This window comes from Tamandua tetradactyla, chromosome 5, assembly GCF_023851605.1.
Source record: "Tamandua tetradactyla isolate mTamTet1 chromosome 5, mTamTet1.pri, whole genome shotgun sequence".
Classification (NCBI taxonomy): domain Eukaryota; kingdom Metazoa; phylum Chordata; class Mammalia; order Pilosa; family Myrmecophagidae; genus Tamandua; species Tamandua tetradactyla.
Genome location: NC_135331.1, coordinates 177,668,938 through 177,741,026, shown reverse-complemented (window position 1 = coordinate 177,741,026; position 72,089 = coordinate 177,668,938). Strand labels below are relative to the sequence as shown.

General features: G+C 36.5%; 1 protein-coding gene across 3 annotated transcripts; it reads left to right on the top strand.

Annotated features, from left to right (window-relative positions):
- The first annotated feature begins 25,554 nt into the window (after positions 1-25,554).
- GPRC6A (G protein-coupled receptor class C group 6 member A) lies at positions 25,555-47,153 on the top strand. Of its 3 annotated transcripts, none has more exons than XM_077159305.1 (6): positions 25,555-25,763; positions 28,923-29,226; positions 31,776-32,087; positions 38,525-38,737; positions 42,582-42,705; positions 45,964-47,153. In XM_077159305.1, exons 1-6 carry the CDS (start codon positions 25,570-25,572, stop codon positions 47,076-47,078), a joined length of 2,262 nt encoding a protein of 753 aa, XP_077015420.1. In that variant the 5' UTR covers positions 25,555-25,569; the 3' UTR covers positions 47,079-47,153. The 3 variants fall into 3 exon arrangements, with proteins under 3 accessions (XP_077015420.1, XP_077015418.1, XP_077015419.1); XM_077159303.1 differs by having other exon boundaries at positions 31,776-32,603; XM_077159304.1 differs by lacking the exon at positions 38,525-38,737 and having other exon boundaries at positions 31,776-32,603.
- Positions 47,154-72,089: the final 24,936 nt, after the last annotated feature.

The window sequence follows — 72,089 nt, the reverse complement described above, 5'->3', positions numbered from 1 at the left end:
TTTACTTTTTCTTTTCCAATTTGGATGCCTTATATTTCTTTTTATTGTCTAATTGCTCTACCTAAAATTTCTAGCATAATGCTGAATAACAATAGTGACCATGGGTATCCTTGTCTTGTTTTCAATCTTAGAGGGAAATCTTTCAGTCTTTCCCCAGTGAGTATGAGGTTAGCTGTAGGTTTTTCATATATTCCCTTTATTACATTGAGAAGGTTTCCTTCTATTCCTATACTTTGAAGTGTTTTCATCAAGAAAGGGTGTTGAATTTTGTCAAATCCATTTTCTGCATCAATTGAGATAATCATGTGGTTTCTCCACTTTGATTTATTGATGTGGTGTATTACATTAATTGATTTTCTTGAATTGAAACAGACTTGCATACATGGAATAAATCCCAATTGGTCATCATGTATAGTTCTTTTTATGTACTATTGAATTTTATTTAACAGCATTTTTTTGAGCAATTTTGCATTTATATTCTCTAAAGAGATTGGTCTATACTTTTCTTTTCTTGTAGTATCTTTGCCTGGCTTTATATTAGGGTGATGTTAGTTTCATAGAATGAATTAGATACTGTATGCTCCTCTTCAAATTTTTTTACAGGATTGGTACAAATTCTTTCTTGAATGTTTGGTAGAATTCACATGTGAAGCCATCTGGTCCTCGATTTTTCTCTTTTGGGAGCTTCTTGATGACTGATTCAATCTCTTTACTTGTGATTAATTTGTTGAGGTCATCTATTTCTTCTTGAGTCAATGTTCATTGTTCATGCTCTTTTAGGAAGTTGTCCATTTCATCTACGTTTTCTAGTTTTTTAGCATATGGTTGCTCATAGTGTCCTCTCATTATCTACTTTATTTCTGCAGGGACAGTTATGTCCCCTCTCCCATTTCTGATTTTATTTATTTGAATTCTCTCTCTCTCTCTCTCTCTCTCTCTCTCTCTCTCTCTCTCACACACACACACACACACACACACACACACAAACATGTACACCAGAATAGCTAAGGGTCCATCATTTTTATTGATTTTCTCCAAGAACTAACTTCTGGTTTTGTTGATTCTATTGGTTTCATGAGCTCAATTACATTTATTTCTGCTCTGATCTTTGTTATTTCTTTCTTTCTGCTTGCTTTGGGGTTAATTTGCTGTTCTTTCTCTAGTTCCTCCAGGCAAACAGCTAATTCCTCAATTTTTGCTTTCTTCTTTTTTAATACAGGCATTGAGGGCAATAAATTTCCCTCTCAGCACTGCCTTTGCTGCATCCCACTCATTAGTTTTTAAGAATGTGTTGTTTAACCTCCATATATTTGAGAATTTTCTGGCCTCCTGCCTTTATCAATTCCAACTTCATTCCATTATGATCTGAAAAATTGTTTTGATAATTTCAATCTTTTTAAATTTATTGAGACTTGCTTTTGATTCAACATGTGGTCTATTCTGGAAAATGATCCATGACCACTTGAGAAAAATGTGTATCCTGCTGTTGTGGGGTATAATGTTCCCTAAATGTCTGTAAGTCTAGTTCATTTATCATTTTATTCAAAATCTCTGTTCCTTATTGCTCATCTGTCAAGATGTTCTATCCATTGATGAAGGCAGTGTATTGACTTCTCTAATTATTACTGTAGAGGGTTCTATGTTCTTCTTTCAGTGTTCTCAATGTGTGCCTCATGTATTTTAGGGCACAGTGGCTTGGTGCGCAAATGTTTAGGATTGTCATGTTTTCTTTGTGATTTTATTAATACATAGTGTCCTTCTTTGTCTCTTTCAATAGTTTTATACTTGAAGTCTAATTAGTCAAATATTAGTACATTACCCCTCCTCTTTTTCTAGTTTGTGGTTTGCATCAAATATCTTTTCCTAACCTTTCCCTTTCAGTCTCTTTGTATCCTTGGGTCTAAAGTGAGTCTCTTATAGACAGCGTATAGATGGATCCTGTTTTTTAATCCATTCTGCCAGTCTATGTCTTTTGATTGGGGACTTTAATCCATTAACATTCAATGTTATTACTCCAAAGGCAGTACTTTCTTCTACCATTTTGTCTTTTGGATTTTATGTCATATCTTGCTTTTTTCCCTTATTGATAGTCTTTATTTCTATACTCTTCTCAAGACCTCTCTCTCCTGTCTTCTCTTATCTGCCTGTAGTGCTCCCTTTAGTATTTCTTAAAGAACCAGTCTCTTATTCACAAACTTCCTCAATGACTGTTTGTCTGAAAATATTTTAAACTCTTCCTCATTTTTGAAGTACAGTTTTGCTGGGCATAGAATTCTTGGTTGGCAGTTTTTCTCTTTCAAAATATTAAATATATTGTACCAGCACCTTCTCACCTCCATGGTTTCAGCTGGGACATCCACACATAGTCTTATCAAGATTCCCTTTTATGTGATGGATCACTTCTCTCTTGCTGCTTTCAAAATTCTCTTTGTCTTTGACATTTGACAATCTGATTAGTACATGTCTTGGAATAGGTCTATGTGGATCTATTCTGTTTGGGATATGTTGCACTTCTTGGATCTTTAATTTTATGTCTTTCATAAAAGATGGGAAATTTTCAGTAATAATTTCCTGCATTATCCTTTCTGCCCCTTTTCCCTTCTCCTTTTGGGACACCCATGACATGTATAGTCACACACTTCATGCTGTCACATAATTCCCTGAGACCCTGCTCATATTTTCCCATTCTTTTCCTTATCTGTTTATTCTATGTGTAGGATTTCAGATGTTCTGTCCTCTAGGTCACTAGTATTTTCTTCTGCCTCTTCAAATCTGCTATTATAAATCTCCATTGTTTTTCATCTCTTCTATTGTGCCTTTCATTCCCAAAACTTGAAAGTTTTTTCAAGTCTTCAAATTCTTCTTTATGTTCTCCCAATGTCTTCTTGATATCCTTTATCTTTTCTGCAATATCTTCCCTCAACTCATTGATTTGATTTTTGTCTTAGTTAACCATGTTGGATAGACATTAATCAGTTGTTTCAACTCCTGTATCTCTTTTGAAGTGTTAGGTTGTTCCTCTGAGTGCATCAAATCTTCCTTTCTCCTAGACTCATAATTTGTTGTTGGTGTCTCAGCATCTGATTTCTTGATTGATTTATTCTGGAGGTTGTTCTTACTGATTTACCTAGGATTTTCTTGTTGAATGGCTTTGTTCCCTATCTGTTTTTTGGCATTCAGTTCAACATGTTCTAGACCTCTAGCATACTTCTATTTAATTGTTCAGAGTTTTGCAGCTCTTGTTTTTCTGTTCTTGCCTCGCCCGTATGGAACCTTTTTTTGAGGTGGGTTTCCCCAGGTGTGATTGACTCCAATCAGATTTTCCCACACAAGGCAGGCCTGGGTATCAGGAAGAGGGTGTAATTCAGTTTCTCCGAAGATGAGACCCAGAAAATTGTCTGACTTTTTTGTGGAGCCTCTAGACTCTGTGCTTTTCCTATCTGGACTAGCAGATGGTGCTTGTCAGCCTGTAGCTCCCCATCAGCATAAAGTGGTGTGGTTTTATTTAATTCTCAGCCTGCCAGGAGTGTGTCTGAGACAGAGGCTGAGGTGGAAGGCAAGCTTAAGTTGACTCCCAAAGCCTCCTTTTTTTATTTCATCAGCCCCTCTCTCCACTTTGCCTGGACAGAGATGGCTCAGGATTATTTTCCTGCTTTTCTGGGTTTATCTGTGCTTGCAGCTTGTATTCAGCAGTTCAAATTTGTTAATTAAAGCCAAAATTAGGGTGTACAGGTGTTTTAGTGGTAGAGTTCTTGACTGCCATGCAGGAAACCTAGGTTTAATTCCCAACCCATGCACCCCGTCCCCCCCCAAAAAAACCAACAATTGGAGGTTGGTTCTTACCTTCCTTAGCTCCTAATGGAGTCTGCTCCTTTTTCCCCTCCAGAAAGTGTCTCCAGCAGTCTGCTGTGCCAGTTGGGGAGGAGCACCAGTCTCCAAGTTTGGGGTTTCCTCTTACAGTTCCATGCTGTGATCTTGGCCCTCCCACCAGACTGGTATGCAATCAGTGTCTGGTCATGGATGTTCCCCAAACAGTTGTTCCAAACAGTTCCTGGCTATCTACTGGCTGCTCTAGTGGACTAACTAAATTCCACACCTCCCTACACCACCGTTTAGCCTCACCTGCTTTTTTTAATGGCAGCATTCTAATGGGTATGAACTGGTATCTCATTGTTGTTTTCTAGCTTGTTTGTTTTTTTTAATGCATGGGCAGGCACCAGGAATTGAGCCCAGGTCTCCGGCATGGCAGATGAGAACTCAGCCACTGAGCCATGATTGCACAACCCCCTGTTATGGCTTTAACTTGCATTTCATTGATGGCCAACAATGTTGAGCTTCTTTTCATGTGCTTTCTGGCCATTTATATAGCTTCTTTGGAGATATGTCTGTTCAAATTAGATTGTTTCTTTTTTGTTGTAAAGTTGAAGGATTTCTTTAAATATTCTGGTTATTAATCCTTTATCATTCTGTGGTTTTCAAACATTTTCTCTCATTCTGTAGACTGTTGTTTTGCTTTCATAATAAAGTCTTATGAGGAACAAAATTGTTTGTTCTATTAATGTGGTGTCTTGCATTAATTGATTTTCATATGTTGAGCAAATGTTTCATACTGGGATAAATCCCGATTGATCAATATATAATTCTTTTAATATACTGTTGGATTTGTTTTGCTAGTGTTTTGTTGAGAAGTTTTGCATCTATACTCACGGGAAATATTGTTCTGCAGTTTTCTTTTCTTGTTCTGTCTTTATCTGGCTTTAGTATGAAAGTGATATTGGCTTTATAAAATGAATTAGAGATCAAAGGAGAAAGTGTAGTTATAACAGAGACCATAGGGTTTAACAAATGAATTTGACTGATGAATCATTATTGTGATATTTCTTTTAGTCTTCAGTGTCTTGGAACAGCCAGAAGGAAAAACCTAAAATTGTGGAATTGTAACCCATACCAAACTCTGAAATCTGTTCTACAACCAATTGTTGTGGTGCACTTTGAAATTTATTGCTTTTTTTGTATATATACTGTTTTTCACAATAAAAAGAAAAGTCTTGAACAGTAGTAGAAGATCTAGAAAAAAATTAATTAGGGAGTGTCTCTTTTTTTCAATTTTTTGGAAGAGTTTGAGCAGAATTGGAGTTAAGTCTTCTTGGAATATTTGGTAGGATTCCCCTGTGAAGCCATCTGGTCCTGGTCACTTATTTGTTGAGAGGTTTTTGATTACTGAGTCAATCTCTTTACTAGTAATTAGTTTGTTGAGACCTTCTAATTCTTCTTGAGTCAATTTAGGTAGTTTGTATGTTTCTAAGAATTTGTCAACTTTATATAGGGTTCTAATTTATTGGAATATGGTTGTTTGTAATATCCTCTTATAGTTCTTTTTATTTCAGTGAGGTCAGAGGTAATGCCTCCTTTTCATTTCTGATTTTCATTATTTGTATCTTCTATTTTTTTTCCTTTTCAGTCTAGCTAAAGGTTTGTCAATCGCCATTGATCTTTTCAAAGAAACAACTTTCAGTATTGTTGATTCTCTTTATTGTTTTTTGTGTTCTATTTCATGTGTCTCTGCTCTAATCTTTATTTCCTTCTTGCTTTTGGTTTAGTTTGCTCCTTTTTCTAGTTCCTCCAATCTGATTAGTTCTCTGATTTGAAGTCTTCCTTCCTTTTTTTTGTTTTTTTTTTTGGCATGGGCAGGCTCCAAGAAGTGAAACTTCCTTCTTTTTTAATGGAATCATTTGGAGCTGTAAATTTCCCTCTTAGCACTGCCTTAGCTGCATCCCCTAAGTTTGGGTTTGTTGTATTTTCATTTTCACTCACCTGTAGATATATCTTAATTTTATTTCTGATTTCCTCTGTAACCTCATTAGTTGTTTAAGATTATGTTGGTTAATATTCACACATTTGTGAATTTTTCCCCCCTCTATTATTGATTTCTAGTTTCATTCCACTGTGGTTGGATATGATTTGAATGATTTCAATATTTTTAATTTATTGAGAATTGTTTTGTGACGCAACATATGATCTATCCTGAGAGTGATCCATGTACACTCAAAAAGAATGTGAATTCTGCTTTCATTTGGGTTCAGTGCTCTATTTATATCTGTTAGTTCTAGTTGATTTAGTGTATCATTCAAGTTCTGTACTTCTTTATTGATATTCTGACTAGATGTTCTATCCATTATTGGAGAGGTGTGTTAAAGTCTCCTACTATTAATGTGGAACTTTCAATTTCTCCCTTCAAATCTGTCAGTATTTGCTTCATATATTTTGGGGCTCTGCTATTAGGTGCATATATATTTTAATGATTTTCAAATATTAATGATTATTAATAATTAATTATTCATTGACTTGTCCCCTTTATCAATATATAATTACTATCTTTGACCCCATAACAGTTTTTTTTTTTTTACCTAAAGTCTATTATATCCCATTTTAGTATAGACACATCAGCTTTCTTTTTATTACTACCTGCATGGTATATGTTTTTCCATCCTTTCACCCTCAACCCAATTGTATCTTTTAATTTAAGATGAGTCTCTCACACAGAGTTTAATCCATTTACATTTAAAGTCACTACTGATAATACAGAATTTGCCCTGCCATTTTGCTATTTAGTCTTTGTAAGTCATATACTTTTTCTGTCCTTTACTTCCATTAAAGACTACTTTTATACATATTTACCTTTTTTGGCTGTGCCATATTGTGTGCCTTCTCACTTTCACGTGGATATATTTTTCATCTGTTTTCCTTGTGGTTACCATGGAGTTAAAATTTAACATCCAAGGGGGTGTGAGGGTAGTTCAATGGTAGAAGTCTCACCTGCCATGTGGGAGACCTGGGTTTGATTCCCAGCTTATGCACGTCCCGAACAAACAAAGAAACCAACAAAAACAAACAAACAATTTAACAAATGATGCTGCAAAAAAGGGATACTCGCATGGAAAAAGAATGAAGGGTGACCCCACCATACAGCATACACACACACACACACACACACACACACACACAAATTTAACATCCTACATATGTAACAATTCTATTTGATTTTATACCAATTTAACTTCAAAAGCATGCGCATGTACTTTTCCTATTACCCCTCTGTGCCCCCACCATTTTTTGTATTTCTTAACACTTTTTTCTTCGTACACTGTATACCAAAAACCTAGATTTGTCATTACTTTTTATGCATTTGCATTTTAGCAGATTGTAGGAAGTAAGAAGTGGAGCTACATACCAAAGAATACAATACAATACTACTGCCATTTATTAATACTTAAATAGTCACCTTTGCCACAGGTCTTTATTTCTTTATGCTACTTTAAACCACTGTCTAGTGTCCTTTCCTTTCAGTCTGAAGATCTCCCATTAGCGCTGTTTGTAGGAGCAGTGCAGTAGTGATCAACTCCTTCAGATTCTTTTTTATCTGTGAATGTCTTAATCTCGCCCTCATTTTTGAAAGAGAGGCTCGTAAGATATAAAATTATTAACTGGTAGTTGTTTTCCTTCGGCATTTTAAGAATTTCAACCCACTCTTCTTGCCTCCATGGTTTCTGGTGAGAAATTGGCACTTACTTTAATTGAAACTCCCTGTAAGTAACATATTGCTTTTCTCTTGCAGCTCTCAAACTCTCTCCTAGTCCTTTGCATTTGATAATGTAATCAACATATGGTAGGTGTACTTTTCTTCATATTTATCCTGTTTGGTGTTCTCAGAGGTTCTTGGATATATATATTTACATCTTTTCTAAATTTGGGGAATTCTATGTCTTTATTTCTTTGATTATTCCATCTGTCACTTTTTTCCTTCTTCTCCTTTTAGGCTTCCATAATGTATTTATTGATGCATTTAATGGTGTCCCAGAGATGTCTTAGGCTATTTTTTGCTCTTTGTAATTATTTTTCTTTCTGCTCCTCAGCCTTGAAAAGATACTTCATTTCAAGTATCTTTTCTTCAAGTTCACTGATATTTTTTTCTACCAGCTCCAATCTCTCTTTAAACTCTTTTGGGCATTATTTGTTTCATTTATTGTGGTTTTTAACTACAATATTTCTGTTTGGTTTCTTTTTAAACTTCCTATCTCTTTACCCAGAGTCTCATATTACTCATTCATTGTTTTCCTGATGTCCTTCCATTCTTTCTCTCTAATTTCCTTCATCTCCTTGAGCATTCTTGAGATCAATTTTTTTCCATTTTTTTATTAATTTAAAAAGTTTTTTTAAAATACCAAAAAACACTAAACAAACACAAACATTCGTAACTTTTGATCATTCCCTTCTACATATATAATCAGTAATTCACAATAGCATCACATAGTTGCATATTCATCATTGTGATAATTTCTTGGAACATTTGCTGGATCAGTTTTTTAAGGCTTTGTTCAGTATGTCCACATTCTCATCTTCTCCATTGGTGGCGTTTTTTTCTATATTTTTTTCCTCTTCCTTTGGATTGGCCGTTACTTTCTGTTTCTTTGTTTATCTTGTATCCGTTTTGTCACACACTGTACATTTCAAAATATTAACTCTAGGATTTACTCCCTGTCATGGTTAGGGACAGGTGTCAACTTGGCCAAGTTGTGGTACCTGTTCATCTGATTGGGCAAGCGCTGGCCTGTCTGTTGCAATGAGGACATTTCATAGGATTAGGTCATGATCACATCAGCTACATCCACAGCTGATTCCATTTGTAATCAGCCAAAGGGAAGTGTCTTCTGCAATTAGTGATGCTAAATCCAATCATGGGAAGCCTTTTAAGGAGGACTCAGAGGAGACAGGTTCCATTCCTGCTTTGGCTGGTGAGCCTCTCCTGTGGAGTTCGTCCAGGCCATCCATTGGAGTCATCGGCTTCGCAGCCTGCCCTGTGGATTTTGGACTCTGCGTTCCTACGGTCACGTGAGACACTTTCATAAATTTTATATTTGCAAGTGTTCCCTGTTGGTTCTGTTTCTCTAGAGAACCCTAACTAATACACTCCCTGAGATATCTGTTTCTTGGCTCTGTAAACTCCTGAGGATAAGCTGGGGATTTTCTTGAGCTTCAGCCCTCCAATCGGGAAAGATCTGCCCAAGATGAGCACAGTGTGGGATCTTCCCTATCTTTCTCGGCTTCTGTCTTGCCCTGGGTTTTCGCTTGTTAGTTGCTTTGGCATTCCCCTGTTTACAGGAGTTTAGTTGTCCCCCCTGATTCCCAGAAGACAGACCTCCCTCTCCTGGGTATTTGATGCTGGCAGGCCTTTGTCCTAGACTGTACACCTCTACAGTTTTTTATACTCTTTGTTATCTCATGTGGCTTTTGACTGAAGAGCAAATTCTGGGAGGAGGGTCAGCCAGGAGAGGACTTTCCTAAGGTGTTCTTTCCCAGTCAAAATAGAGCCAGAGGCCCAAAAAGAGGGTGCAGAGTGGCTCCACAGTATCCTGAGGACATCAGGAGGGCTCCAACAGCTACTCTGATGGCTCTCCAAAGCTGAGCTTTCCTGGCCTACCCAGAAAACACAACCCTTCACCCAACTGCCTCATGTGGTCCTGAGGGAGGACTTTTGTGTCTTTTAAAGTTCCACTGCTTCCACTCTTGTCTGGAGAGAGTTAAAACAATAGCTCCCACAGCCTTTGTCCAAAGCAGTTTGAAACAATAGCTACCCTCAGAGCCAGGATCCTGAGACCCAAATTCAGTAATCTATGCCATGATCAGCAATCAGCCATGCCTACTCTTGTTCTTAGGGATTGGGGAAGAGGAATTTGTCTCTTTCTGTCACCAGCAGCTAGCCAGAGACTGGACTTTGCAGAGGCCTGCTGCAAGAGTAGGGGATGGATACTGGTAGCTGCCATGTGGAAAAAGCAATTTACATTCTTTGCTTTAGTTTATCTGCCTCTTCCTCCCATACTTTCCTGGATGCTATAGTGTTTTCCTGGCCTCTGGAGTTTCAAAATATTTGTTTCAGACAGTTCAAGCCTGTTCAATAGTTGTTTTGGTGGAATAACTGAGTCCTGGAGCTCCTGAATCCACCACCTTCCTGGAAGTCTTCAATTACTGATTTTTAAAAAGAGAACCTAGCTCAAACATATGCATTGCTGGTAAACCTCAATATAAAGCATCCAATTATTGGCCAGTGTATGTTTTGCCCTAAAAGTCAATTCTGACCAAAATGCCCAGGGATTAAATGAAACTAGCAAGTAATATCTCCTCCAGCACCAAAAATTCTGTGTTTAACTCAGCCCTCTCAAAATGCAGTTTCAGTCTCATTGTGCAATTTCGTAGGCCTCAGTGGAAGATCTATGTTTTATGAGAAAAAAAAAAAGTTTTCTTGACTTATCTGTGAAGTTCTCTGCTTGGATAAATCATTCTGACCTAAACAGGACACTAGTTTTTCTGCTATTTTATGGAATAACAAAGGAAGGGAAGTATGAGAAGGCAAGATAAGAGAATGCTAAAAAATATTTTTAATGCTTATGTCTAACAAAAAACTTGCATACAAAATCTATAAGGGACCTTTAAATCAATAACTACAGTTTATGCAATAAAATGGATCAATCTCATAGACATAATACTAAGCAAAAGAAACCAGCTATTGTATGAGTCCATTTACGTCAAGTTTTTAAAACAGGCAAAGCTCTAAGTGATGAAACTCAGAAAAGTAGCTACCCTTTGCATAGGGTAATGCAGTGGGTAAGGGGAGGCTTCTTAGGTGCTGGTTATATTCTATATCTTTATTTGAAAAGTAGCTACACAGATATATTCTGTTTTTAAAAAACTCATCAAGGTATACATTCAATACTCGTGCTCTTTACTGTATGAATATCATAATTTAATAAAAAATAGGCAATAAATAAATTCCTAACTATGCACCGCATAGCAAAAATGCAAAATAGGATGAATGGAAAATATGAACTATAACCAGAGAGAAAACACTGTTTAGCTGCAAGGGAATCAAAGAGATTAATCGTAAACTTCTCCTCAATAGGCAATGTATACCTTTCAAACCAACATAGTAAAGGTGGAAGAAATAAAAAGAAAATGTACTCCAATATAAAGTAGTAAAGGAGGGGAGAGCAGAAGTAAAGGAAGAGAATAATAAACTGAAAATACAAAAGAAGTGGTTGAAATAATTTCAGATATAATAAAATTCACATTACCTGTAAGTTGTAAATTAATTTACCTTTTAAATTAGAGAATTTTAACATCAGGTTAGATTTTTTTAAAATACTTGAGCTGTATGCAGTCCTCAAACAACAAAACAGAGCGTAAAGTTTGAAAGGACAAGTGTGGAAAAATATATGCCAGGTTAAAGGCTAACCAGAAGAATGCTGGTGGTATGGTTTTAGTATCACACAAAATAGAATTTAAGGCAAAACACAATACTAGAGATAAAATGAGAACTTCCTAAAAACGATATAAGTATCATGAACATGTATACGTGTACCTAGTAATGTAGCTTGAAATATTTACAGGATTTCAATGTGATATTAACATATCAATAATAGTGGAAGGCTCAATTGTTCACAAAATTTTTCCAAATGCAATACATATACAAAAAGATAAACCATAAGTGTACAGTTCAATGAATTTTTGTACTGAACATAACCCTGTACCCAGCACCCAGATAAGAAATATCACCAATAGTTCAGAAGTGCCTTGTGCCCCTTTCAGTTACTGCTTCCCAAGGATAAAGATCATCCTGAAGGCTAACACTTCAGATCAGTTTTGCCTGCTTTTTAACTTTATGTAATGGAATAATTAAGCATTATTTTGAATTGACTTCTTTCCTTCCACATTTTGTTTGTGAGCTGTATCCCATCATTGCACGTAGGTGCAGTTTGTGTGGGTTGATAAACCACACCTTATGCATACTGCTAAGGTTGCTGTAAATTCAGGTTGTTTCCAGGTTTTGCCTCTTAACGAACAGCCCTGCTACAAAGATTCTTATGCATGTCTTTTTGTGAAAACACCTGGGCGTTTCTACTGGGGACTTTTCCTTGCAGTCAAATCACTGAGTCACACGGTTTGAGTATGTTCATCTTAAGTAGATTCTGGCAAACAATTTTCTAACTTTGTTGTAGCAATTGTACTCTCACCTGCATTGTATATGAAAAATCTTGCTGCTTCACATCCTTGCTGACACTTCTTCATTTTAATTATTCTTACTTATGTAGTGGGATTCTTAGTTTTAATTCTTATTTCTATGAATGAAGTTGAGCGCCCTTCATATATGTTTTGGTCCTTTGAAATCCTCCCTTGTGAAGTGCCTTTTCAGTCTTTTGTCAATTTTTCTATCAGATAATCTTTTTTCCCTTATTGATTTATTATATCCATATATGTCCTAGACATGAGTGCTTTGTAAACTTACCTCTAAAGATGGATATTTTAACACAACTTACAAGAAACTGTTCAAATAAAAGAAAAAAATAGTGTCAGAAATAAAGAAAAATTTTAAGGCCAATATAGTATATTTTATGTCTGGCAAATAGAGACTTTACATCCTTTACAAGCATACCTAGACTGTTTACAAAAATCGGTCATATACTAAATCACATAGAAAAGTCTTCACAAAATTTTTAAAAATCAGTATTACGTAGATCATGTTCTCGAACCACTATGTCATTAAAGTATCAGTCAACAATAAAAAATAACAGTATTTTTAAAAGACCCCTTCAGTGTTCCAGACCCTGGAAAAGTTGGAGATACTTTGGAAAATAGGACTGCGGAAAGCTGTGCCCAGCATGACTGCAGTTCTGTGAGAAGAAGCAAGCAAGAAGGTCTGAAGAAACCAGTGGAGACTCGATAGCAGCACATTCCGTGTTCCAGGTTTGGGAGACGCTGCAGTGTGTATCCCTCTGTTGGAAGGCAGAACAGAGGTTGAGAGGGAGCCCTCCCCGGCAAAGAAAACTCCGGCTATTGAGTTTAACCCAGTGTTTCCCATTTTATTTAAACACAAAAATCTTTTAGCAAAGGCCATCTACTAACATCTTAAGGAATAGTTTTGGAAACAGGTTTTATTTCTTGTCTCTTGCTGTGGTAGTTCCCATAAACTATTTCATCAAATTTTTCTCACACCCAAAGTAGGAAGTCACGGGAAGCACCTCTTTTGCCAGCATGCTATTATTCAGTGAAATTCTAACTAATTAATGCTTTGCCCTTTTTGTATCTACTGGAAGATGTTTTTTCTTTAGTGAACTTAAGTGACTTGCTTACTTCATGATTGCAAGAAAATGCTTTTATCATCTCATGTTTATTAAAGCAAAGTTATTTCTAGCTGTTATAGTGGTTTTACATGAATCAATGAAAGTGAAATGTAAAAATATACAAAGCAAAAGATAGTAACAGGGTTCAGAGTTTAAAAATTCCAATTATTATTCTTTTCCTGTCTTTTCCCTTTCCTGTCTTTGAAAAAAAAAATGGAGGAAATCCTTTTATCTTTTGCATTTCCCAAGATGTTAGGTAACGGTTAGGTAAACAAACAGGAACAGGAATCTTATGATGTTCAAATAAACTGTTTCAGCCACACCTCATTAAAAATAATATTCATATGCTTAGTAAGAGAAAAGATAAATATGTAGTTTGCATTTCATCTTTCATCCTACTTTATCTGAGTATTCTAGGATAAATACAATAATAGTTCAAAAATATTGAGAAATAATGTTACTTTATTTCAAATTACAGTCTGTATAGCCAAGTAATTTGACTTCCTGAATATGCACCCATCACTTACAGAGTATCTATGGATGGAAATCCAGAAGGCGGAAAAATAGGAATTTTAGAGTTGACAATTTTTCTAAGAAATTTTGGCAAGGTGGACACTTGTCCTGAATAAAGCAGCGCCAAAAATTCACCTTTCCTTTCATTTTGTAAAGTATTGTAATTCTATTGTAATTCTATTTAGTTCAGTAGAAAATTCTATGGAAAATACAGATAGACAGCAAATTGTTACAATACTATAAAACAAGTATTAAAACAGAAGCATTGGCTTCCACTTCTGGAAAGGAAAGCGTACAATATTTTTCAAGTGCTAAAATAAAAGAACTGTCAACCAGATTCCTCTAGCCCCTAAATTACCTTACAGGAATGAAAGGAAAATCAAGACACTCGGTGGAAGGAAAACTTGGGGAATTTGTCACCAGCCTACCTAGCCTAAATGAATGGCTAAAGGATGATCTCTAAACAGAAAAGAAATGATAAATAAAGGAATCTTGGAACATCAGGAAGGAAGAAAGAACAATGGAAAAGTAAGAATATGGTAAAATCTTCTTGAGTTCCTTAAATAATGGCAAAAATTATAACACTATCTGATATGATTCTAAATGTATACAGAGTAAATATTTAAGACAGTTATAAATTGGGGCATGCAAAGGGACATAAAGGTAAGTAAGGTTTTTATACTTCACTTGAATTGGTGAAGTGTAGGAGAATTCAACAACGTCAACAACCAACAGAATCTAATCAACATTTATAGAACAATTTACTACCCAACAGAAGCAAAATAAACATTATTTTCAAGCATCCACAGAATATATACCAAGATACATCATATCCTATCCATATCCATAAAACAAACCTCAACAAATTTAAGAGAATTGAAATCAGACCTCTGGGTCAGTCTTTGAACCTATTCTCTTTAATAGCTATCTGACGTCTGATGAGGAAACCTCTTCCGGTTTCATGACTTTAAATGCCATCTATATGCTGATGATTTTCATCCTCATATCTCTAGCCCATACATCACCCCACACTTTACTAGGATATATCCAACTGCCACTTGACATTGTCACTTAAATGTGAAGGGATAGATACTTCACACTGAAGGATCCTAAATTGAAATCCTGAAATTTCCCGCACTCAAGCCTAATTGTCAACTGCACTCTTATTCAAGCAATGGCAATTTGTTCCAGTAGCTCAGGACACAATCTTGTAGTCATCCTTTACTTCTGTCTTTTTCTTACATCCCATGTTCATTATGTCAGAAAATCCTATTTGCTCTAACTTTAAAATATACATTTAACTAGTTGTCACCTCCTCTACTGCTACCAACCTTATCCAACATCTTGCCTAAATTATTGCAATAGCTAACTGCTCATTTCAAGCTTATTTTTAACGCAGAAGTCAAAATGATCCTTAAAAATATAAATTAGAACTTATCACTGAACTACTCAAAGACTTCCAATAACTTTCCATTTCAAAGTAAAAATAAAGCCCTTACAGAATAGAAAAAAATAAATAAAGCCCTTACAATGATTTGCAAGGTCTTTATTTCCATCTCTTACTACTCTCGCCTTTCTCCCTCTGCTCTGAATACCCTGGCTATGTCACTGTGCTCCTTCCTTGAACTTGCTTCTGCCTGGACCACTCTTCCCTCCAGATCCACATGGTTCTCTCCTTTATTTTCTCTGAACAAGTCAAATGTCATCTTCTTAGCAAGGCCTTCCCTGAGCAACAATTCAAAATTGCTACCCTATCCTGTTACTTGTCGTGTCCCTTCATGGCTTTATTATCCCTCATAACCTTCCTAACATATTATATATTATAAAACATACTTTATATATTTTAAATAAATATATTATATGTAACATAGTATATAAATACATAAAATATATTTCCAAAATATTATAAAACATATTTTTTGTAATTGTCTGTTCCCCTCTCCTTCCTAGTTGGAATGTAAGCTTCAAAAAGGATTTTTTTTCTTCTTTTTCTCCAGCACCTAGAACAGTGCCTGGCACATAGTAGACACTCAGTGAATGCTTGGTGAACAACTGAATATATATCGGCATGATACAACATACCTCTTTCCCCCAAAATGGAATGCATCTATTGGCAAACGGAAAGTGATTTTGATCAATTACGGGGTAACCGTTTGAGGCTCATTTAGGTAAAGCAAGCATCGGGATAAAATTGCAAATACAAATGATCCAAGATTCCTCTCCACTTTCTCAAAGCACTGAATTGCTACATAATCAGTTTTTCTTTGACAGTATTTTGATAGTACCTCAGTGCAAGCATATTTATGATTCAAGCTCATTTCTGGTTTCCAAAGCTCATTTTCTACTTTACCTACTTAAAGGTTACATATATTTATTTCTACATTATTTGAGGACACATTGATGATTACAAAAAGCTAAATGAAACTACTGTTCAGTTGAATGATAATCAACAATGATAACTAACAAGGATTTTATACAGCAATCATAGATACTTTATCTTTCTAATTTAGTTATGTGTTACACTGTCCTTTTCAATCATAATGGACACATTCTCTGTCTTTCTTCAGCTCTTTCTACAGGTAAGCTTTTGAAGGAAACTTTTAATGATTGCTTTCCAACTGCAGCAGCTTGATCTGCAATAATTCACCAAACTAGTCTAATCTTAGTTGTCTGCCTTTGTTTTAGGATTAAACCTCCTGATTGCCTGGAATGTCAAGGAAAGAGCCTGATCTTGTCTCTTATACAATGTCCAATTTCCCACTCAAAACTGCCCACTTCTTATTTTGTGTTATACTGATGGAGAAATCTATAAAGAAAAGTACTGCTATTTCTGAGCAATCTTCTTGCAATTTGTTCACTGATAACTTGTTTCTATGACAGAGTCCCAGAGTTTGATGTCTAATTACTTATCATTCGGTTTGGTCTGTTCCTTGCAACTGAATTGGGCCCAAGAGCTACATATGTAGCATATATAAAAAGTTATTTACCCTTAAAACATAAACATGTCATACATACAACATGAATTGTGAACCTGCTGGGGTATGTTGGTTGCAAACAGGTAATAGGTAAGTAGTGAATAGTCTTTGCTGGGGCTGCAATCAGCAAGGTGTTTAGTGCATTACCTCATTAGGAGAGGAATGCAGAGAATGAATAAATAGGGAAGTAGATGTCACTGATACCCCCCAAATAAGTCTTCATTCTGACCTCACAAACTGAAGAAAACTAATGTGAACTTGCATTTTCTGCTTTTAGATTGTGAATGATCTTCACCCAATATTCAGCTTTCTGAGTTCCTCCAGGTGTTACAAGTTCCCATCCAGCTAAGAAGGGCAGTGTGGACTGCCATTACCCATTCATGCACTGTTTCACTATACTCATTCATTCATTCAACAACTAGTCATTGGGCGTCTGCCATGTGCTAGACACTATATAAGACACTGGATAAGTGGTAGTAAGCATATGGACACAATCTCTCCCTTTATAAAGCTCTAAATGTAAATAGAAAAACAGATAATAAACAAATAAGGAATTAACAATGATATTCACAAAAGCTTTGAAGAAAATGAATGTGTTCTCTGAGGAAATGATATTTAAGCCATAACAAAATATATAAAGTGTTCTAGTTTGCTAGCTGTCAGAATGCAATATACCAGAAATGGAATGGCTTTTAAAAAGGGGGAATTTAATGAGTTGCTAGTTTACAGTTCTAAGGCCGAGAAAATGTCCCAATTAGAAATGTCCAATCAAAGGCATCCAGGGAAAGATACCTTGGTTCAAGAAGGCCGATAGAGTTCAGGGTTTCTCTCTCAAGTGAGAAGGCACATGGCGAACACAGTCAGGGCTTCTTTCTCTTGGCTGGAAGGGCACATGGCAAATACGGCGTCATCTGCTAGCTTACTCTTCTGGCTTCTGGTTTCATGAAGCTCCCCGGGAGGCGTTTTCCTTCTTCATCTCCAAAGGTCACTGGCTGGTGGACTCTCTGCTTTGTGGTGCTGCAGCATTCTCTGCTCTCTCTGAATCTCTCATTCTCCTTTTATAGGACTTCAGAAACTAATCAAGACCCACTCAAATGGGTGGAGACATGTCATCCCCTAATCCAGTTTAACAACCACTCTTGACTAAATCACATCATCCAGGGAGATAATCTCATTACAGTTTCAAACATACAGTATTGAATAGAGATTATTCTACCTTTATGAGATTGGATTTATATTAAAACATGGCTTTTCTTAGGGGGCATACTTCCTTTCAAACCAGCACATAAAGGTTGCAAAAAATCTAAAATAAACATCGACAGGGTAAAACAGCATATCTTTGTGATCCTTCAACTTTGAGCTCAACCCAGCACCTGGGTGAGAAGGAGGAGATTTCTCACTAAGTTAAGCATGTGTTGTGTGCAAAATGTTCTATCAGGGAATGTGGGAGTATAGGAAACACAGGGAGTAAATTCCTCAAGAAAATGAGGAATCAACAATGTTATAAAGTTATAAAATAATTTAATTGATTGGATCGCCTTTGTAGATTCTGCGTTATTTATTTACCTTGGAGAAAACAGAGCAAAGTAATTCACTTAAGCTATATCTATACATATCAAAAACTGTTTGAAATGTGGTAAATTCATTTTTCCACATTTCAATAATCAATGGATTATTGTATCAACAACACTAAAGTAGGGATTTGGCAGATTTGTTTTTCCATTAATTTACAATTCAGCTTCACATTAGAAATGGTTTTCAAAGTTATACAACTTGTTACACAAAAGACTAAATCTTTTCATTTTTCTATAAATACGTTGAAAATAATAAATATAATAGTTTAGGTTGCAATATGACTCAGTTTATACACAAAAGGAAGATTGAGGCAATGGTTGGACACTGAGGTAGATAACTGATAGAGCCTTTGAGAGTTTTATTTTCCTTTGAGAGTTTTATTTTCTTAACTATTTTAGAATTATTGCTGAAGGGGTGAAAGGAGTACTTTTATCACTGGAGCTGTAATGTTAGGGATAAGGGAAAAGATGATGAAATGCTACATTACCTTTCCATATAAGAATATGAATGATAGAGCTAAATGGTAACTTAAAATATTGAAATTTTCTTCAGAGAGACAGAATATATATATATATATATATATCCTAGAAAGATAGTTATAGATACACACACACCCTGAGATTACACCAAAATAATTGTAATAATAAGAGCATTATATTGAATGATTAGTAGAAAAGTATAAAGAAAAAAATATCTTTGCAAAATGAACACTTGGCCTTCTCAAATGACAAAACTCTGTAGACTGCTTCTGCTGCTTAACTTCAGTAGAAAACAACCATCCTTCACTTTATTTTGTGGTAGGAGTTGTAAGTGGTATGATCTAGTTGTTTTTTTACTCTAGAATTGATGAGAAGTGATTTGTGGGCAATAATACTTTGTTAACACAATCTTTTAGCTGGCAGTGTTAAGTTGTGATGTGTATCAAGCACATGATGAAGGTGTTGGTGGAAGTCAAACAACTAGCATTGGTGAAGATGATTTGGGTTACAAATGGGTAACAACAGAGGCAAGATGATTATCTGAGAAGATATTCCTGTGTTTCCTGGCCAAGCAGAGCTCAAATCTCACCCAACAGATAGTAGTTCTTAACTTTTCTAGGAATGATGGGCTCCTTTGATAATGTGATGAAAACACTTGATGTGCTCCCTAGAAAAATCCACATATGCATGTTCACTCAAGATTTTCATACAATTTTAGGGGAATCCAGACCTCCATGAAGCCTATCCATAAAACTCCGAGGGTATCCTTAGTAGGATAATACCTACTATGTTGCATATTAAATACAATTAACCATCCAATTTAAAATGTACATATTAAATCAAAAGCACTAGGAGGGATATTTTGGTTATAAACAAGGGTGCAGATGGAAATGAAGATAGTGCAGTGAAGGGGCAGAAGTGCTACTGTCATAAATGAAAGTCAATATGAAATAACACAGCAATGGAATGCTCAGCCAAGGCAGGTAGCACAGAGCAACATGGGAGCTAATGGGGAAAGAAAGCAAGGAGATCCAATCAATTAAATTATTTTATAACTTTGTTAAGTACTGTGGTAAGTTGAATTCTGTGTCCCAGAAAAATATATGTTCTTCATCTTAATCCCATTTCTATGCGAGAGAACCCATTATAAATAGGATATCTTCAAGATCTTATTTGTAGCCAAGGTGCAGCCCAATTGGATGAGGTTGGGTTTTAATCTGGTTTACTTGATTCCTTTATAAACAGAGAAAACTCAGAAATATTGAGAAAAATCCATGGGATGAATGAGAAGCTGGAAGACAATAGAACATGGAAAGAAAGGAGAGGACATCACCTTGTGCATTGCCACGTGGCAGAGAAATCAAGGATCACTGGCAGCCAACTTCAGAGTGCCACAAACATCATGGAGAAAGCATCACCTTGCTGACACCTCAATTTTGAACTTTGCGTAGCCTCAAGATCATGAGCCATGAAATTCTCATTGCTCACTCCATTTTGCGGTGTTTGTGATCATAGCCAGGAAACGAAGCAAAGACCAACCGTACTCCTATTGATAAATCAAAATAAATGGGATAAATTACTTAGCTGTGTGTCTAAATGAGCCCAATGGGAATTTAAGCCTTTGCCTGGTAATTTTACCTCTAGCCAAGGCTTTGTCAAACTTTGTCACATCCAGTACACTAGCACTCAATGCTGCTTAAGCAATATGAATTGGTAATTTGATGTTTACAAGTGAATAACAGCAATAGACTATACAAGATATTACTCATTTCTAATGAGTACTATAACCTGGATTAGTTTACTGGTGGCCCATCTATCCACTATGCATTTATTGACAACTTGTTAAAATCATCTAATTGAACAATTTATTTGTAAAGTAGTGAAATTCTTCATAAAACTGTAGAGGTTTTTAAACACTGAATTATTAGGTGATATAGAGAAGAATAAAACCCAATCTCAGCCTTTAAAAGTTTCATTCTAGTTGAAGAGGTAATAGCAAGCACACAAAAAATTAGAATAAGAGAATTAAGCAAATATGTAAGACATCAACACAATATATGTTGGTTGGAAACTGTCTTGTTACAGGATTCATGGCTTCATTCTTAAGGTTGTGTTCTTAAGGATACAATCTCTCCTGTGGTGATTCCTTGTACAAGGTATCATTGTGGAAGAGAAGTGCACCACAAACAGAAAAATATATTCAAATTTAATGTTGATCAAATAAAATGTCCTTGTGGTTTGTGCTTCGAATAGCTGCTTGTTTTAGCTAAATATATTTTCTTTGTGCAGTCCTGAAAAAAAGATGGAGATTGACAATATGGCACGATGGACTTGACCTCATTTTCAAGTTCTGTTTATTTCTCCCCTAGGCTGTAGGAATTGGCACCCACCTTCCTGATGTTGGTGTTGGTTTCGTCTTTCCTTTGAGAGTCAGCACTCTGACCTGTTCTGTCAGGCTCGCTCTGAGCACAAACAGGATCCCCAGCTGCGAGGGGAGTGTGGTCTGAAGGTTAAATGTGAGTCCCTGCATCTCCCAATCCCTCTTGCAGATACCTGAAATTCCACTTATTAAAATTTATTCCTTTAATCTTGAAGTTGTTACCATTTTTAAAATCTCCCTGCAGATGCAGATAGCATTGAAAACCACTTTGTGGTGTCATCATCAGTATGAAGTTGAATGACGTATAATTAGAGGGCTGTACTCTTGGGTGGGTGGAAGGGAAGCTGGGATATCAGCAGGGAAAAGTAAAGTCCTAAAAGAAGATGGGTTTCAAACCTCACTGACCTGAAAGTTTCCTTGAGTGTCGATGCTCTGTTCTGGGTCTCTGGTCCCAGAGACCATTTCTAGCCTGACCTATTTTCATCACAGGGGAAACCATTCCATCTTCAGGGCTACCAACCAAAAATATTGGAAAAAATCATCCACAGCCACTAATTACACTTCTCTATTGTTCCTGTCCAGGGCGATGATCTTTCTGAGAATGCCTCGGTTAACGATTTCACTTATGAACTATTCCCTTTAAATAATATTAACCAGATACCTCTTTCCATAAAGATATTACAAAGAAATATAGAAACTAGAGATCAAAAGGAAGAATGAACTAGTCCTATCAATAATCAAATTCACCTCTCAAAGTTAATTCCCTCCAAAAATCAGCAGTTTTGGACAAAAACAACTGATTTAGAATAGTATTGCTCTATTGTTTAGAATAGTAATAGCCATTGTCATTTGAAAGTGACAATAGTTCTTATTGTCTATTATTCTAATAGTTGTTAGAACAGTAATAGCTATTATCATTTGTAAATGATTTTAAGAGGCAGAAAATGTGTAGTTGTAGATTCTAAATTATGGCTAAAAATTCTGTCCCCAGTCCAAAAAAATTTTGATGTCAATAATAGAAACCACAACAATTAAGACAACGTGTTCCATGGAAACCAAACTAATTACTATGTTATATCTCTTTCTTCATGCTTAACTCAATACCAAAAGTAAATTCACATTCTAAGGAGATAATAACCAGCTAGTAGTATTATTACAAAATTCATCATTTCTACAAAGCACACATTTAAATGTTTGAGATAGAGCTTTAAATGATTTAGCCCGTTGTAGAAATCACCCAAATATAGAAATTAATAAACTTCAGTTTGGTTTTGAGAAGGGATAGGGGGTGCTAATATTTGTTGAGTGCCTACTAGAATACAGGAGCTTTACATGTACAGGTTATATCTCACAATATACCCAAGAGATAGAGTATTTTGAGTATGTGTATTTTATAGGTGAGACAATTAATGTTCAGACATTAAGTAATTTGTTCATGGTACCAGAGCTAGTAAGTGGTGAGCAGAGCCAGGTCTGCCAGATTCCAAATTCTGAGCCTTTTCCACCACATGGCACTACATTTTACAAGGCTAAAGACATTCAAAACTTTTGTTTTCCTATCTTCAGTAGGCTCCCTGCTAGAAATAGATCTTCAAAATTTAGATTGTATTCTCTAAAATAAGAAAAAATGGTTTATCTTAAAGTTTTGTCAATTATTTTTAAAGTAAAGAGTAATAAATTTGCAAAGACCCTAAATATTTTTTAAATGATAACCTTAGAAAAACCATGGGTACAACTATAGTCACTAATTTTTCAAATAAAAGTCAGGTCTGAGGAATATGATCATATGAAGTATGTATCTTGAGAATCAATCACTCTGAGTTTTCTAATGCCTATTATACTTCTGCTTTGCAATTACCTGAATTTTTTATCTTTCTGTCTTTATTTATGAAAGTAACCTTTGAACTTGTAATTACATGAGAACTTTGAGGTGGCCTGAGCAAAGTAACTAAATATAGGAAGCATAAATGTATCCAATCACACATTTATATATGCAGAAATGAATAATAAGATTAAGATGGGTAAAACACAATTGTTAAACATTTTCAAAGTCTTCACACTAATGTATATATTAAGTTTTCTGGAGAACTAAAGTTAACTGTTTGGGTCCTAATCTTACCCTTGGTAAAAAAAATATATATATGTAAGACTTTAAAAAAAATAATGCTTAAGCTGTGTAATTAGCTGTGACTTCTCCCATTTCAGTTGGCATAACCCCATGTGTCCATGGAATCTAATGCTAATTAGAACAAGGGAAATTACCATAGTGGCTATCATACACTTTTATTTTCTAAAACGCCTTTAAATGTATCTGCTAGCCATCAAACACACAGATGTATTGGATTTGGAACTGCTTTCCCTTGAAGTATTCCTTCTTAATCCAATGCTTGAAGATTGACGTTGAAATATAAATTTAAAAACCTTAAACTATTTCTTCATTAATGGTGCTTAAATCACTGCCTATCTTTTGTTAAATTCCAAGAGAACTTGGAACTCACTGCACCGCCCCCCCCCATGTGGGACATGACTCCCAGGGGTGTGAATCTCCCTGGCAATGTGGGACAGAACTCCTGGGATGAGCTAGGATCTGGCATCATGGGATTAACAAAACTTTCTTGACCAAAAGGAGAAGAGGGAAATGAGACAAAATAAAATTTCATTGTCTGAGAGATTTCAAACAGAGTTGAGAGGTTATCCTGGAGGTTATTCTTATGCATTATATAGATATAATATGGTGAATTGGAGTGGCTAAAGGGAGGTATCTGAAACTGTTGAACAGCATTCCAATAGCCATGATTCTTGAAGATGGTTGTATAACTATAACTTCTACAACATGACTGTGTAATTGTGAAAACCTTGTGGCTGATGCTCCCTTTATCCAGGATATGGACAGATGAGTAAAAAAACAAAGACAAAAATAAATAAGTAATGGTGGGGGGATAAGGGTTATAAACATTGGGTAGACTGCAATATTAGTAGTCAAAAAGAGAGAGGGAATATATAAGATTTTCCTTTTTTTAAATTTCTTTTTCTGGAGTGATGCAAATGTTCTAAAATGATCATGGTGATGAATACACAACCATATGATGACATTGTGAAACACTGACTGCATACTTTGGATAGACGGTGTGGTCCCTGAAGATATCTCAATAAAAATATATATTTTTAAAGTGTTGTAGAGTCCCTTGAGGGACTGAAGAAAAAAATATAGAACTATGAAATCTTCCCATCTGGGAAGACCCTGGTAGCCTCTGAAACACTGGGGACTTCCAAAAAAAAAAAAAAGATGAAACTTACTTCTGTAGTGGAGAAGCTAAGACTACCTATAATGAACCCTAAAAGCTGCTTCCAGGAAACCTCTCTTGTTGCTCAGATGTGGCCTCTCTCTCTATGTCCAACTCTGCAAGGAAAATCATTACCCTCCCCACTACGTGGGATATGACATTCATGGATGAAAGTCTCTCTCACAATGTGGGACATGACTCCCAGGGATGAAGTGGTATCAGACACCATGGGATCAACAATGCCTTCCTGACCAAAAGGGGAAAAAGAAGGGTAACAAAACAAGGCATCAGTGGCTACAAGAGTTGAAATATAGTTGAGAGGCTATTCTGGAGAATACTGTTTTGCAAACTTCATTGCTAATTCCTATGGTTTACCAAACCCAACCAACATCCTTAGTGTAAACTCTTAAAAACACCTAGGGCTCTGAGACTCTATAAAAGTTTCATGCCCTAAGTTTATTTTCCTGAAACTTAACAATCTCTAGATGCATCCTAGACCAGATAAATCTTTAAACCCAGAGGGACCAACCTCTCCGAGATTATCCCTTATTGTCGACACCCCTTATTAATGTGAAAAAGTTTGAATGAGCATTGCCCAAAGATCCCTAAAGAGTAGGAGAAGGATCAAAGAGAAGGAGGAGTTATAACAAAGATAGGATTTAACAAATGAGGATGACCACTGAATCACTATATTGATATTTCTTTTAGCCTCCAGTGTTTTGAAGCAAATACAAGGAGAAATCTGAAATAGTTGAATGGTGGCATAACAAAGTATGAAATCTGCTTTGTAACTACTTGTTAAAATGTACTTTGAAAATTATTGGTTTTTCTTTCTTTTTTTGTATATATACTACATATATAACAAAAAACCTTTAAAACAAGGGATGCCAAAATGACCCAAAGCCTTCTCATATCAGTGAGGTCTGTGCTTCTAATTCTATCACTATCTATCTAATGTTTCCACCATCGCACATCTCTAGCACTGGAATGTTCAAAGAGTCTGATATGTCCTCATCAGTGAAAGAACTGTTTTCACTATCATCACATAGCTGAGTATTGAGTGTTTCTGGCCCTTGATGCTGTCCTATCCTTTTCATGGTGTTTACAGGTGAAATAGGAACATGCTGTTGGCACTCTGTGAGCTCAGTGATTCCCAAGAACTCACATGAAGTGGGCAAATGAGATAGGAACATGGTATTAGTGATGATACTGATTACCTGCTTTGTGATTATTCTTGCTACTTCTCAGCCTTGCCGGACCCCTGATGACTTTGTGGCTGCTACTTCTCCAGGACATATCATGATTGGAGGTTTGTTTGCTATTCATGAGAAAATGCTATTCTCAGAAAACTATCCCAGACGGCCAGAAATACAGAAGTGTTTTGGGTGAGTAAAGACAAAGTAAGCATTTAGATTTCAAGTTCTATGGGTCTGGGGCATGTAGAAAGGTTTACCTGTAGTAACATCTAAATTGCTTTCACAATATTTAAGCTCACATACACTTTTTAAGTTGCTTACGGTTAGTCTTGCAATCATTTCTTAAAAGAGAGATATACTGGTCCTACATATAACGAAATAAGATCCAGTATAGCACTGATGAGTGCTTTTTATTGAAACATTTATTTGCATTTTGGCTTTTAAAAAGTTCCAGAAGCCACTTAAGAAAACCAATGAGAAGACACTGTTTTTGTCCTTCACCACTGACATACATACCACATTTATATTTTCACCATCCACAAAATAAATTTTGGTTTAAATATGGATCTATTATTTAATCGTTTGTTTAAAATAGACTACATTTAACTTAGCTCTTCATTACTAATATTTTTTTGAGCATTTCCTTTCATTCTTGAATCAATCCAATGTTTTCTTTATGAATTTGAAGTCCTACCTTGACTCAGAGGTGTTCCTTCTTCCTTGATGAGCATTTTGCACTATGATAGCTTGACTACAGAAGAGATATCTTGCACAGTGTATTACAGAAAATAAAATTGAGTGGATGGAGGGTTGTTACAAATGTATTTGCGGGGGCAGGATATTTTAATTCTAATTTCAGTGTAGGGAAAATTTTTTCTAAACTTATGAAAATCACTTAAATTTTTGAATTCCAGATTCCATTTCTTTGTCTGTAAAATAAGACCCTAGATAACCTCTAAGAATATGGGTAGAATTAGCTTCTATCACTATAGCAATGTGATCCCTAAACTCCCTTCTAACTCTAAAATTTATGATTCTATCTTCATATTTTAACATTTAATCTCTTCTTTTTCTCCCCTCTATTTCTTTCTGTTTCAAAAAGTATTCACAAAGCCCTCCAAAAATGCTCTCACATAAAATGTGATTCCACATCACTCTAAGTGAAATTTCTTCTTGTCATGCTTCTCCAAAGTTGGACACTTGGAGCTATTGTCATGATAATCATTGATTATAAGGAACACCAGGGAGCAATTCAAAACAATTAGTGAAGATTCAGAGGATGAAATTGGCACTCAAAGAATAACTACAGATTTGGGGAAAAGCTAGGCTACAAAACAAGAATGGATAACATTGAAAAATCATTTGATCCAATAAAGGGCAATTATTCTGGAAAAACATTACTGAATTGAAGATCTTTTCACCTTATTCTCACTCCTTGAGGGAAATAATATTCATTCAATATTGAACAATTCCTTACTAAATGCCTACATTTCCCATACCATAGTTGAGGCACTGGGGATGCAGAGGTGGAAAAAAGCAGGTCCTGGCTGTCACAGAACTGACTTGGGGGGCCCTAGAACAATAAAAGACAATCCATTACTTTAACTTTTCTCTCTTCTTTATTTCTTTTCTTAAATTAAAATTTTAATGCTGATTTGCCAAACTTCATGTTTAGATGGCCCATAATAACAATAAATTTATTCAAACAATATTACTCATAATTATTAAAGAACTAAAGAGAAACTTCAGATATCAACAGCCTGCCTTCTGCATTTAAAAAACACATACTTCAGGAGCCTGGAGTGTGGTAAAGCTCAAGAAGGGGTATCTGTCACACTGGAATTAAAATTGTGCATATGTGTTTTAAAAAATATATGTATGTACTGAACTCTCGCTATGTATTAGGCACTTTTTGTAACCCTTAGATTCAGTAGTGGATGAAATAAACTTGACAGTAAATCAGTAATCAAACAACAACTCGATGCTCTGGAATAATCACAAATCAAGAAGTAAATTAGAAAAGTCCTCTGAATGTGGGAACAGATGTGCCTCAGAACTAAAATAACACTCTTTATCAAGACAAAGCCTGTGGTGTTTACTTAGAGCCTATTTTACTAGTATTTCTGAAGAGTCCTATTTACCTGGTTTCTAACCAGGTTTTCTAAGTCAAAAAGGCAGGTATTTTAAAGTGCTTGGGGAAAGCCAGGGTACTTGCAGAAGACTCCTTGGGAAAGAGTTATAGCCAAGGGAAAGAAACGTTCTTCGTGGGGAAGTTCAGACAGAACACAGGTACTTTCCTCACACTTTGACTACCCCTATTCTAGAATTGACCATTCGACTAAAACAGTAATTGAGGACATACCCAATGTATGATAGACCCAAGCCATCTACTAGCTTCCTGTTTAGTAAGAAAGCATAAGTGTAAATAATCACCATTTGGGCAAGCTAGAAGATACAGCATATTAGTAAATTCATCTATTGGTTACTGAGGTGTTTCTCAAAGTGGAATCCATGTGTGCATTCTCTGGGTTAGGACACGTCTTTATGAAACTTTTACATATGAATTTTTGAATGATAACCTAAAAAAATTGGATATGCTATTTCTTCTGGATGGTCACCTTGTAAGTGAGAATTGCAGAAGAAATGAATCATATGAGGGGAGGTCAACCATTTAGGAGGCTGCTCTGTAGCAGGTAGTATGATAGTCACATGGTGAGAAGCCATTTCTTTTCCGCTGCTGCATTAATGTGTTAACTTAAATTTTATAGGCTTGAAATTTTGTTTGTATTTCATTTATTAATTTTTTTATTTATCATAAAACAAGATCTACAGCTAGTTTTGTACATATTCCAGGAACATCATAATAAAAACATTTCAGTTCAAAAAAGTAGATGCTTTAACAGCAATAAAAGGCTAATATGTAGCTACAAAAAAGGAACAAAAATTGGATGCATCCACATACTACAGAATACTAAACTGAGGGGTCAAAATGACAAAATGACTTAGAAAAGATTAAGTCCTGTTCCACAGTCTGTTTAAGAAACTATGGGTTCAGGGCGGGCCACGGTGGCTCAGCAGGTAAGAATGCTTGCCTGCCAAGCCCGGGGACCCGGGTTCGATTCCCGGTGCCTGCCCATGTTAAAAAAAAAGAAACTATGGGTTCATATATTACCCTTTAGAAAGGTTTCTGTAAAAAGTATTTTTAAATAAAGTATAGATCCTTCAAAAGGTAAGTCTTTGAACATCCAGAAATTTTCAGTTATAAGGCAGAGGTGAGGATAAAATGACACATTACCATGTCTACAAAAGAGTATTTTTTTATTTCAAAAAATACTTCTTTCCCTGCAGCTTTGAAATATCCGTCTTTCTTCAGACTCTCGCCATGATACACAGCATTGAGATGGTCAATAACTCAACATTACTACCTGGAGTCAAACTGGGGTACGAAATCTATGACACTTGTACGGAAGTCACAGTGGCAATGGCAGCCACTCTGAGGTTTCTTTCTAAATTCAACTCTTCCAGAGAAATGGTGGAGTTTAAGTGCAGCTATTCCAGCTACACACCAAGAGTGAAGGCTGTCATAGGCGCTGGCTACTCGGAAATAACCATGGCCATATCCAGGATGTTGAATTTAGAGCTCGTGCCACAGGTAGGTTTTGATCTACCTCACTATGAAAGGATTACAGAAACTTTGGGATATTAGTTAAGGAGTTGCTTACACTTTAACCTTTCTTTCTTATCAAAGAAAGAGAGTGCCCTATCTATTAGGGATTGCATGAGAAAAGTACTAGATGAGTAGTCACCCCTCAGTCTTTGAGGTCTGATTCCTGACAGTTTTCAGCATGATTTGGATAAGATGCAAAACAATGCTTTCTTTCAAAAATAATATCAGTAGGGTGCTCTAAAGAAAATTGAAGAAAATCTGGGATAGGGAAAATAGTGGTCAGGGACAGCCTCTCAAGAAGGTGACATTTAGCCTGAAATGTGAATGAAAAGGGGCAGGCAAGGGAAGATGAGAATGGAGGTGAGTGTCTAGGCAGAGGATGCAGCAAGTGCAAAGTTTGGAATGTCCAAAGAATAGCAGAAAGGTCACTATGGCTAGCTCAGTTTGAGGAGAAAGGAGCATAGTATTAGATGCATTCACAGAGAAAGGCAAGGGCTGGGTCACATAGCATCTTGTAAGCCAGTGTATGGTTTGCATTTTGTTCAAGTGTGGTGGTAAGGCTTTTAGCAGAGACTATGTAGCTACTTCTCTCTGCAATACAAGCCTATAAGCATGCTCTGAAAGACCAAAGTAGAAATTAGAGAGCCCATGCAATAGGTTCCTGCACATTACTGAAAGTCAAGCAAGCCCCCTTGGCTTTTATTTTGAAGCTACTTATCTTCGTATCATACCACTCTGATAACTCACTTAGATCACTGTTTTCTAAGCTCAAGGAAGGGTAGAAAAGAAAAAGATTTATAGTCAGATCATCAGGAAAAGACCATTGATAATCTAGTAAAAGTGAGCAAATAGGAAAAATTTATAATATAATAAATGTACCTGGGAATTCAAATATGTATACTGTTCTGAAGCCAAGTAAATAAATACATGGCATATAGGCAACAATATATCTTAGAAAGATTACATCAAAAAAAAGAGAAGAGATTGTATAGCTCAATAAAATTGCTTTTAAGAAAGAATGGGATAGATCCCAGAGTTTGTCATGGGCTACCTGTCCTGTAACTACTTGTTGAAGAGTGCTTTGAACTATTGCTTTTTTCTTTGCTTTGTATTTTTGTTATATTATACTATTAAAAAAAAGTGAAAAAAAAACCAGTGGGCAGGGAGCCACCAGTTAGACATAAAAAGAAGAGAAAGAAAGTGTAAGTCTAAAATGACAAAACAAAAAGGATAATTCCCCAATCATTTCAAAGATAAGATTTTGATTAAAAATTTCTCGACATGTACATTGTTAGTTAAGAAGAAGTAGATCAATTACATAAAAATATAATTTCCATGACAGCAACATGGAAGGAAAAGGGACCCTCTATAGGTAACTGATTTCACAGAAGCCCAGCTCTTACCATGCAGCTGAGCAGAGCAATGACAAGTACTAGGAAGAGAACTAAAGTTCAGTGAACTCCAATGAGCAGTAATATTCATTTAAATGATCTCTTTCCTTCTTCACAAGAATACTATGATTTTACAAGTAAAGAATTGTAAAGTAACTTTCTCAGATTCACTGCAGTCAGGATTCTAACAGTTCATCTGATTCCAAAGTCTTTCTACCATTCCACATGCCTGCCATAAATAGTAAAAAAATTACTGGGTGCTAACTGAGCAAGTGGCATGGTGCTCTTACAGACATGGAAGGTAATAATTCTACCTAGAGTAGCACCACCAAATCTGTTAATCAGGCAAAACTTTGCACATACCAGGTCTCCTAAAATTCTGATTCTTCTTTGACTAGAACAGGGGACAGCAAGTTATAGCTTTTGTGCTAAATGTGACTGCCAAGCTCTAGAACAAAGAATGGTTCATTTCACCTTTAAAGGGTTGTTAAAATGACATAGACTGTATGACAGAGACCACATGTGACCCACAAAGCCTGACCTTCACCTTATACTTTAGCCTTTTTCATGAAAAGTTTTCTGACTCCTGGATTAGCTGATTATTTAACTAGATCATTTATTTTACTTGGAATAAAATCCCCAAGTCATAAATTAAACAAAACTTCAAACATTTTGGGTGTCTTGAAATATATTTTGCTTATTTGACTGGCTGCATTTTTTCTGTATTTGCCTCTAAATATTTAGATAATATCCCACTATTGGCCCTAGCCAGAGATGTAATTAGATAGATAGATAGATAGATAGATAGATAGATAGATAGATAGATAGATAGATATAGATAGATAGATAGATATGGAGGTGAAGATGGAGATATAAGGTACAGCCTGAAGCCTAAAGGTGTTATACTATATGTGATATGATGTGACTAGAGATTAAAAAAAAATTAAACCCATCTTCAGTTGCTAGGTATCATGATTTGAGCTAGTTGTAAAGGGGGAGTAAATTAAAGGGAAAGGAAGGTAAGGACCAGAGAGTTTAGAAAAAGTGTTTGGAGATTTACAGAAATCCAAAAGAGGGATACTTATCATGAACAATCACTTGAGCTCATCAACACTGTGACTAAAAGATTCTGTCAATTTCCAGGTGAGCTATGAATCAACTGCAGAAATCCTAAGTGACAAAATTCGCTTCCCTTCATTTTTACGGACTGTGCCCAGTGACTTCTATCAAACTAAAGCGATGGCCCACCTGATTCAGAAATCTGGATGGAACTGGATTGGCGTCATAACCACGGATGATGACTATGGACGATTGGCTCTCAACACATTTGCAATTCAGGCTGCAGCAAATAATGTGTGCATAGCCTTCAAAGAGGTTCTCCCAGCCTTCCTCTCAGATAACACCATCCAAGTCAGGATCAATCAGACGCTTGAGAAAATCATTGCCGAAGCCCAGGTTAATGTCATTGTGGTATTTCTGAGGCAATTCCATGTTTTCAATCTCTTCAATAAAGCCATTAAAAGGAATATAAATAAAATCTGGATTGCTAGCGATAACTGGTCAACTGCCATCAAGATTACCACCATCCCTAATGTTAAAAACATTGGCAAAGTTGTGGGATTTACCTTTAGAAGAGGGAATATGTCTTCTTTCCATTCCTTTCTTCAAAATCTGCATATGTTTCCCAATGAGAATAACAAACCCTTAAAGGAATATGGCATGCTCTTGTCTGCCTGTGCAGATGTCAAGGACAGTGACTTGAGTCAATGCATTTCCAACCATTCTCAGGGGACTTTGGTCTACAATGGTATAAAAAGGAACTTCTCCCTGAGGAATGACTTCCTGTGGACCTATACTGAGCCAGGTCTTGTTCACAGTATCCAGCTCGCAGTGTTTGCCCTTGGTTATGCCATTCGGGATCTGTGCCAAGCTCGAGATTGTCAGAAACCCTACGCCTTTCAACCATGGGAGGTACTAACTCACACAGCCTAGGAAACTCCCCTACCATCATTTCCCCCATGTCCTCCCCTTCTTTAATTGACAATAGATTTCCATTAGCTGCTTTTAATCTTATCACCTTCATAAGTGGTCATCTTCAGTGTTTATTTCTATCATAGCTCTTCTTCCTGGGTATAACAGGCAGAGGTGTCATTTTACCTTCACCATATACTTTGAGCCATCATAGTTATGATGGTTGATCTTATTGCTAGTGCTATTTTCCTTAAGTTTATGAATTTCTATCAAATCTTGAGGTTTTTCAGTACTTCCTAAAATAAGCACTGAAAAGATCATAAAAATGATCTCTTTTATTATTCTTAAATAGAGATGCTAGACCAGGCAAATTTAGTGGTGCAAAACTTTTATTACAACTAAATTATTATGGATAAGGAAACCAAAGCTAGGAAGTTCCAGAAATACGTCCATATCTGCTGCTTTTCATTGTGCCACTTGAGGGTCAGTAGTTCTAAAATCTCTAGTTATAATTCTCTTACTTAACATGGTCTCCCTAGGATTCCAGCCTTCTTCACAGGGATGCAAAGGAGTATTTCTAGGTCAGTCATAGCAATGCACATGATATCCCAAGCTTAACTGATCCACCAATTGCATGTAAAAGAAGTCTTTCCCTTTATTTTCCTTGATTAGTCTGTAGAAACTCAAATTAAAGCTTAATGCAGCCCTATGTAGTGAAAATTTTCCATTGTTTTAATGCCCATGAATAAGGCATTTAAAATTAAATTGGTTCTTTACATGATGATAGATTTTATTCATTAGAGACAAAATATTTTTCTACAATGTGGGTTCAAAGCCAGAATAGTCTACTGAAATATATTTGAAATTTGTAAGGGAAAAGAAGGTAGAAAGGAATAAGACTCAAAAATATAAATGGTCATCCAGAACCAGTTATTTCTACTTTTTGTCTTTTTACTTTAAACACTCACAGGCATAAGCGACAAGGTCTTAGATAGTCAGCTTACATTTGGGTAGGTCACGAGACGGTCAGAGGCTGTCTTGAATTGTTCATTTTCAACTAGTTTTCATTAGTAAATGCAGGACAAAAATCCAATGAAGAGTTAAAACTAAAGATTAGGATCACTTTGTAATTAGAACCCTTTCTAAAATATTATTTGCATGTTCAGTGTTTTTAAGATGCATGTCTGAAAGCATACCCTTTGTAGTATAAAACTTTAATGAGGGATCGGTATAAGCTATAAATGATTTTTTTTAGGCTACTGCTCTTCACTACCCTACAAGTTCAGCCAGACATTTCTAATACATTTCAATAATCTTGGCCTGGTGCATTGCAGAAAAGTACTTTTCAGTTTCTGAAGTGGCACACCATAATGGAATTTGAGAAATGAGAGCTTGAGAAAGGAGGAGAAGAAAGTAGTCAATCATAGAGACAGAGGAGGTAGAAAAGTAAATATAAAGAGGCTCACAGATAAAGAGAAATTCAAATAGCAAGAAAGAAAATTTCCTTTACCCCCTTAAAGATCTGAGGAAGTATATTTAATCAGGAATAAGTCTCAAACATTCTCAAGAAAAGGTTTGAGACAGTTATACTCAAAGCGGAGTCCTCTAAAATGTTTTAAACAAACACGGAGCCTGGGGTTGATCTCTATGCCCTGAGAGCCTGTTTGTTTAGATACAAACAAAAAACAGATTGAAAAGGGGGAATAGGGGTGTCTTGCTTCTTTGATCACAATGTGAGAAGCCATGTCTATGCCAGATCCTGTCGCATAAATAATGCAAACAAATTGTCTTTTTATGAGGAGATCCCCATAGACATTAAATTAAAAGACCAGCAACTTTTAGGGCCTCTAACCAAAGAAACATTACAGAGGATTAGTTTGTCCCCTGGGAAAATTCAGCAATATTTAAGTGTTACTATCTGAATGAATTTTTATATTAAAATAATTTTAAAGGGCTTAATTTTCCTAAGGCTTGAGGATAATGCTTTGGCTTTATATTTGAGTGATTTGTGAGCAGTATTCAGAGATAGCACAGTCATGTGTGTTTTATTTCAACAGAATTCTACTGTTTCTCAGATGTGTGTGAGGATATAACTTCCTTATAGTCACTGGTGATTTGGGTTTTCTTTTTTTCCCCCCATCACTTGTCATGATATATAAGACAGTAAGAAGTTCTAATAGTCAAACTTGTATTCATACGTTTATTTAGGAAATATTTGTTGGGCGTCACAATGTTCCAGGCACTCTGTTGAGTGCACCAGCTAATATTGAGAACAAGACAGAATTCCCTCCCTCATGGAGCCCTCTGCCTGGCAGCACATAAATCAAACAATAAAGAAAGCCAATTATAAAGCAGGATGATGTGTTACAATGCTTCATATTAACACAAGATGGCAGCTTGTGTTAAAGCGTATAGTTGAGGCAGCTAATCTAGAATTAGCAGTTCAGGCAACATTTTCCCAAGAACATGATGAATACAATAACACTTAAGAGTTAGCCAGGATAGAAATTCTAAAGGAAAGCATGTAATCCACAGGGAGCAGAAAATAGTATCATAGGATGGGGGTTGGGGGTACACCGAGGGGTTACAGAAGGATTGCTCATTAAGGTCTTGTCAACCTGAAACAGTAATGTGCAGTTGTATTTCCTGGGAATCTTGTTAAAGATACTGATTCAGTAACCCTGGGATGGGACGTGAGAGGGTATGTGTTGAATAAGCCCCCAGGCGGTGCTCATCCTGCTGGTACATGTCCATTACATTAAATAGAAAGTAGTAAACTATGTTAAAAAATGTGGACTTGGTAGACCAATGAGGAACCAAATGACATTTTAAGTAGAAGAGTGTTTTCTATTTAAGAAATAGAATTCAGACTATAGGGTGAATTGACTAGGGGCACCCAAGACTGGAGGGTGAAAGACCAATTTGGTACTACAGATATAAGGATGCCTTGCATATGACAATAAAGATGGAGAGTGTTACATGGATATTTGGAGGAAGAATGAAGAGTATTTGACAATGGAGATTGTATGTAAAAAAGATGACAGAGAGCAGCAAAGATGTTGCAAATGATTCGAAATATGGGCTGCCTGGTGCCATTTACTGAGATGAAAACAGATAAAAGAAGTTGCAAGAGGAAGTGTTGCTGGTGAGCCAGGCTTGCAGGAGTTTAGAGATAGAGGGGACAGGAGAGTGAGAGTAAGGGTGTGCTCCATGGTTGCCCTTGCATTTAGCAATGAAGCTACCACAGACTTAATCTGGTGTCCTTTCTGCTATACCATGAAAACGTCACAAAAGAAAAGATTCACTGGACACCAGGACAGCTCTGTAAGCATGCTCCCTCTGCTGATCTCTAGTTCATTGACATAGATAGCTCTTTCCTCAAGCACAACTCACTTGTGAGAATACATTGGATATCAGAGCACTTAGGGAAATGGAAACCAACATCAGCCACAATAGCTTAACTGGTGTGGCTACCTGGCCTTGTGGTTTTAAAAACAGGGCATTACCACATGGAGGAACACTATATAATAATAGAAATGCAAATCCCACTCTCTTATCTTTGTAGAATCAAATATGTAATGAATTTCAGCATTTCTATGAAAAAGTAATAATTAATTGGTAGAAAAGGCATTGAATAGCTTAATAACTGAAGTGCTAATGTTAAAATTTTACCTTAATCCAGAGCAAATGCTCTATCATATTTAGTGAGTAATGAATGTACTGTTTTATTTGCCTCCCCGCCCTCTTTCCTGTAAGAACAAGCACAGAATTGCTCTAGTTTGTTTACATTATACAATGTTATCATTATTTACAGAACATGTAGGTGTCAGAACTTTAGTCTATAAAACCTAATTAAATGCAGGAAAAAAGCAGGTGGAAATTGTACTTTAAACAGAAGAGTGGAAGAGAATATGGTCCATAGAGAACTGAGTTACTGGGGCTTACCTGTGATTATTGATTAAGGAAGGAACAGAATAAAAACCAGTACATAGAGGGTGAACATTGAAAGTAGGCCCTTACTTACTCTCTTTTTCATTCCCTCCATTTTTTTTTCTTCCAGGCAATTTTTAGGATAAGGTTTTGTTGATCCACTATGTTAGATAGCATCCTCTGCTTCTTTCAAGTAATACTAGAGAGATTAAGAATCTGTGGAGACTGTAATACAATCAATACAACTACTTAGAGATTTTGCTAAAGTAACGTTTGGTCATTGATAATGATTATAGCTAATATATTACCTTAAAATAGAATTTGATTTTCTGATAATACAATCAATACACCTACTTAGAGATTTTGCTGAAGTAACATTTGGTCATTGATAATGATTATAGCTAATATATTACCTTAAAATAGAATTTGATTTTCTGATATTCTAGCCACAAAAAGAATTAAAGGAAAGAAACAGTAATGAAAGCTGATCTGAGAGGGAAGCCAAGTAGAATGATTTCCACCTCATTCTATAGATTCTGTGCCCAACAAAAGCCACATAGAATCATTGGTTTAGATAATCCGTGGGTCCCATGAATTCAGGGAGAGTATAGCCAGGATTAGATATCAAGTAAATGGCACAGTCAGAATTGACGCCTGTTTTCCTATCTCCTAGTCCAGTGTTCTCCCACCACAGCACAAGTCCAACATGGCTGCCCCTTTCGACAGGAGAGCATTTCCTGCCTTGGCTATATTACACACAAGTTCTCACTATACAAACAAATAATTTTCCATTACATTTCTTACCTCTCAAGTTAAAAAATCATTTATGAATTAAATTAGAAATAGAATTTAGAAAAAGTCACATTACTGTGCACTCATTGAAATAGACTTGAGAAGTGTTGGAGCTAGTGAGGCCCACACCATCAAATGAGTGGCAAAGTATGAACCTAAAGGCTCTAGCAGTTACCTAACTCCAACCAGCTGAACTTCTCTGGTGGGGATGTCCCTCAAAACACACCCCAAGAGCTGAATGCTTTTGCTACTGGGCTGTCTTCCAAAATAGCACTGTCTCCTCTGCCTTTATTGTGGAGATACATAACTGCTGAATTAGATCACACACTCAGGCCAAGAAACTGAGCCGATTATAAACCTAGAAGGGAAGGAAGAATTTCCTGTCTTCTATAGCTCCAGAAGAATAATCATTGGTGATTATTTTAAAGTTAGGAAAAAAAAAATACTGAAGAAGATTTTCAATTTTTTATGTTGTTAGATTCAACAGGAAGAATGCAGAACAAAAGTCAGAAAGTGAGTCCTTAGGAAGTCCTTGCACTCACTGCCAGAGAGCCCTCATCTAAGTAAAGAGGAGAATGATCCCTCCTTCAATCTGCTTCAAAGGGATATCACACATTTGAGTATTAACAACTCACAGATGAATGTCAATAGACTCAAAATACCTTTATTTGCATAATGTCCCCACTAGTTAATGACAATACTTTAATCTGTGCCAGATACTGAGCGTTATTCTTTACATGCAAAATTACATTGAATCCTTAACAATAACTTAATAGGGTTCTACCAGCTTCATTATACAAATAAGGAAGCTGAGGCTGAGAAAGAAATTGAATTGTCAAGTTTAAGAACCCCTAATGGAGCCAGGTGTCTGTCCCAGAGCGCATATTCAGAAATGCTGCAACATGGATAAATGCAGATGCTTATGTTTTAATAGTATAAGCTAGAAAAGTTACCGGCCACAGAAATCAACTTGCTTTCTCAAATTCAAATAGCAAGACTGGCAGAAATGAGGTTAGAACCCAGGAAGAACTCAATTGCTGCCAGGTGATTAACACACCTGGTTAACATAGCCAAAGTCCAAAATGTCTTTTTTTTCCTAATTTTTAAGTGATACTCTTTGTAAAACTATTATAATTGGGATAATGCACACATTAAAAATGCTCCTATTAAGTGTTTGTTTCTGATTTTATTTTTAAAAGTTACTTCATGTGCTGAAAAATGTGACATTCACTGATGAAAGAAACTCATTTCATTTTGATGCTCACGGAGACATGAACACTGGATATGATGTTTTGCTCTGGAAGGAAATCAAAGGCCACATGACTATCACCAGGATGGCAGAATATGACTTACAGAATGATGTCTTCATCTTCACAGGCCAAAAAGCAAAAAATGAGTTCAGAAGTCTTAAGGTAATGTGGCTGTAGGCTGCCTTGTAGCATTCAAATCAACTGGTCCCTCAGCTGCAGAAGTCCTTGCCCCCACCAGGACCTGCAGTGATCCACCTACCTGATCGCTGTCCCCACCATTCGTCCTTGTCAACCCTGAGTAACCATGTACACACCTTCAATTCCCTTGTCTCTCTCTCTCTCTACATCATGTTCATTCAACCAAAACACAATTCTGGTTAAATTCAACTCTCCGCCTAATCAACTTAATACCCATGAAGCTGAACGTGTGATAAAAAAGAAAAGAAAAGAAAAGCCTTGCTGACTGGTCTTACTTTAAATTTGTGATCTCTAACCTCAAGTGGGTCTTACAGGCTGCTGAGCAATCAGAAACATTGCCCTAACCCATTCACATGCCCACCTTCCTAGGTCACTTTTTATACTTTCCCTTCTGACTCCAATGCATCCTCCCCATTCTCACTTCCAGTTGACCCCACTTTCTATTTCACTAACAAAACTGAAAAAATCAGAACTCCAGAGATCTCTTGCTACCACAGCTATGCCCACATCCCTGCCTTCCATTTGGTACTATGGATGGACTGTCTGTGCTCCTATCACCTCCTCCAGTTGACCTCTGAATTCCAACCCCTTTCACTCACTCAAAGATATTGCTCTGCAATTCTCCACTCTCTCCCGTATGCTCCGTTATTTTCTCTTCTATATTATTCACATCATGATACAAATATGCTGTAATGTCTCCCATCTTAAAAAAGAAACTGCATTGATTCCCCCCCATTTCTTCCTCCGTGTACTTCTGATTCTATTCTTTCTCTGTACAAAAAAAGTCCTTGAGAAATTTGAATATATTCACTAGCTCCAATTTCTTTACTCTCATACTTTTTCAAACCCTCTTCAATCAGTCTACAATCCACCAAAATTGTTCCTGTCATTTTGCCCATATTAACAACTGCGAAGTTCATCTTAACCCACTTAGCAGCTATTTATTCTCTCTTCTATGAATTGCTTTCTTTACTTGCTTTCACAATATCATACTCTCTCCTGCCTATGCCCCTGGCCACTACCTCTTTTTCCGGTTCATTGCCATTCCCACTACTTCTAAATATTGGAGTATAGAATATTGAATATTAATTATAATATTAATAATATTAAATATTATAAATATTTCCTCTCTCAGGAAACAAGAATCCTGAATTTTTGCATAAGTAACTAGGAGAAGGGAATTATCATTTATTGAAAAGGGGTAGGTGTGGGAGAACACATCAGGAGCTCAATTATGTCATATTCCCACATGCAATCAAGGCCATACTTTCAGAGAGCATCTAGCTTTTTACCATCTATTCCACTGCTGCCACCTTCTGGAAGATCAGTAATCTCTCACCCAGATTATAATAGTAGGTTTCTAATTGCTCTCTGCTTCCACTTTTCACCCCTTCAATTTGTTCTCAAAACAGAAGCCAGATTATCCTGTGAAATAAGATGCCCTCCCATGGCATCTTATTTCCTTCAGGGGAAAAGCCAATGCCTTTAGAAGATGTATTAAACCCTACATGACCTGCCCTCAATATCTCTCTACCTCATCTCTTACTACCCACTTTAACCTCCCCTTACTCTTGCCCCTCCTACAGCCCGACAGGTCTCTCACTGTTTCATACATGTCTTCCCCGCTCCTAACTCTAGGCTTTTGCTACAGCTCTTTCCTCTGCCTGCGACAATCTTACCAGATGTACATTAGGCTCACTTCTCACTTCCTTTCAGTCTTTTCTGAAATGTCACCTTTTCAGTGGGGCCTTCTCTAGGAACTTCTCCCCAGCACATCATATATATATATATTGGGCCTGTCTTTATTTATTTTTTTCTTAACATTTATCGCTATCAAGCTTTCTACACATTTTGCTTATTTTTATTTTGGTTACTGTTAGCCTTGCTAACAGTAGATTTTGAGGTCTTCGAAAGCAGAGATTTTTTCATTCCCCTCTCTGCTGCACCTCCAACAACTAGATCAGTGCCTGGCAGATAGTAGACACTCAGCAAATATTTGTTGACTGAAGGAATGAATATACTGATGTTGCAAATCACTATCTTTGATCAAATTTTCCCTGTCAGAAGTTTCAGTACCGCCAGACACTTTTTCACTGGAAAATAAAAATTTTACTTTTCTTCCATGTTTCAAACTTTCATCATCATCTTCAGTAGCGTCTCCTTCATTCTCACAACTACCTTTATCATCCCAACACTATGCTAAATACTTTAACTTACACTGGACCTTTAGAATCATGCCGTGATTCATTTTCTCATTGAATACAGAGAAGATTCTCTATGATTTTTTCAGGGAAAGCTGTTGTTTTAATCATTGCCAGGACTTCTCTTCAGACTCTACAGAGAAGGCAACTCCATGAAGGGAGGTGAAAGAATGAAAAGTAACTGAATGGAACATTTAGTGACTAATGGAAGGGGCTTACCTCCATGAAAAGAGGGACAAGTTCCCCTTTCTAATGGAACACCTATAAATATCTCAAGGATTTGGTGAAAGCCAACAAAATCTGAGATCAATTAGGTCAAATTTTTAGATCCACTCGTCAATCTTCAGGCTAGATAGGGTATTGACATTTCTAGTAAGTCACCAAAACCATAGTCCAAAACATCAGATAATTCTACATCTATTGATATCCCAAAATTATCAATCTGGACTTTAAAATATGTTTGTTGTCTCTTGATGTGTGGGGAGATAGGACAAGAGAAGGGCAGTGTTACTGGGAACACACTTACCCACGTAATCCACTTTATCTAAAAGCTAAATCCTTTTGTGTCCTCTGGGCACCTCCCAGGAGAGTGGATACTTCAGATTAAAATTTTGCCCTGCAGAATCCACAAGGCAAATATATTACCAGCTGAAAACCCAGGGTGACAATAATTGTGTTGAGAAGAAGTGAACACAGAACCACTAAAGCTTGGTTGTTTTGCTCTGCCAGCAAGATCATTTTCATCTCCCAGAGACAAAACTGGCTATCCTAGTGTTTTTACTGTGTTCCAGCCTAAGCAATAGCAGCTCAAAGAGTCTTGAGAAAGTCTCACTTAACCATACTGCTCTAGCTTCCCAAGGGTAAGAGTGAAATGATGGAACTGTTTTACCTCACAAGATGTGCCAAAAGGAAAGGATGATGAATAGAAAATAATAACATAGCTGAAGTGCAAAGAATTATTAGCTAGATAGGAAGTATTGGGTTCCATAAAAGAAGAATGTTGCTGCATGTGAGTCACATTGTGACATGCAGAATTTACCCTAAATCTTCAGAATCGTTTAAATATTGATATCCTTAGAGTTATCTTTTTAATTTGCATACTAATAGTTTTAAATTCAAAATGTTCCATTGTTTTGTTTTATAGGATTAGACTGGACATGATCCTGTGACTTGGACCTTTACACAACATGATTAATAATATTCTTCTGCAGAATAGAAATCCAATAATTTACTATTTTCTTATATAGTCGATCTCTTTATACAGCATAGAGTTGGAAATTTCCAGACCATCATCTCCTTACGTAGTTCCACAACTACACATTTCTTCTGCTGCTGAGGACTTTTTGAAAGAGCTAATCATTTCCATAATTTACTTACAAAAGTTGCTAATTTGACAAAAACTGTGGTCTTCGAAAAGTGAATACCCCATATGAAACATTTTATATTTTCTAAACTTGTTCACATTCCTCAAGATGGCAAAAAAAATATTCCATTAAGTGATGAAAAAAAACCAAAATATTGTTTAGTAAACACATCTTTATACTAAATTAAAGGTAGGAAAATAATGTTAAAAACTTTTTTGTGATTTCTTTCCACCTTTATTGTAGCAAATTCAATCTAAATGCTCCAAGGAATGCAGCCCTGGACAAATGAAAAAAACCACAAGGAGTCAACATACCTGCTGCTATGAATGTGTGAACTGTCCTGAAAATCACTACAGTAATCAGACAGGTAATTAAAGTCACTATAAGACCAAATACGCCTGAACCATTTCTCTTGGGCTGAGTTTTTAAAATAACATAAATCCTTTTTTTGTTAATTTTTTATTTAAAAAAATCTTCCCGTGCTTCTACTCAATTACGTTCAGGGACAGTGCATTTTTTTCTTGAAATCTGTTCCATTATATAATAGACACACAACCAATAAATAATAGAGATAAAAATGTAAGTTCATTTCCAGGGGAAGATGCCATCCCCTCATTTATTCTTCCATTCCAGCAACCCTTAAAATGATACAAGCACTCTGTCAGTGTTTGTATCTGCATACAGACATGCATGACGTGTAATTGAGGCACAATATATATAAATTAAAAAGTGCTGAATTAACTAAACAGAGAAAACCAGAATCTGAGAGGCACCTGGAATTAAACATGTATACACATCCTGGGAATTTCATTATTCCTACTAAAATTCCTTTTTAAGCCTAAAGAGAAAGAACCTTGTGTGAGACAAGAGGCCAACTATTGACAGAGATGAGGGACTAGTTGATTGTTGGCAAACTGATTGTTTGCTTATCCTATCGTGAACAATTTTACAAGATCAGGACAAAATTTACAAATTAAAGAACAAAATTGAGGTCAGCATCCTTAGGAGCCCTAAAATAATCTACCTGCACATTCCTTGGAGTTAAGCCTAATTTAAAATCATCATATTCCCTTGTTTATTGCAGCACTTCTATTAATATCTTCTACAAAAGGTGAGAAAACCAGAGCTAGAATAGTGCCCATATGGTTGCTCTCTTTTTTCTTGGCTTCAAGGATGGAAAAGTATCACCAGTGCAAATATCCCAAAATTCGTGCTCTGTCACGGTCTCTTAAAAGTGCCATTTACCACAACCTAGCATGCTTTTATACTGCCTAGATAATTAGCTAATTGGGGGAAAAAACAGTTTCAAGCAATATATTTAACAACTATGTGCCAAGTGGGATCACTAAAAACACTGAGTGTGTAGCATTTATTTCCCAAAATCAGGTACAAGTGTCTTTCAAGATCCAATCTGGGTGGGGTAGGGGAATGGTGAGAGGGTAGTTCAGTGGTAGAATTCTCGCCTGCCATGCGGGAAACCCAGGTTCGATTCCTGGCCCATGCACTTCCCAAACAAACAAGCAAACAAATGAAAAACCAAATAAACAAAAATTTGGCAAACGGTGCTGCAATAAAGGGATATTCATGTGGAAAAACAATGAAATGTGACCCCTGCCACACAGCATACAAAAAAAAAAAAAATGTTCCAATGTGGGTCATCTTTTTATTGCCTCCAGTACCAAGCACAGCTCCAGAACATAGAAAAGACTAATAAATGTTCATTTAAAGGTGGGAAAAGCAGACACTAGCTGTTACTAGCCAAAGATAAGGCAGGAACTGGCCAAAGTAGAGGCAGGAATTCATTCTGACTTCTGAAATCCTCGATTCTGCTTTAAGACCCCTGCGTAATTGGATGAGGAGATTCCCCTCATCTCTGAGGGCAGGCTTCTTTATTGATCATAGATGCACTGAGCCGTAGATAAAATTAACTGACCATACAGTTATCCCTTCTATACAGCAGGGGAGTTAGGGGCCAGTGACTCTGCCAACTGGAAAACCCTTGTAAAATTTTTTGACTCTCCCTTTGTACCTAAGAAGTTTTGTTAGGATTGTCTTCAGTAGTCTCTATGATCCTCTCCATTGAGGAGCGTGTACAGTGTGCTTCAATGTCCGTATTGCCCCCTGATCAAGAGGCTGAATGAGAAACGTTCTGTTAGGAAGCAAGTAGATGACTACAGTGCCTTCAATGTGGAATTCATGGGGTTCTGGGTGGCTGGGGGTATTGTCCAGAAGCAATAACACCTTAAAAGGTAATCAATCCCTTACTGGCAAGGTATTTTCTAATCTCTGGCACAAAACACTGATGGAAACCAGTCAAGGAAAAGTGCTTTGGTCATCCATGCTTTCATATTGAACATCCAGAAGATAGGCAGCTGGTACTCGTCCTTTCCTTTCGAAGTTCAGTGGTTAGTAGCTTTATAAATCAGAGCTGTCTTTATTTTGAATGCTACAACCCTGGCACAAAAGAGCAGGGTTATCCTATATCTTGTGACTATAAAATCTGGGACTCACTTCTCTTCTTGGCTGACGTATGTCCTCTGAAGCAATTTTTTTACAATGCGGGGCAGTTTCATCAGCATTGAATATCTGTTCTGGTTTGTAGTCTTTTTCTTCAATCAGAATCTTCAGGGTTTCGGGAAACTCCCCAACTGCCTTTTGATGGTAGACGCTGCCTCTCCTCTTACTTTTACATTGCATAGGCTAAACCCCATTTTATTTTTTAAACTGACCTTTGCTGGCTTGAAATTCTATAGGGGTAGACCTTTCATCTTTATTTTCCTTTGGGGAATCATATAAGGACTTATCCTTTTCTCTTATGATGCCAAGTCTACTAGAATGCCTGTTTTATAACAACCCTGCACCCAAAAGAATGGTGTACTTTCTATGCAAGAAAGATGCAGATCTCATGGTTTATGCAAATGTTTTGCAGTTGTTGGTATGGTTGCAGGCGTTGTGTGTCATCTGCAGCTTCTGCAAAGCTCCCCCAAAATTCCCATTTAATTTCTTATACCAACCCCCAATATAGAGAAACCGTGATATAGAGAAACGACCATGGGAAAAGTTGTAATATGGAAAGATAACTGTCCATGCAAATCCATCTACAAAATACCTTCATAGTAACAACCAGGCCAGTGCTTGCTTGACCAAGCAACTGGACACCAGCACATAGCCAAATTGACACATGAAATTAATCACCACAATTAATTTGTTCAAAATGATAAGAATAATAAGTGGTAGAGCCAGGAAAAGCTATTGAGATATGTCTGATTCCAAAGCACTTACTCTTAACAGAGCCCCTGAACTACCAAATATAATAGCAAGTTGATAAATGGCCAGCATCAACCATAAGTATATTAATTTCCTAATAACTAGCAATCTGGTTAGCTTTTTTCTTTCTCTTTGTTTTTCCCTCTCCCTACTTACCCCATCTTTGTCCCTTCTCTCTCACCTTCTTTGGGTTCTGTGCATGTTTCATTTAAAAAAAAACCAATGTGACAATAATCTATATTGGCTTTCTAGTCAGGACCAGACAACGACCTAGAAGGAGTCTCATTTGCAGTAGTGTGGACTACAGGTACCTCTAGTTTAAACGCTTACAGTGTAACCACTCTTCTCTGTCTTTTAGATATGGATCATTGCCTTTTGTGCAACAACAAAACCCACTGGGCCCCTACAGGGAGCAGCACGTGCTTTGAAAAGGAAGTGGAGTATCTCAACTGGAATGACCCCTTGGCTATCCTGCTCTTGGCCCTTTCCCTATTGGGAGTCATTTTTGTTCTGGCCGTTGGCATCATATTTACAAGAAACCTGAACACCCCTGTTGTAAAATCATCTGGGGGATTGGCCGTCTGCTATGTGATCCTCCTCTGTCATTTACTCAACTTTGTTAGCACAGGCTTTTTCATTGAAGAACCACAAGACTTCACGTGTAAAACCAGGCAGACGCTGTTTGGTGTGAGCTTTACTCTTTGCATCTCCTGCATTTTGATGAAATCCCTAAAAATTTTGCTAGCCTTCAGCTTCGATCCCAAGTTGCAGGCCTTCTTGAAATGCCTCTATAAACCAATCCCCATTATCTTCATCTGCACGAGCATCCAGGTTGTCATTTGCACGATCTGGTTAATATTTGCAGCACCTGCTGTGGAGGAGAATGTTTCCTTGCCCAGAGTCATTATCCTGGAATGCGAGGAGGGATCTATCATTGCATTTGGCATCATGCTGGGCTATATTGCCATCCTGGCCTTCATTTGCTTCATATTTGCCTTTAAAGGCAGGAAATTACCTGAGAATTACAATGAAGCCAAATTCATCACATTTGGCATGCTCATATACTTCATAGCTTGGATCACATTCATTCCCATCTACGCTACCACATTTGGCAAGTACCTGCCAGCCGTGGAGATCATCGTCATTTTAATATCTAATTATGGGATTCTGTGTTGCACATTCTTCCCTAAATGTTATATTATTCTTTATAAGCAAGAGACCAATACAAAATCTGCCTTTCTCAAGATGGTTTACAGTTACTCTTCCCACAGTGTGGGGAACCTTGCCGTGAGTCATATTTCCCTGGATGCCATAAACAGTAACCTCACAGTGACCACCCCTGGCTCCTGTTGCAAGTCTGCAGCCTTGCAGAAAAGCAAAGACCTTCAGGGACGAGCATTTACACACATATGCAGACAAAATGCTACCAGTGTATGTAAAACTTGGCCTCGGAAAAGAATTTCAAGTATATGAATGAGCTCCTTAAGAGCTGCCAAGTTCTTAAATAAAATGTTTCTAGGGTCTTTAAGGTGTTCATATATTTTCCCAGGAAATATATCCTATGTGCTTCTTCACTGCCACTCTTTTCACCAAATTTTGGTTGACCATTCACTCTGTCCAACTACTGCTTAACAAAGAAAATTGAAATTCACATGAAACTCCCTCATCCCCAACCACCTCTCTCTGCCTCCATCTTTACCTTCTCCCTCTTGGTTTACAGCTAAAGGTATCTCTTCTATTGAAAATTAGTCCATAATATATTATCTTTACTTCACTCTTTACCAACTTTTCTCAAACTTCTTTCCATGGGTTCTTCTTCTCTCTTGGACATCTTTACCTCCCCTCTCCACTGTTCATTTCAGTTCGACAAAGCCTTAGAGCAATTACCATGTGCTGGGTAATGTGGGAAATGCAAAGGTTTAAGGATAAACAAGACAATTTGAAACATCAAGGAGTCCAAAATCCAGGGACAGACAGTCACATGTAGACATTTTCAATTCCGTGTGGGGATTCTGTGATGGTAATGTACATAGGGCACTACAAGAGTATAGTAAAGTGGCACTTAATCACTCGGGGGGGGGAAGGGGCTGGGGTGGATGGGAGGGTTTAAGCCAAGGCTAAGTAAAAGCCATGATGGCCAGGTGATGTGCTGGGCTGAATATTGGTCCCCAATAGTATCCAGATCCTAATCCCTGGACCCTGCAAATGTTACCTCATATGGCAAAAGAGACTTTGCAGATGTATTTAAATTAAGGATGGGAGATGGGGAGATTACTTCAGGCCCTACGAGTAATCATGAGTGTCTTCAGAAGAGGTAGACAGAGGGAGATTGAACACAGAAAAGAAGGCAGTGTGACAGTGAAGCAAGATGCTGCTCTGCTGGTTTTGAATATGAAAGAGGGCACCACAAGTGAAGGAACACAAGGAGTGGGGGAAACTGGAAAAGGAAAGGACAGGGTTCTCTCCTAGAGCCTCCAGAGGGATTGCAACCCTACTGCCACCCTGACTGTAGCCCAGCGAAACTTCTCTCAGACCTCTGGTCTCCAGAACTGAAGGAAAATAAATTTGTGCTTTTTAAAGTCACCGAGTTTGTGGTAATTTGCCCCAGCAGTCATAGGAAGCCAGTATCAGTGAAGTCTTGAAAGATGAGTAGGGGAGAGGCATCAAAGGAAATACAGCAAGGTGTTCCAGATAAAGGGGAGAAGTGGGAGCTGCAGCATAAAGTGTGAAGAGAAGGTATGTTCAGGAATCTGGAGAAGAGTCCTCTTTGGGAGACAGAAGTTAGTTTCTGAAGGAATGCCACAACCTGGAGTTCTTTGTTGAGGAATTTAGGTATTGTGGGCAGCGTGGTGTGGCCATCCAAGTGTCTGGAAGAAAGATGACAGGCTTACACTCCTATTTTAGAAAAATCATGCTGATGCAGGATGGGAGATGGAGTCCAGTTAAGAGTTTTAGGAAGTTTACATGGGAAGAAAAAGAAGAATATGGATATGTATTCAAGATGGTAATTATCCTTGGAAAAGAATGTTCTAGGTTTCTGACTTGTTTCATTGAGAGATTATGGAATTCATAAGGAAAAGCTGTGTGCTGGTTTGAAAGGATGTATGGACCCTAGAAAAGCCATGTTTTAATCAAAATCCCATTCTGTAAAGGCAGAATAATCCCTATTCAATACTGTATGTTTGAATCTGTAATTAGATCATCTCCCTGGAGATGTAGTCCAATCAAGAGTGGTTGTTAAGGGCGGGCCGCGGTGGCTCAGCGGGCAAAGTGCTTGCCTGCTATGCCGGAGGACCTCGGTTCGATTCCCGGCCCCAGCCCATGTAACAAAAACGGAGAAACAGAATACAATAAAAAACAAGAAAATGATTAAAAATGTTTCCCTTTCTTCCTTCCTTCCTTCTCTCTGTCTTTCCTTTAAAAAAAAAAAAAAAAGAGTGGTTGTTAAATTGGATTAGGGGAGATGTGTCTCCACCCATTTGGGTGGGATCTTGATTGGTTTACTGGAGTCCTATAAAAGAGGAAACATTTTGGAGAATGAGAGATTCAGAGAGAGCAGAGCAGAATGACATAGCCACAAGAAGCAGAGTCCACCAGCTAACTTTGGAGATGAAGAAGGAAAATGCCTCCTGGGAAGCTTCATGAAACAGGAAGCCAGGAGAGAAAGCTAGCAGAGGATGCCATGTTCACCATGTGCCCTTCCAGCTGAGAGAGAAGCCCTGACTGTGTTTACCATGTACCTTCTCACTTGAGAGAGAAACCCTGAACATCATCGGCCTTCTTGAACCAAGGCTTCTTTCTCTGGATGCCTTTGATCGGACATTTCTATAGACTTTTTTAATTGGGACATTTTCTCAGCCTTAGAACTGTAAACTAGCAACTTATTAAATTTCCCTTTTAAAAAGCCATTCTGTTCCTGGTATATTGCATTCCGGCAGCTAGCAAACTAGAACAAGCTGGTTTAGAATAGAAGATGGAATATTGAATTTGAGGTGCTGGGGGTAATTTCAAGGAGCTATGCCAGGTATCAGATGGATATAAGCCTCTGTGCTCAGAGGATGGGGCAGGGCCACTGATGCATATGAATTTGGAAGCCATGTTCACATTGCTTCCTGCCTTATAAAACAGACAAACATATAAAGTAACTTTTTCCTCAATCTTGACTTTCTCATCAGCTACCACTCACTCTCTTCCTCCTTTTATAACTGAATGTGTGAAGGAACAGTGTCATTATTTCCATATGGCTCATTAGCTCTGAGTGCACTGCAACAGTTTCTAGTTTTAATTCTCTGCTGAAATAATTCACAGAAAAGTTACCTGTGACTTCTTTCACTCAAATTTGATGATCATTTTTAAGGGTCTTTCTCCCTCGAATCGTTAATGGTATTTATGCTCTAATCTCTTCAACCTGAAATTTCCTTCTTTGGTTTCTTTCCTGATTTTTAAAACCTTGAATTAGTCAAATTCTTCAGTCAATGCAAGGCTCTTCTGATTCTATTCTAACATCCCTGACCATTCAGTTATTGGTTATTTTGCTGGTTTTTCTTCTTCCACTTGACTCTTTTTTTTTTATTAATTAACGGAAAAAAAGAAATTAACCCAGCATTTAGAAATCATACCATTCTACATATGCAATCAGTAATTCTTAACATCATCACATAGATGCATGATCATCGTTTCTTAGTACATTTACATCGGTTTAGAAAAACTAGCAACACAACCGAAAAAGATATAGAATGTTAATATAGAGAAAAAAAATAAAAGTAATAATAGTAAGAACAAAACAAGACAAAACAAAACAAAACAAACACCTATAGCTCGGATGCAACTTCATTCAGTGTTTTAACATGATTACTTTACAATTAGGTATTATTGTGCTGTCCATTTTTGAGTTTTTGTATCTAGTCCTGTTGCACAGTCTGATCCCATCAGCTCCAATTACCCATTATCTTACCCTGTTTCTAACTCCTGCGGAACTCTGTTACCAATCACATATTCCAAGTTTATTCTCGAATGTCGATTCACATCATTGGGACCATACAGTATTTGTCTTTTAGTTTTTGGCTAGATTCACTCAGCATAATGTTCTCTAGGTCCATCCATGTTATTACATGCTTCATAATTTTATCCTGTCTTAAAGCTGCATAATATTCCATCATATGTATATACCACAGTTTGTTTAGCCACTTGTCTGTTGATGGACATTTTGGCTGTTTCCATCTCTTTGCAATTGTAAATAACGCTGCTATAAACATTGGTGTGCAAATGTCCGTTTGAGTTTTTGCCCTTAAGTCCTTTGAGTAGATACCTAGCAATGGTATTGCTGGGTCGTATGGCAATTCTATATTCAGCTTTTTGAGGAACCGCCAAACTGCCTTCCACAGTGGTTGCACCCTTTGACATTCCCACCAACAGTGAATAAGTGTGCCTCTTTCTCCGCATCCTCTCCAGCACTTGTCATTTTCTGTTTTGTTGATAATGGCCATTCTGGTGGGTGTGAGGTGATATCTCATTGTGGTTTTGATTTGCATTTCTCTAATGGCCAGGGACATTGAGCATCTCCTCATGTGCCTTTTGGCCATTTGTATTTCCTCTTCTGATAGGTGTCTGTTCAAGTCTTTTTCCCATTTTGTAATTGGGTTGGCTGTCTTTTTGTTGTTGAGTTGAACAATCTCTTTATAAATTCTGGATACTAGACCTTTATCTGATATGTCGTTTCCAAATATTGTTTCCCATTGTGTAGGCTGTCTTTCTACTTTCTTGATGAAGTTCTTTGATGCACAAAAGTGTTTAATTTTGAGGAGTTCCCATTTATTTATTTCTTTCTTCAGTGCTCTTGCTTTAGGTTTAAGGTCCATAAAACTGCCTCCAATTGTAAGATTCATAAGATATCTCCCTACATTTTCCTCTAACTGTTTTATGGTCTTAGACCTAATGTTTAGATCTTTGATCCATTTTGAGTTAACTTTTGTGTAGGGTGTGAGAGACGGGTCTTCTTTCATTCTTTTGCATATGGATATCCAGTTCTCTAGGCACCATTTATTGAAGAGACTGTTCTGTCCCAGGTGAGTTGGCTTGACTGCCTTATCAAAGATCAAATGTCCATAGATGAGAGGGTCTATATCTGAGCACTCTATTCGATTCCATTGGTCGATATATCTATCTTTATGCCAATACCATGCTGTTTTGACCACTGTGGCTTCATAATATGCTTTAAAGTCAGGCAGTGCAAGACCTCCAGCTTCGTTTTTTTTCCTCAAGATGTTTTTAGCAATTCGGGGCACCCTGCCCTTCCAGATAAATTTGCTTATTGGTTTTTCTATTTCTGAAAAATAAGTTGTTGGGATTTTGATTGGTATTGCATTGAATCTGTAAATCGATTTAGGTAGGATTGACATCTTAACTATATTTAGTCTTCCAATCCATGAACATGGTATGCCCTTCCATCTATTTAGGTCTTCTGTGATTTCTTTTAGCAGTTTTTTGTAGTTTTCTTTGTATAGGTCTTTTGTCTCTTTAGTTAAATTTATTCCTAGGTATTTTATTGTTTTAGTTGCAATTGTAAATGGGATTCGTTTCTTGATTTCCCCCTCCGCTTGTTCATTGCTAGTGTATAGAAATGCTACAGATTTTTGAATATTGATCTTGTAACCTGCTACTTTGCTGTACTCATTTATTAGCTGTAGTAGTTTTGTTGTGGATTTTTCCGGGTTTTCGATGTATAGTATCATATCGTCTGCAAACAGTGATAGTTTTACTTCTTCCTTTCCAATTTTGAGGACTTGTATTTCTTTTTCTTGTCTAATTGCTCTGGCTAGAACCTCCAACAAAATGTTGAATAACAGTGGTGATAGTGGACATCCTTGTCTTGTTCCTGATCTTAGGGGGAAAGTTTTCAATTTTTCCCCATTGAGGATGATATTAGCTGTGGGTTTTTCATATATTCCCTCTATCATTTTAAGGAAGTTCCCTTGTATTCCTATCCTTTGAAGTGTTTTCAACAGGAAAGGATGTTGAATCTTGTCAAATGCCTTCTCTGCATCAATTGAGATGATCATGTGATTTTTCTGCTTTGATTTGTTGATATGGTGTATTACATTAATTGATTTTCTTATGTTGAACCATCCTTGCATACCTGGGATGAATCCTACTTGGTCATGATGTATAATTCTTTTAATGTGTTGTTGGATACGATTTGCTAGAATTTTATTGAGGATTTTTGCATCTATATTCATTAGAGAGATTGGCCTGTAGTTTTCTTTTTTTGTAATATCTTTGCCTGGTTTTGGTATGAGGGTGATGTTGGCTTCATAGAATGAATTAGGTAGTTTTCCCAGCTTCGATTTTTTTGAAGAGTTTGAGAAGAGTTGGTACTAATTCTTTCTGGAATGTTTGATAGAATTCACATGTGAAGTCGTCTGGTCCTGGACTTTTCTTTTTAGGAAGCTTTTGAATGACTAATTCAATTTCTTTACTTCTGATTGGTTTGTTGAGGTCATCTATGTCTTCTTGAGTCAAAGTTCGTTGTTCATGTCTTTCCAGGAACCCGTCCATTTCCTCTAAATTGTTGCATTTATTAGCGTAAAGTTGTTCATAGTATCCTGTTATTACCTCCTTTATTTCTGTGAGGTCAGTAGTTATGTCTCCTCTTCCATTTCTGATCTTATTTATTTGCATCCTCTCTCTTCTTCTTTTTGTCAGTCTTGCTAAGGGCCCATCAATCTTATTGATTTTCTCAGAGAACCAACTTCTGGCCTTATTGATTTTCTCTATTGTTTTCAATTTCATTTATTTCTGCTCTAATCTTTGTTATTTCTTTCCTTTTGCTTGCTTTGGGATTAGTTTGCTGTTCTTTCTCCAGTTCTTCCAAGTGGACAGTTAATTCCTGCATTTTTGCCTTTTCTTCTTTTCTGATATAGGCATTTAGGGCAATAAATTTCCCTCTTAGCACTGCCTTTGCTGCGTCCCATAAGTTTTGATATGTTGTGTCTTCATTTTCATTCACCTCGAAGTATTTGCTAATTTCTCTAGCAATTTCTTCTTTGACCCACTCGTTGTTTAGGAGTGTGTGTTGTTGAGCCTCCACGTATTTGTGAATTTTCTGGCACTCCGCCTATTATTGATTTCCAACTTCATTCCTTTATGATCCGAGAAAGTGTTGTGTATGATTTCAATCTTTTTAAATTTGTTAAGACTTGCTTTGTGACCCAGCATATGGTCTATCTTTGAGAATGATCCATGAGCACTTGAGAAAAAGGTGTATCCTGCTGTTGTGGGATGTAATGTCCTATAAATGTCTGTTAAGTCTAGCTCCTTTATAGTAATATTCAGATTCTCTATTTCTTTATTGATCCTCTGTCTAGATGCTCTGTCCATTGATGAGAGTGGTGAATTGAAGTCTCCAACTATTATGGTATATGAGTCTATTTCCCTTTTCAGTGTTTGCAGTGTATTCCTCACGTATTTTGGGGCATTCTGGTTCAGTGCATAAATATTTATGATTGTTATGTCTTCTTGTTTAATTGTTCCTTTTATTAGTATATAGTGTCCTTCTTTGTCTCTTTTAACTGTTTTACATTTGAAGTCGAATTTGTTGGATATTAGTATAGCCACTCCTGCTCTTTTCTGGTTGTTATTTGCATGAAATGTCTTTTCCCATCCTTTCACTTTCAACCTATGTTTATCTTTGGGTCTAAGATGTGTTTCCTGTAGACAGCATATAGAAGGATCCTGTTTTTTAATCCATTCTGCCAATCTATGTCTTTTGATTGGGGAATTCAGTCCATTAACATTTAGTGTTATTACTGTTTGGATAATATTTTCCTCTACCATTTTGCCTTTTGTATTATATATATCATATCTGATTATCCTTCTTTCTACACTCTTCTCCATACCTCTCTCTTCTGTCTTTTTGTATCTGACTCTAGTGCTTCCTTTAGTATTTCTTGCAGAGCTTGTCTCTTGGTCACAAATTCTCTCAGTGACTTTTTGTCTGAGAATGTTTTAATTTCTCCCTCATTTTTGAAGGATAATTTTGCTGGATATAGGAGTCTTGGTTGGTAGTTTTTCTCTTTTAGTAATTTAAATATATCATCCCACTGTCTTCTAGCTTCCATGGTTTCTGCTGAGAAATCTACACATAGTCCTATTGGGTTTCCCTTGTATGTGATGGATTGTTTTTCTCTTGCTGCTTTCAAGATTCTCTCTTTCTCTTTGACCTCTGACATTTTAACTAGTAAGTTTCTTGGAGAATGCCTATTTGGGTCTAATCTCTTTGGGGTGCGCTGCACTTCTTGGATCTGTAATTTTAGGTCTTTCATAAGAGTTGGGAAATTTTCAGTGAAAATTTCTTCCATTAGTTTTTCTCCTCCTTTTCCCTTCTCTTCTCCTTCTGGGACACCCACAACATGTGTATTTGTGCGGTTCATATTGTCCTTGAGTTCCCTGATACCCTGTTCAAATTTTTCCATTCTTTTCCCGATAGTTTCTGTTTGTTTTTGGAATTCAGATGTTCCATCCTCCAAATCACTAATTCTATCTTCTGTCTCTTTAAATCTATCATTGTAGGTATCCATTGTTTTTTCCATCTTTTCTACTTTATCCTTCACTTCCATAAGTTCTGTGATTTGTTTTTTCAGTTTTTCTATTTCTTCTTTATGTTCAGCCCATGTCTTCTTCATGTCCTCCCTCAATTTATCGATTTCATTTTTGAAGAGGTTTTCCATTTCTGTTCGTATATTCAGCATTAGTTATCTCAGCTCTTGTATCTCATTTGAACCATTGGTTTGTTCCTTTGACTGGGCCATATTCTCAATCTTCTGAGCGTGGACCGTTATCTTCTGCTGCTGGCGTCTGGACATTTAGTCAGATTTCCCTGGGTGTCGGACCCAACAAGGTTGAAAGATTTTTCTGTGAAATCTCTGGGTTCTGTTTTTTCTTATCCTGCCCAGTAGGTGGCGCTTGTGGCACACGTTTGTCTCACGTGTTTGGAAGGGATCCCTCCAGTCACCGATCTCCGCGGCCTGGGGATTTCTGATCCAATTCTCTCTGTTGGTTCGGGGGGGGGGGGGCCGCGCGTGGTGGGGGCGTCAGCCGCTGCGGCTTGAGGGGACCCTGTGGCTGGTCACCGGCCGCCGTGGCTGTGGAATTCCCCACCGGACCAGGAAGCCGCCCGCGGGGGAGGGTCACCACAGCTTGGATAGCCCTCTGATCCGAGACTCGTAGCCAGACCAGGAAGCCTCCCGCAAAAGAGGGGCGCCGGCCGCCTCGGCTTGGGAAACTTGCCTCTCCGAGACTCTCAGTTGGCCCGGGAAGTAGGGAGGAAGGAGCTCCGGCCGCCACAGCTGCCGCTGCTCAGGAAATCGCGTGCCGCTCGGGGATCTCACCGCAGCCGAGTCTCGCAGTCAGACTAGCCAGTCCAGACTGGGGTACGCTGTGTGTCCATTCCCTGTCGTGGCCCCGGGAGCTGTTCTGCACTGTTTCAGTTCACCTAGTAGTTGCTTTGGAGGAGGAACTAAGATGCACGCACCTTACTAAGCCGCCATCTTGGCCCCCCCACTTGACTCTTAAATGTGGGCATTTAACACTCCATTGTCTGGTTCACCCTTCTCCACCTTTAATTCTGCACCTGTCCTTTAGTTTCTAATGCCTCCGCATTCTCAAAACCTTGCTGTGATAGCCACCCCGTCATCCATCCCCTCCCTTGTAGATTCTTGCAACGACCTCCTCACTTGATTCCAGCCTTGAAATATTTTACCCTCTAAACCTCACACCCCTTTCCCTTAGATATATTTCTACAGTAAAAAATCTGCCCATGATATTCAATTGTGTTTAAACCTGCCAAAAGTCAAACGTCTCATCCTGATGCTCAAGCCCTTCAAGTACCAATTCTTAACTATCCAAGACCAACTCCTCCTCCTCCCTGCCTGGCCCATTGCTCACAAGGAATGGTAAATTGCTGGGTGATTGTCCACACCCGCCCATGCTGTTTCATGCCTCAGTACCTGGGTTTTTCTCTACCTGGATGTCCTCTCCAGCTCTTCTGAAACACTTTAATCCACAGTAGCGCCACTTTGTTGAGGCCTTCTTTTCTTCTTCTGTCATAATCCCCATTATATTTTATTGCATTTGCTTGCATTTATCTTAATTTAGTCAACTAATATTTATTGGGTGGTTACTAAGTACCAGTTATAACTCTATGCACAAGGTATATAAGAGAAAGGATGGACAAGTTATCTGCTCTTATGGAGTTTACATTCTAGTGTTTTAATCAGTTTACAATGGGCAAGCAATTCTTTCTTAGTAACAGCTCTCTCAACTGCTCTTTCCTCTTGACTGTCAATATTATTACCCCGAATTAGGCCCTCATCACTTCATATCTTTGCTGTTGAAAGATTCTAAAGCAGCTATCCATGCATCCCTCCCTGAATTTCTATTCTAATAGTAAAATGCATCATCACAGGCCAATCCTTCTCAAGTTATTTCCAATAACATCATGCTCCTATTCAGGCAATTTAATAATCTCCTATTGCCTTCAAAATTAAGTTCAATTTCCCTACCTGACCAATTGACATTCCATGGTCTTACCAAAACATGGACTAAATGTTAATAAATCCAACAAATAATAAATTAATAAATCTTAGTTTAGCCTCTTAGCCTAAATTTATTCATATGTAATATGGTGATAATACCTCACAAAATTGTTAAGGGGGTAAAATACTATGATGTATATGAAAGTGTTAAGAAATTACTATTCAGTTAGTGACTTCACTGACTCACTGCTCTGTTGATATGCAAACAGTTTCTCTTATTGACATGAGAGCAAAGCTGGAGGAAAGCTTCCAGGTCCTTGACTGTGATCACACAAAACAAAAATCCTAACACCATTGTTTCACAAGAAAATATTGTTTCATAAGAGTTGTTAGTTTCACTGCAACTACATAACTCTCAATAATTATTTCAGAGGGGAAAATGTTATTAAATGTAGTAAATTAAGTTCTGAATTCCTATGTAGTCAAAATTACATCCTTAACCTCATGAAAACAAATAAGTAAGAAAATGACTTGTTTATTTTTCACTTTTCTTTTAACTTGTGGGTCTCTTACATTTAATTGTGTATGAGATAAATTATTTTTTTATTTTTTTATTAATTAAAAAAAATTAACTAACACAACATTTAGAAATCATTCCATTCTACATATGCAATCAGTAATTCTTAATATCATCACATAGGTGTATGGTCATCATTTCTCAGTACATATGCATCGATTTAGAGAAAGAAATAGCATGACAACAGAAAAAGAAATAAAGTGATAACACAGAGAGAAAACAAAAATAAAAAGTACAAAAGTATATAAGAGAAAAAAAAAAAAACTATAGTTCAGATGCAGCTTCATTCAGCGTTCCAACATAATTACATTACAATTAGGCAGTATTGTGCTGACCATTTTTTTTTTAGAAATCATACCATTCTACATACGCAATCAGTAATTCTTAACATCATCACATGAGATAAATTATTTTTTACTTTTTTTTGGAGTAAAGGGTTTCTCATCTTTGTTATTATAATTGCAATACATAGATATTATAAAGAATTAAAAAAAAAATAAAATTTAGCAAAAAGAACAGGCCAAAAAGTATTCATAACTACACCAGGAATCCTCCACTATATAGGTATTCAACTTTTTTACAGGATGTCTTGGTAAAGTCCAAATCAATGTTCAGGTAAAAACTTCACCACTGTCAAGGTACAAGGATCTAAGGGGGGGGGAAAGCATTAGAATTCAGTGTAAGACTTATTCATATAGTTTCCTCCTTACCTTCCCACAGAGACAAACATAAGATACTTTCTTGCTAAAAATGGGATTGAGGAGCTAATAATGCACAGCGCCCCACAGCCTTTACTGGGAAAAGGGGGTCAGAAGCTGACCACTCTTCTGAGGTTTTCTCCACGTCACTTATCAAGAGCAAGAGCCAAGTGTAATTGCTACCAGTGTACGCTGGGTTTCGTACAAAATGAGTAATTTTAATGTTGTCGTAATGATTCCTGAAATGTTGGTCAGTGCATTTGTAACTCAATGACTTTCTTCCAAACCTCCCTTCTGATTTTAGGGTCCTCACTGCTCTTTAATTGCCTTTAAATGAATTCTTCAGATGAGTCCCTAAGGCCAAAGTCAACAAACTTCCAGAAAGTTAAAGTAGAAAAATGTAACTGCATAATCCTCTGAACAGTGGGTAAAGGTGGATGAGAATAAAAATGGAAACAATTAGACCATGGGGAGGGAGAGAAAGAAATCACAGGAGCACCCTGATCCAGTGGTATCCTTAAATTCCTTGGCTATGTGAGCTAATAAATTTCTCCTTTTTCCTAAACTCATTTATTTTGGATTCCTGTGATGTGAAAGTAAAGAATATGGATAAAATACTTGTACTTCACATCATGGGTTATACCTTTCCATCTTTAAAAAGAAAGGCCTGGACTAACTTAGCACAAATTTGCCTTCCTAGTCTATAATCTCATGGTTCTAACCAAGTGAATATGCTTAGTGAGGATCAGTTTTTTTGGGACTTGGCTCTTATGTCATTCATTTCGATATCCAGAATTTACACACGTCTTAATCACTCAGTAATTTCCTGTATTAAATTGAAATAAATGGACTAACTACCCCCAAACCTATCATTTCAGAAATCTTTTTTTGCCTGTTATTTTTGCATACTTATTTCCTCCTGTGTTCCCCCCAAAAAACGCATGTCAGGTACATGTTCACAGGCTTCTCTTTCTTGAGAAGGGAACAAAAATAATTTTGACTAAATTTATGAATGAGTTTAAGACCCAAGTGAGAAATATATTCTGTCTTGGTAAATCTGATATGCAGGGAAATATAAGAATCCAAAAGAATTACTTAATACTGATATAACCCAAACTAGAGAGAAAAAAATGTTACTTTCCATTCATAATAAACTGCATGAGGTTGATATTTTTCTTCATTTCTGTTTGTGCAAAATAGGAACAGTATAAAAGGATTCATTGAATCAGTAGTTACAAAAAGTATGAGCTAACTTTGGGAACTTTAGCTCATCTATTGTTAATATCAAGACCTTTTTTTCTTTTAGGCATCTCTTAAAAAAAAGAAACAAATAGGCCCGTGGTCTTTCAGGACAGGGAAAATGATAACAAACCACTCTGCTCAGATTCATGAGAAGGGGCCTTTCCTGTTCTTCTCTGTGCTTTGGGTCCAACCCAAAGAAACCTAATGTACAACTTTCCCAGAATGGGTTTTGGAAGGCCCCAAATCAGTATCTGTAATGAGATTCTAGAAGAAGTTGAAAATGTAAGTTACAGGCTAGAAATATAACCAAGACTTCCAGTAGCGACAGAAGGAAGGAAACAACAATTCTATTTTCATGGGAGATGAATATCTATATAAAAACAATGACTGTTCAAGAAAGATCAGCAGTTATCTAATGCATGCATTTATAAATCTGTACACACATTTCTACTCTTTTTGGATAATTAAACTTTTCTTTATAACCTTATTCAAAGTGTTTGGGTGGAAAGAGCAGGGAGAGAAGGGTTGGTCACAGACCTGTCTTTTTCTTACAGTAAATATTTTTAGAAATGTTGGAAGAAGAAATGTCGTACACACACAATATTGCCCGAAGCTCCTTGCCGGAAAAACTTGTGTAAGTCCTTGGTATCAATTTTATGTAGTACCTTTAAATTCCCAAAGCAGCTTTTCTGATATTATTGCCAAACCTTAACCATGCCTTAGTTTTCTTATGTGAAAAATAATGATAAAAATGCCTGGCCTGTCTGCCATATAAGATTATTTAAAAGATCCAAAGAGATAATGCACATTAAAATGCACAAGTCAAAATATTATTACTAGCCTCACCACTGTTATTATTTGTTTTCACAACAATCTTGTGAGATTGGTAGGTATTACTAAGGAGGAAATTAAGGAACAATAAGATTAAGTGTCTTGCCTAAAGTTGCACAACTATTTGGTGACCAAGTAGATATGAATTCAGACACCCCAACTAGCTACAAGACAACATTGTACATGTGTGCACTGAAAATCAGGAAGAAAAAAGATTCGTAGAATTTTATATGAATTCTTTTTTCAGGCCATTGACCTAAAATGCTTAAACTGAAAGAGAGAGACAGAGCTTAAATGACATTGCAGGCAGCCAAGCCAAAATATCATGTTAGAAACATAAACCTGTTTGCCCAGTGAATCAATCAAAACCAGATATGGAACAAAAAGAAAGGGTGTGTTCCACAGTGTTTACCCCAAAAGAGACAGATATTCTCAGATCTTCAAAACAAGCTAAAAGTTGCTAGTTTGGAAATAGGAAGTATTATATAATATATATGGAAGGGTCATCAGAACAATTCTTTTGAAGCCAATTTGTCAATATCCATCACAATTAAAAGAACACATTAGTCTCTGATTTAGTAATTCCACTGCTAGACACTTTTATCTAAGAAAAAGTTTCTCAAATGAGTACATAGAGATAATATTTACTTACAGGATGTGCTTGTTGTTGAAATAACAGCAACAAAAAAATTGAAAACAGCAAACAACTTTAATATTTATAAAAAAGAATTAGATAAATTATGGTGCGTTTATTCAGTGAAACACTGTTCATTCATTTTTAAATGCTAGATAAATTTACATGAACTGACATTTTAAGACCCTGCTAGCAACTGTGAATGAAGGAAACCTGTGGCAGAACAGTTTAATTTTTGTATAGATAACATATTTAAAGATGAGAAGAATATATACATAACTGAAAAAAACTTGTTTTCCCTAATGAGTGTGAGTTGGGTGAGTGTACTTTGACTTTCTATAGTTCTTTACTGTTTGCATTTTTATTATAATAAAGATGTCTTATTTCAAAAGAGATGTTTAAATAAAATGCCATTTCTTAACCAGTTCATTTACCAATTTGGTGCTATCCCAATGAAAATCATTAAAAGATGTTCTACATAAAAAAAAAATAGAAAATAAATGGTAAAGAATATGCTACAAAGGAAAATGATAAAAGTCAGAACGGTGCCAGGAGGCCCGAGTCCTTCAAGATAAAGGAGCAATAATTAAATGATGCAATGCTGATACAAAAATAAAACTAACTCCTGGTCGACCAAGATGGTGGTGGAAGCTGCTTCAGAGTCCCCCACAGATCTCTGAACAACTCTCAAATACTGGGAGACATCTTCCTTAGGACCACGAAAGTAGTTAAAGGGTTGCAGTGGCTGGGCCAGGGCCAAATCAAGAAAACACAGCTCTATAAAGTAGGAGGAGAGGCTTGTGGTGGCCTTGCTGTCCCTTCCCTCCCTCCCTGACATGGTATGAAGCCAGTCTGTATTCCCACTGTGGCTCCCTGGCCCTCTTTCAGAAGGAGCAGAGAAACCCCTATGCAAACGCTGTGGTGCTTGTATGTCAGTGCCAATCTATCAGGTGACAGCTTAAAAGACTGAATCAGGAAATACATCTCTTGACAGATTTGAAAGAAGAAAGAGGCGGTTCTATATTAGTAGTAGATTTCAATAAACCACTTTCTATAATGGATGGAAGATCTAGACAGAAGATAAACAAAGAAATAAAAGACTTGAAAGATACTGTAAAACAATTAGACCTAACACACATAAATAGAGCACATCATCCAACAGCTGCAGAATATAAATTCTCCTCTGGTGCAAATAGAGTGTTCTTTAAGACAGACCACAGGTTAGGTCATAAAACAAGTCTTAATTAATTCAAAAATACTGAAAACCTACAAAGTATCTTCTCTGACCAAAATGGAATGAGTCTAGAAACCAATACAGAGGGAGAACTGGAAAATTTACCAATATGTGGGAATTAAACAATGTACTGTTCAATATTCAATGGGTCAAATCACAAGGAGAATTAGGAAATATCTTGAGGCAAATGAAAATGAAAACACAACATAAAAACAGGGCATGCAGTATGGGCAGTGTGAGAAGGAAATTTATAGCTTTAAATGCTAACATTAAAAGGAAAGAAAGATGTCAAATCAGAGACCCAACATCACACCAGGAGGATCAAGGAAAAGGAGAGTGAATTAAACCCAAAGTGAGTGGAAGGAAATAAAGATTAGTGCAGAGATAGATGAAATAGAGAATTTAAAAAAATACAGCAAGTCAAATGAAACCAAAAGTTGGTTCTTTGAAAAGATCAATAAAATTGACAAAGAAAAAAAAACAACAACAAAGGATGAAAATAATTAAAAATAAGAAATGAAAAGAATGACACATTGCGAATGAACCCACAGAAATAAAAAAGGACTATAAGAGGATACTATGACAATTGCACACCAACAAATGGATAACCTAGATAAAATGGACAAATTTCTAGAACACATAAATTACTTGCATTCACTGAGGAAGAATTAGACAGCAATACAAATAAACCTTCCAGTGAAGAAAACCAGGACCAAATGGCTTTACTAGCAAATTTTACCAAACATTCCAAGAAGAATTAACACCAGTTCTGCTCAAACTTTTCTAAAAACACTGAAGAGAAGGAAAGACCTCCAAACTCATTCAATGAGACAAACATCACCCTAATACCAAGCCAGATAATGATACTCCAAGAAGAGCAAATTATAGACCAATATTCCTTCTGTATGTAGATGCAAAGATCTTCAACAAAATAGTAGCAAACCCAATCCCACAGTGCATTAAAAGAATTATACCCCATGATCAAGTGGGAATTCAACATAAGGAAATCAATTAATGGTATGCAAGTATGGTTCAACATAAGAAAATCAATTAATGTAATACACCACACTAATAGAACAAAGGGAAAAAACACATAATCATTTTAATTGATATAGAAAAGGCATTTGACAAAATTCAGCACCACTTCTTGATAAAAACACCTTGAAAGATAAAAATAGAAGGAAACTTCATCAACATGATTAAGGGCATATATGAAAAACCCACAGCATCATATTCATGGTGCAAGACTGGAAGATTTTCCTCAAAGATATTAAACCAAACAAAGATGCCCATTGTCACCACTGTTATTCAACATTGGCTGGAAGTTCCAGCCAAAGCAATTAGGCAAGGAAAATAAATGAAAGGAATCCAAATAGGAAAGGAAGAAGTAAAACTCCTTATTTGCAGATGATGTGATCCTATATATAGAAAATCCTAAAAACTCCACAACACAACTACTTAGCTAATAAATAAATTCAGCAAGATGGTAGGGTATAAGATCAACATGCAAAAATCAGTAGTGTTTCTAGTAATGAACTCAAGTAAAAAGTTCGTATACAATAGCAACTAAAATTATCAAATATTTAGGAATAAATTTTGCCAAGGATGTAAAGAACAGGACTTGTACACAGAAAATGACAAAACCTTGCTACAAGAAATCAAAGAAGACCTAAATAAATGGGAGGGCATTCCACGGTCATAGATGGGAAGACTAAATTTTGTTAACATGTCAATTCTACCCAAAGCAACTTACAGATTCAATGCAATCACAATGAAATTCCAACAGTCTTCTTTGCCTAAATGGAAAAGTCTATCATCAAATTTATACAGAAGGGTAAGGGGTCATGAATAATCAAAACCATTTTGAAAAGGAAGAATGAACTTGGAGGACTTTCACCTCCTGATTTTAAAACTTATTACACAGTCACCGTATTCAAAACAGCATGGTACTGGCACAAAAACAGACACAGAAACAAGTAGAATAAAATTGAGAGCTCAGAAGTAAACCCTCATATCTATGACCAATTGATTTTTGACAAGGGTTCCAAGTCCACAAAATGGGGGAAAATACATTCTTCAATATATCGTACTAGGACAAGTGGGCATCCATATGCAAAAGAATGAAGGAGGAATCCAACCTCGCACCATATGTAAAATTTAACTCAAAATGGATCAGAGACCTAAATAAGAACCAAAACCAGAAAGCTCCTAGAAGAAAACACAGGAAAGCATCTTCAAGAAGACCTTGTGTTAGGCAATGGTTTCTTAAACTTCACACCCAAAGCACAAGACATAAAAGAAAAAAAATAGATAAATGACATTTCATCAAAATTAAAAATGTTTGTTTATCAAAGAACATCATGAAAGTAAGAAACAAACTGCAAAATGGAGGAAAATATTTGGAAACCACATATCTGATAAGGGCTTAATATCTGGAATATATAACAAATTCTACAATTCAACAACAACAACAAAACAAACAATTTAAAATGGGCAAAAGACTTGATGAATAGATATTTCTTCTTTGAAGAAATTTTAAAAATGACCAAAAAGCATGTGAAAAGACGCTCAACATCTTTAGGATTAGGGGAATGCAAATCAAAACCACACTGAGACACCATTTCACGCCCGCTAGAATGGTACTATTTAAAAAATGGAAAACAGCAAGTGCTGGAGAGATGTGGAGAAATAGTAACACTTGTTCACTGCTGTGGAAATGTATATTGGTACAGCCACTATAGAAAATGGTTTTGCAGTTCCTCAGAAAGTTAAATATAGAATTACTATGTGACCTACTAGAAGTAGCAATCCTAGCAATCCTCTATCTAGTAGGATATACCACAAAGGATTGAAAACAGGAACTCAAACAGATATTTGCCCCCCATTGCCACAAGATGGAAGTAACACAAGTGTTCATCAACTGATAAACGGATAAACAAAATGTGGTATATAAATACAGTGGAATATTATCTGCCATAAAAAGTAATGAAGTTATGATTCATGCGACATGGATGAACCGTGATGACATCATGTTGAGGGAAATAAGACAGGCATAAAAGTACAAATATTGTATGATCTCACTGATATGAAATAACTATGATAAGTACAATCATGGTGTCAGAAACCAGAATACAGGTTACCAGGCTCCAACACAGTAGGGCACAGGGAGTAAACTTAGTTGGTTCAGAGTTTGTTTAGGGCAATGGGAAAGTTTTGGTAATGGATGGTGGTGATGTGGCACAACATTGTGAATGAGCCTAACAACACTGAATTGTATATTTGAATTGTTGTTAAAAAGAAAATTTTATCTTGTATATATCTTATTAGGATAATTTAAAAAAATACCATAGGACTGTACAACACAAACAGTGAACCCTAATGTAAACTGTGAGCTTAACAGTTAACAGTATAATTATAAAGTATTGTTGCATCAGTTATAACAAAGATACTTTACTAAGTGTAAACATTAGGAAAAATGTGTAGGGGAGTACATGGGAAATCTGTATTTTCTGCCTGTTGTTTCTGTAAAAAAAGAAAAAGAAGTGAAATGGAATTTTTAAAGCCCAAATAAACCAATTATATATAACATTTAAATATATGATGAAATAAGAATCACATAATTCCAGAAAACTGAACATTATTTAATAAACAAAGATAGAAAACTATAGTATGATATAGCAAAAATTAATTTGAACCTGAAACTTTTCTTACACACCGAATAAATTCCATATCAGTTATTTGGCTATCAAAACGCTTTTTTAAAAAGCTTTAGTTATGAAAAATGGAGAAACGTTAACATCCTCAGAATTTAAAGTAACTTAAAAACATGACATTATTCTGTTTTTTTTCCTTTTAAACTATTTCCTTAAGTCACTTTCCCACAGTAAAATTTGTGGCAAACATATGCACATGTGCACGCGCACACATTGACATAGTTCTTGACACGTGTTCAGAATCAAAATTAGGACACATTTTGACAAATAGAGCACTTACAAAGAGAATTAAACTAAAAACCTCAACCCAAGCCCATGAGGAACACCCAGCATTCTGTAAGTAAAAGATAAAATTAGAAACAACTTAAGTGTCCACCATAGAAATAAAGTAAATTATAATATATCTTCTTAAATAACTATTATGACAACTCTTAAAAAGATAAATATAAAGATTATACTAAAAAATGGAAATGGTTTTGAAGTAAGTTAAAATTTTAAAATATCATGGGTGATCTAAATACAATTTATAAATGTAGATGAAGATGCTAAAGAAGCATAGAGAAATAGAAAATATCTGGGTCCAAGATGTGAGTATATGGGATAATTTGACATTACTTTTAATGTTATTTTATCAATATAATAAATTTAAATAACCTAATGTAGTATATTGAAATGTAAATAAAATTGTAGTAAGATTTCTCCCATCAACTTGCAGTTCTATTGCACTAATTAGGGGAGAAGTAGATTATAAAGTAAATGTGCAAAGCATGAACTACACACAGCAAAAACATAACCATTTTCTAATAAATACATACTAGTTTAAAATTTTTGAAGGCTGTGAAAAAACAAACAAAACATAAGACCTGAAGCCACAATGTTTAGCGGGAAGATTATTCCAGAATGTCTATTCAGTTGGGTTTAGGAGGGGAGTGGTTTTCCACTAAACTCAGAACTTGAGTCCAGGTACGTCACATACCACTTCGTAGGTGGCAAATATGTATAGTAACCTTACTTTTTCTTCTGACTCTTGAGAATAGACTCTACTTAGAATTTTTAAGCAATGGAAAAAGAAAAAAAGACAGGCTGAAAGTAAATGTATTTCAGCTTCAGAAACCTGACTGTAAGGTTAGTAGAGGGAGGGAGCAGAACTCATTCTCTTTATGTCCCTGGAACTTAGATGGGGTGGGAGGGTTTTCAGTGGGTGCTTATTTGCTTGACAATTTGAAGATCCTGCTGCCACCTGGTGGACAATTATATTTTCACATTTTATTTATTGGCTGGTACAGCGGTACTGAGGCCCTCGTGGAATACTTATAGAACAATTTAATACATTGGTATGGATGCTTCAGTTCAGCCCAGTACTGATAAATAGAGTCACCAAACTAAACTGTATATATTTTTACTTTACCAAGCATGAGTAATTAAGAAACGGTGATTTAAAGATGTATTTTTAGGAGTAAGGAAGAAAGTTGTAAAATTACAACTTTCAATTTTGGGCAGGGCAATAATTCCTCATTTTGAACTTTCAGGCATTTTGTGCTTGGGGAGAAGAGGTTGTAGAAATTGTCCTATCTTCCCAAATCTTCTCATTATAATGCATATGATCAAAATCTTCATGAAATATCCTTTAACATTTTCCCCATCCAGTCAACTATTCAACATTTTTCAGTGCTATGATATTCACCCCCTCGAGCAAGCAACAAGAAAAATCACTTCCAAAAAATTCTTGCTTCATGCTATGATTCACCTGAAGGATACAGTGAGCATTAAGTACCATCTGATGTCCCCGGCTTAACCAGTTGTGCTACTCGGTGCCAAATTTAAGTGTTTCTTTGACGCTAAAGGAGTACTTGGGGTGCCAACATATAAATGAAAAAAAAAGTTCTAGTTACACAATCTTTAAAAATCTTTATTAAAAATGTTTGCCCTGTAAAATTTAGTTTCCTGGGTCAAAACCTCAGTTGCAATACGCTGGTACCTACATGGCTCCTGGGTAATTATGTGCGATGCTGGGGCTTCACAGACAAATAAAACTTGGCTCTACCTGGGAAGAGCCTAATGTGAAACACAGGCATATTTAACAATCAAGTAAAAAACCTGCCATAGATGCTATGGTGTTGGTTACGGGGGATGTATCTGGCCGTGGCTTTGAGCAGGTGAGCTGATGATGCTGGCAGCTGTGGGGAGTTTGCCTTCCCCAGATGCAAACTCTGCTCTTCCAGGAGTATTAGATGAAAGAGGAGGGGCATATGGCATAACCAAACGGAAGAATACATATTGGAAGTATCCTTGAGTGATTTGCAGCTGAGTTCTTGGTAAGCAAATATACTTTAGTGTTTGCCTCAGTTTACAAAAGAAAAGAAAAGGAAATTACAAACTGGCCATCCATTTATCACCAAGCAATAAAATGTAAGATTAAAAATAAAGTAACAGTTGTTTCATCAATGTTGAGGGGTTTTCTACTCTGTATTTCAATGGAGTTCTCTATACTAATTGATAGACCAGTCATATGATTCAATATTATTATTGCAACTCAACTCTACTTACAGCATGTTTTCTATAAGAAAATTTATTCTGAGGTGCAAAAACATCAATTTCTAAATGCTTCAACCACCTATTCTACATTGGATTTTTTTTGTATTATATATAGTGAGATAAAATTTTTTGAATTAATTTTTTAATTTGTTTAATTGTGAACTATAACATACATACAAAAAAAGCAATAAATTTCCAAGTACATTTAACAAGCAGTGATAGAACAGATTTTAAAGTTTGGTATGGGTTACAGTTTCAAGATTTTTCGTTTTTACTTCTAGCTGTTCCAAGACACTGGAGACCAACAAGAATATTATATAATGATTCATCAGTCATACTCATTTGTTAAATTGTATCTTCTCTGTTATACTCTTCCTTCTTTTTAAATTACATATATACATAAAAGCAATAAATTTCAAAGTACCTAGTAACAATTAGTTGCAGAACAGATTTCAGAATTTGGTATGGGTTATAATTCCACAATTTTAGGTTTTTATGTCTAGCTGCTCTACATTCCAGGAGGCTAAAAGAAATATCAGTATAATGATTCAGCACTTATACTCATTTGTTAAACCTGACCTTCTCTGTATAACGCCACCATCAACTTTGATCTTTCTCTACTCCTTAGGGGTATTTGGGCTATGCTCATTCCAGCTGTTTCACATTGGAAGGGGCTGTTGATAATATGGGATAGAGGGATGGAACTACTTGATGTTCTGGAAGGGCTGACCCCTCTACATTTCAGGACTTATCTGGTTAGGGACTCATCTGGAGGTTGTCGGGTTTGGAGAGTTCCCCTAGTGCATGGAACTTTTGTACACTCTTATATAATGCCTTACGTGTTCTTTAGGATTGACAGGAATGGTTTTGGTTGGGGTTTGGCAAGTTATGATAGGTAGCAATGTCCAACTGAAGCATGCATAAGAAAAACAATCAACAGCCCCTTTCCACATGAAAAAGTTAGAATGGGCATAGCCTAAATACTCCTAAGGAGTGGGAGAAGGATCAAAGGTGATGGTGGAGTTATACAGAGAAGGTCGGGTTTAACAAGTGAGTGTGATTCATTGCTGAATCATTAAATCGGTATCTCTTTTAGTCCCCAATATTTTAGAGCAGCTAGAAGTAAAAACCTAAAATTGTGAAATTGTAATCTATGTCAAATTCTGAAATATGTTCTACAACTAACTGTGGTGTTGTGCTTTAAAATTTATAGCTCTTTTGTATATATGTTATTTTTCATTAAAAAAAAGAAGGAAAAAAAGTCAATTGTGATGATAAAAAAATATTTAAGCCCTCTAGCTTCCTATATTCTGGAGCAACCAGAAGGAAAAATATGAGAGAACTGTATGATAACCCACGAAAAACTCTGGGATCTGTCCTGTAACTACATGTTGAAGAGTGCTTTGAAAACTATTGCTTTTTTTCATTTCTTTGCTTTGTATGTTATACTATACAATAAAAAGTTTTAAAAATTGAATAAAATTAAAAAGTCAGCTCCTCAGTCGGACTAGCCACATTTCAACTGCTTAACAGCCACATGTGGCCACCATATTGGACAATGCAGATTATTGGATAGGTCTACATCACAGAAAGTTCTACTGGACAATGCTGATCTATAAATTCTAGAGTCTATGTCACCACCCCTTGCTCCTAAACTGTAATTAGTTTCTTCATTTGTTATTTTTATCTCCATTTGTTACACAATAAACCCTTGATATTGAGATATGTCTCAAATATTAGTGAAAATCCAAATGTAAGAATATTACTCCATAAAAGGTACAGTATAGGAAACTACAAACACAGATATCAAAGATGGTGTCACAGCAACTAACATTCAAATCCATGTTTTGGCAAAATTACAAATACTTATGTGTCATGGACCTTGCAGATCAGTGAAACAGCGTGGGCCACAGACCAATTCATGAACTCAAGCATAGAAATTGAGAGAAGCATTTAGAGACTTCTATAACAATCTCACATTTTCATGTCATCCAAGAGCATATTCATTTTTCTAGGAACTTATTTTATTGCATATTTTAAATATAAGGAATGTTGGGGAAAAATACCAATGAAAGTATTTCTGGATTACATTAGAGAATAGTCAATGGCAAGATTATCAAACTTGCCAATGTATTTTCTAAGTTACTTCAGATTCTAATTTTGAAATGTGAAGAAATAAATCATTCAATCCAGTACAAAAAAAGAAAACCTGACTAAATTGAGACTTTTACTCAGAGATTAGAAGATGTGTTATCGTAGAAATATCAATTGTCCACTAATTAATTTCAATGTATTTCTAATAAAAATTTCAACATAATTGATAAACAGATTCTAAGATGTATAGGGAAGAAGAAAGGATATGAACTGTTAAGATACTCTTGAAAAACAGGGTGAGGAATGTAAGGTAATATGGCATTGGTGAAGGGACAGGCCATCTGACCAATGAAACAGAAATGTAAACGAGATATATGTTTTGGTCAAATTACAAATCAATGCAAAAAGATGGGTTGTTCATTAATTGATGGCAGGAAAATCGTTCTCCTTATTGGAAAAAAAATAATTAGATACCTAACTGACAACATGCACAAAAATAATAGATGCTGAATATCCCCGTGTTCCAAAGCAAGATACCGAACTACCTATGGAGACAGGAAAAGGAAATCACAGAGAAGACTTTTGTCATTTAATAGCGAACATGTGTTGCTACTCAAGGATGACCATTATGAATTCTGTAGATTACAGGTTGTCAGGAGCTGGGAGTGGGGTGGAGATTGGGAAGTTATTGCTTAATGGATACAGTTTCTGTTTGGGATGTTGAAAAGTTTGGGTAATGTGTGATAGTGATGATAGTACAATATTGTGAATATAATTTATACCCTCAATCGTATACTTGAATGTGGTTAAAATAGGAAATTTTATGATGGATCTATGTAACCACAATTAAAAATGTTATTAAAAAGTACTCCCTACAAAAAATATATAGTTATGACAGCAACAACATATATTTTCCATTCTCCCTGCTGTTGCTGTGCACCCACATGCTATTTTAGTTCAACAGCGACAAATGTAAGGAAACAGGCAGAGGCAGCATGTTGTGGGGTCAGTACTGTCAGCAACAGCTGCCCAAGCAGGACAGAGGCCGGATGGTCCTGGAGTCAGAGGAAACACATCTCCCTCTCTGGCCAGTGTTGTGGAAGATTCTGAGAATAGTTATGGAAAGTTCAACCGAAAGCTTACTCCTCCAGAATTTCCATGATATTGCAAGCTTTCCAATAGCCTTAATAAATCCCTCAAGTTTAGATAAGCTAGAGAGGATTCTATCATACACAAAAGACACAGCTCATTATCAGCTACCTTATGAGCGTTTAAGATGCTGGAGAGACTGAGGAAGAGGGATGGTTTAAAAAGAAATTTGGGGGGGAAACTATTGAAGTAATTTCCCCTCACCCCATCCAGAAATGGGTGGGAAAAGGAAATTCTTTTCCTTCA

Bases quoted from the DNA above. Each gene is read 5' to 3' on its own strand.
- GPRC6A (XM_077159303.1), top strand. From the start codon at position 25,570: ATGGTATTAGTGATGATACTGATTACCTGCTTTGTGATTATTCTTGCT. The intron at 32,604-38,524 runs GTACTAACTCAC...TATTTTTAAAAG, and splicing joins ACGCCTTTCAACCATGGGAG to TTACTTCATGTGCTGAAAAA. The intron at 38,738-42,581 runs GTAATGTGGCTG...CCTTTATTGTAG, and splicing joins ATGAGTTCAGAAGTCTTAAG to CAAATTCAATCTAAATGCTC.